Source organism: Pan paniscus, chromosome 9 (genome assembly GCF_029289425.2).
Source record: "Pan paniscus chromosome 9, NHGRI_mPanPan1-v2.0_pri, whole genome shotgun sequence".
NCBI classification, from domain to species: domain Eukaryota; kingdom Metazoa; phylum Chordata; class Mammalia; order Primates; family Hominidae; genus Pan; species Pan paniscus.
Genome location: NC_073258.2, coordinates 61,190,277 through 61,262,365, shown reverse-complemented (window position 1 = coordinate 61,262,365; position 72,089 = coordinate 61,190,277). Strand labels below are relative to the sequence as shown.

The window sequence follows — 72,089 nt, the reverse complement described above, 5'->3', positions numbered from 1 at the left end:
GAACCTTATAGCCAATCATGAATCAAGTTATCTCTGTAAACCAACACAAATTTCTGAAAAGAGAACTTTTGTAATCATCTCCCCTAATTCTACCTTTTTTCTTCAAAAACTTGAGCCTTTTCTTTGATCTCAGGAGCACTTCCCAGTGTTTGCTGGGCTTCAGTCCTCAACCTTAGTCAAAATAAACTCTCTACCTATATTAATTTTGTCTTGGTTTCTTTGTTTAGGTCAACAGTATCGTTTATTATTTCCTTTATAATACACTGATAAACATGTTTCCCTGAGATCTGTGAGGTGCTCCAGCAAATTAGTTAAGTCCAAGACTGGGGGCATGGGATCCCTGATTTATAGTGGGTCAGTCAGAAGTACAGGCAAAATAACCCAGGGCTTCTGATTGGCATTGGAAATGGGAAAAAGTCTTGTAAGACTGAGCCCTCAAACCATGGAATCTGATATTATCTCCAGGTTAGATGATGTCTCAACAGAATTGAAGGACAGCCAGCTGGTGTTCACTCCAGAAATGATTGCTTGCCTTTTTGGTGGGGAGAAATCCCCACACGTTTGGTCGCAGAAGTCTATGTTGTGTCTCTGGTGTGAGAGCAGAGGAAAAACAGTTCGAGTTGTTCTTTCTACTTGGTACTATTTTGGAAGAAGTATGTAAAACAGCAATCTATCTTAAAAATAGTTTCCTGTGATTTCCTGCCAGGTCTGACCCTCAGACCCTGACTGAGCGATGGATGAATGGAGTATGCCAGACACAGGTTTCTTGCCTGGCCGCATGGCTAGGGGACCGGGCTGCTCAAAGACCCTGAGGAGGGTGCCATAAAGAGTCAGCAGCCGCAGCCTTGACAAGCTGGCTTTGGGGGCATTTATTCAGTACAGATTTAATCACAAAGGCCTTGAGTAATTAACACGGTTGGGCCCCCCTCCCCACCCCTGGGGAGAGCAGTCCTGCACGCAGATAATTAAAGGCCAGGTTCCAAGGCCTAAGTAAACTAACTTATCTATATCAATTCCATTGTGCTTCCTTGTTATCTACTCCGAGAGAATTCAGCTGCCTTCAGCTACATCCTTTCCCCAAGCTTTTGCAAAACCTCCTGGCCTTCCAAGAAGATTTGCTTCTTTCTATAATTTTTCCCGCCACCCTGACCGATCTCCTATAATTTCCAACTTAATTTTTCTTGAAATCTAAATTGTTGCCCCAATTAATTTGAATTAAGTTCACTGCCCAGATAATTTTCAAAATGTCACTGCCCAGTATACATACATGACAAAGCAGGTTATGGTGGTAACACAGGTTATGGGAGAAAAGAGGAGGCCTGACTAGCAAAGTTGGTCTTGTTATGTAGATGAAACTTCACAGGTAGTAGCCCTCAGAGAAAACAGGTAGTAAATCTTTTTTTCAGACCTTTAAAGATGTCAGCCTATCTATCAGTTAATCTTTTCTGGATTTGCACAAGGGCTGGCCTCAAATAAAACCTGGCTGCATTAATGTAGATTTTCTCTGCAGTTGCAGATCCCCTCCCTCAAAAGACAGCTTTTCAGGGCTACTTCTGTTTGCTGGCTCTCTGAACAGACATCTCAAAATACATCAAAGAAGTATATTTTGGGGTAAAATAGTTTTATTTTCTTCAAAGGCAGGTGAGAAAGCATTTGTAGCTGTAGCCACAAATAGTAAATAGACACTTGGTGCTAGGAAATCTGGATACACTTCCCTAGTAAATAAAATTCTGACTCTCTAGGAGGAATCTTTCATATTTTAATCTTTATTCAATTTTAAGACACTTCTTTCCCCTACCCACATTCTCAACTACTCAATATGTAGTATTTTATGGAAAAAAAGGCAATGGCAACAGTTTTTCTGTAAAATGAGAACTAACTCATTTTTTTCCATTATCCTATCTGTCAACCAAACTATATTTATAACCACACATGTGGCCTTTTATTTTATTACAGGGTAATATTTTATTTCATTCTACTTATAAACATTTCTGTTCCCATGTGTTGTACTGAACGCCTGTTGACTCCAATAGGAATGGCACCATGTCCAAGAGGCTGAGGAAGAGACCTGGAGCCTGCGAACAAGACGTAGGGATCATTGGGGACTTACATACGGGGTAGTCCAGGAGCAGTGAGTTGGACAGGAAAACTGCTCCCATGTGTGAAAACCATGCAGGATATATTATATTTTCACTTAGCCACCTCCATCTGCCAACCTCCACCTGCCAATCTCCATTTAACCCAAAACAAAGGGCCTCAATCCCCTGTATTGCCTGATTCCAAGCAATGGGCCTGGAGTTTGGATGTTCTTCATGGATAAGGAGTGAATCCCCAGGTTGGCCATTCCTAGATTCCTTAGCTCAGAACACCAAACACACATTCTTAGACTATAGGGCCATTCTCAGCATATGCTTGAATTACTGCTGTCAGGTACGTGTTCCATATACTATGTAAAGCTTTCTCCCTCTATTTGAGACTCCGTTTTTTCTTGCATTATTAACGACTTCACTTTTGAATTTATCACTTTTCTGTCTTACATCTTTTAGTTCTTTCCCTCTCAACTTGATTATTTGCATCAGAATAGAGACATGTCTAAAATTTTAATTTTTTATTTTTACAAAGTCTGATCTATTAACTCTCTGAAATGCCCATGTGAAAGGAAAATAAAATCTGGGGACCCCCCACTAAATACACCATGCCAAAGAGAGAAGCTAAGCTTGGAAACTCAGTCATGCAAAAACTGCCTTCCATTTTGTTCCTAAATAGCTGCAAGATAGAAAGCCACATACTGCCCCAGGTAGCCTCTTTCACAAATTGTTCACAAAGAAATTCCTTGTGGGCTGGAAAATCTGTACCCTAAAGGGAGTTGTCTTGAATTTCACCCTGACAATGTAAATTAACAGCTTATCTTTGCAATCATTGGACAAAGATAAAGAAACCATCCCTCCACCCATCCTGAGACAAATACATATTTGACTTCTTCCTCTACTCTATGTCTATTTTTTATGTTATGTAAAATGAAGATTTACTAAGCTCAAGATGAATGCATAATTGACTGTTCCTCTGTCCTCTCCTTTCACATGTAACATGTGGATTCAGTGAGCACTAATCAAAGCCTCACAAGGATATGAACACTTATCTCACTACTTACCCTCCTTCTTTTTTTCTTTCCTCTTCCCCCTCTGCCATCCTTTCCCCCTTAAATATTGAAGTCCTCAAAGCCTTTTTGGAAACAACACAGGTCACACATCCTGCTGTAGCTTGTGTCTTTTTTCCTAGGTGGATCCTCAAACATAGTGAAATAAACCTCTGAATTGATTGACACCTGCCTCAGACACACTTTTTGGTTTATATCCATTCTCCCCTTCTTTTCATTTCCTGCTTCAAGGAGGTTCATGTGTTATGCTGCCCCCGCTTTAATAATCAAAATTTTCAGAGTCCATAATCTGGATCCCATTTGCATCTATAACCTGATTGGCCTCCATTATGGAATTAATCACAAAGCTCAGAGCAAGTCAAGAGAATGACTAAGAGCAAGAACGTTGGTCCCATCTGGACCCTACTTGAAGCTCTCTTTGCCCAATTTGTTTCTTCATTTATAAAGTAGAGATAATAAGATTCTGGTTTTTTTTTTTTTTCTAGTTGTGAGAATTAAATCAGCAGTCCCAATCTTTTTGGCACCAGGGACCAGTTTTGTGGAATACTATTTTTCTATGGACCAGGGCAGAGGCAATGGTTTCAGGATGACTCTAGTTCATTAAATTTATTGTGTGCTTTTTTCTATTATTATTATTATTATGTTGTAATATATAATGAAATAATTGTACAACTCACCGTAATGAAGAATCAGTGGGAGCCATGTTTGTTTTCCTGCAACTAGGTGGTCCCATCTGAGGGTGATAGGAGAGAGTGACACCCAAAGCATGTTGCTTATGTCCAATCTACTCTGTAATATCATTTTGGTTGCTGTCACTGCAGAAAACCCTGCTTCATAAAGATAGGATGTTTGAAATGGAAGCAGGCTTTTCAGTGCTTTTGTGGCAATCTCAGGAGATTCTGCCTTGACTTTAATTCAGAATGTACAGAGATTTGAAGTTGTCTCAGACATAATTTTAAGGCCATCAACTCACTTTTAAGTAGATCAACTTTTAAGTACATCACTTTTAAGTATATTAATTTACTTGGCACTATAAAGCCTGCCAACAGATGCAGCTTAATTGTCACTTGCCACTCACTGATAGGGTTTTCATAGGAGGCTGCAAGCAATTGATTTATTATGGTCTGTGTGCAGTCAAACCTCTCTGCTAATGTTAATCTGTACTGGCAGCCACTCTTCAGCACTAGCATCACTGCCTCAGCTCCACCTCAGATAGTTAGACATTAGATTCTCATAATGAGCACGGAACTTAGATCCCTCACATGCGCAGTTCACAATAGGGTTTGCACTCCTATGAGGATCTAATACAGCTGCTGATCTGGCAGGAGGTGGAGCTCAGGCAGTGATGTGAGCAATGGGAGTGGCTGTAAATAGAGATCAAGCTTCCCTGGTTGCCTGCTGCTTACCTCCTGCTGTGTGGCCCAGTTCCTAGCAGGCCACCAGTCCATGGCCTGGGGGTTGGGATCCCCTGGATTAAATGACCCAATTATATAAACATAGATTTTTGTCTTTTTCCTTCTTTGGTTGATCATGCTATATAAGTGGCTGAATTGTAAATGGGCTTATGCTTTTTTCCACCACCTTCAGTGAACTATTTTTAAAAATGAAATAAAATCCACTTACGAGAGGAAGAAGAAGAAATCTGCTATTTTTATTTAATTGACTTATACTTGCTTCCCCACCTTCCCCAAAATGCTTAGGTACCAGGCAACCCCCTGGAATTTGTAGCCTGGCAATCTCAGTCATCTCTTTCTTTCACCTCGCTCATCTAACCATTTTCTCATTATCACTGAATTGTGTAAGACGATCACAAACCGAACAATGGGTAACTGCTGGCTTACACATGTAAAAGCTCACAAGTAGGACAGATCTTAAGAATAGTTTGCTGCAGAAATTCAAGGTATGACAAGTGCTCCACATCCAATTCCCTACACTTCTGAATTCTGCTCTTCTCTGAGTGGTGGCTTCATCCTCAGGCTGAATGCCTTTTTAAAAACACCAAAGATTTCAGAGGTCTAGCCCTCAGATGTGTGTTCCACATAATAGAGGAAAAGAAAACCTCTTGTCCAAGCATTTCAAACTCTGGTCCATGTTTGCCTGAATCAATCAATATGGTCAGTGGGACAGACTTAATTGATTATCTCAGCAATTCTCAAATGGTTCGATCTTAAAAGTTTTCACTCTTAAAAATTATTGAAGGTCCCCAAAAGCTTTTGGTTTTGTAAGTTGTATCTAACAGTTATCTACTGTATTAGAACTTAATAATGAGACATTATAAAATGTTTATTATTTAAAGATAGTAATAAACCAATTACATGTTAAATAACATTTAATAACATATAATAAGTTTTCTAAACAAACAAAACAGAAAGAAAAAATCCTACATGTGTGGCATCACATTACACTTTTACAAATCTTTTAATGCTAAACTTAATAGAAAACATCTAGATTCTTATTGTGATTCATTGTTTAATCTGTTGTAATACAATAGTTAAGGTAGCTTCTAAAATATTTGACAATTCACTTGTGAGACAAGAAGAGTAAAAAGGGTAAGTAATGTTTTAGCATTATTGTGAAAATAGTTTTGATATCGTGTACCATGAAAAGGTCTTGGGGACCCTCAGGGTTCTCTGAACTAAATTTTGCTATATTCACTTATCCTTAGAGACATGCTATCCATTGAACCTGGAGATGACAGAATCATCCTGAAAAGTTCATTTTGTACTTTCTCATAGGAAAAGGAGGCTATTTTGAAAGAGGAACTCAAATCTGGTAAATAATTAAGTGTAAAAAAGAAAAAGAAATCAGAGTAGGTTCCCATTCAGCTGTATGATTCAGTGGTGTATAAGATGTCTTTTTTTTTTTTAATGCTATTTTTGTCATCCTAACTACCCTATAACTGTGGTTTATCAAGTGTGGCAAATATACCACACAACTGCAAGATGCTAATAAAAGAGGAAACTGTCGAGGGCAGAGGAGTATTGGGGAACTCTCTGTTCTCTGCTTAGTTTTTCTATAAATCTAAAACTGCTCTAAAAATAAATTATAAAGATACTTTGAAGGCTGAGGCGAGAGGATGGATTGAGCCCAGGAGTTTAAGCTACAAGAAGCCATGCTTGCACCACTGCAATGAAGTCTGGGCAACAGAGTAAGACCTTGTCTCTAAAAATAAATAAATAAATAAATAATGAATAAATAAATATTAATTTAAATATAGAATATATTAATTGGAAAGAAATACTAATTAGCAAAAGACATGATCCAATACTTCAATGCCAATACAAAATTGTCTCTATATACTAATAATAATCTTAATATTAAATATTATACAATTTACAGAGGCATCAAAAATATAAAATAGGTATAAATCTAATGACAGATGTATATGACGGTTAATATTGAGTGTCAACTTGATTGGATTGAAGGATGCAAAGTATTTTTCCTGGGTGTGTCTGTGAGGGGGTTGCCAAAAGAGATTAACAATTTAGTCAGTGGACTGGGAGAGGCAGACTCACCCTCAATCTGGGTGGGCACCATCTAATCAGCTGCCAGTTCAGCTAGAATAAAGCAGGTGGAGGAACGTGGAAAGACTAGACTGGCTAAGTCTTCTGGCCTCCATCTTACTCTTTTGCTGGATACTTCCTGCCCTCGAACATCAGACTCCAAGTTCTTCAGTTTTTGGATTCTTAGACTTAACACTAGTGATTTGCCAGGGGCTCGCAGGCCTTCTGCCAAAGACTGAAATCGCATTATCAGCTTCCCTACTTCTGAGATTTTGGGATCCGGACTGGCTTCCTGGCTCCTCAGCTTGCAGGCTGCCCTTGTGATCATGTAAGTCAATTTTCCTAATAAATTTCCCTTCATGTATATACATTTATCCTATTAGTTCTGTCCCTCTAGAGAACCCTGACTAATACAATGTAAAAATCTCAACACAGCTTCTGAGATCGTCTCTCTATCCTTCAAATGAAGGGACCAGACTAGTTTTATGGTGTGTGCAATTCTTGTTCCTTCAGCTTAGGATTCTCCCTTAGACTTTCATTTATGGCTCTATGGCTTTCAAAATGCAGATTTCAGCTCACACATCCCTTCCTCAGGTTCTCTGTCTACTGTATAATAATAATTTTGAGCTTTAACTACATTATCATCATTATCATCAACATTATCATCACTTTGCCATCATTATATCTGAGTTTCATACATATATTGTGACAGCAGTTTTTCCCACAACGATGTGAGACAGATACTGTTACTATCTCCATTTGCAGGTGAGGGAACACAAGCAAAGTAAGATTCAGCAAAAGGCCCAGAGTCACACAGTTACCAGGCTCTTACCCCATCTACTGGTTACTCTCTATCCTATTACTTAAATAGATTTTCTTCACAGTATTATTCACTTCCTAAAATTATATTTATGATATATGTATAACTGTATCTATGCATTGTGTATACATGTATGAATGCATTTAGTTTTAAACGTGCTTATTTTCTAATTTGCCTACTTTAAGGGCAGGGAACTTCTTGTTCAAGTTTGTGTCTTCCAGAGTGAAAATGAGCCCTAGGAAGGAGCCCTTCATAAATAATTTGTGAATTGATGAATGAAATCAATAGTAATCTCCTCATTGCTTCTGGGCTATATCTTTGTGGATTTTATTTTAAAAGAGAGATGTGATTATTACCTTTGTCAGGTAATTAGAATAGCAATAAGTGTGTGTGTGTGTGTGTGTGTGTGTCTGTGTGTGTGTATGTGTGTGTCTCTATCTTCCCCTCCCTACTACCCATCCAAGCCTCTAATAACCAAAACGCTACTCTCTTCTTCTAGGAACTCAATGTTTTTTTGGGTACATTCTCATCCCTAGGCACTCTTCTAAATAGTTTACATTTATTAACTCAGTGACTTCTCACAGGGACTTTATGAGATAGGTTCTAGTATACACATTTTACAGAAGAAATTACAGGCAGATGGAACACAGGAGAGAAACTTGTTTATCTGGCTCATTCCTTGTAATTCTACTTTAACCTGGAGTAACTCATTCTATTTGCAACTTAGCGTATTAAATGTTTATCCAACTTTCAGCAGTGTAGTAGTCCCAAGTAGACAGGGTCTCTCTAATTTGAATATTTAATCTTGGCTTTTAAATCACTAAGCTTGCTTTGAAAAGCTTTTTTATTGTTCTAAGTGCTTCCCCAAATGCCATAAATAACTAAGCTATTCTAGAATCCTGTCATCTTTCATTTGGGTTTTATAAATCTTCTGAATAACAGGCATATGTGTTAAGTTCTAAGACTCAATAAACACTGTTTAGAATTATTCCTTTTTTATCGTGTAACAATATTGTCTGCTGGAGAAAATCTCACAATCCACTATTTTTCCTTTAATTTTTAGTTGACACATAATCGTGCATATTTATGGGGAACAGAGTGAGATTTTCATACCTGTGTATATTGTATAGTAATCAAATAAAGGCAATAAGCATATCCATCAGCTCAAACATTTATCATTTCTTTGTATTGGGAACATTCAAAATTCTTTTTTCAAACATATAAAATAAATTATTCTTAACTATATTCACCCTACAGTGCTAAAGAACACTAGAACATATTCTTCCTATCTAGCTGCAATTTTGTATTCATTAACCAATCTCTCCCTATCCTCCCCTCCCTGCTACTCATCCAAGCCTCTAATAACCACAATTCTACTCTCTCATTCTAGGAACTCAATGTTTCTTTAGATCCCACATGTGAGTAAGAACATGCTCAACATCCTCTTGGATGCCACAGATTTTACCTCTCAGGGTCTGTGTTTTCAAAATTTGGTTTTTCATACTGATTTTTTAAATCATTCAGGAGTCATTTTTTTGTGAGTGACATATTTCCAACTTGAACCAGTTTTACAACAAATAGGACTTGTTAGCTCCCATTTTTGGTAAGACTCCTGAAATAAGCCTAGGTGATAACAGGATGAAAAACATTTAGAACAGCCAACAAGAATCTCTTGCCATTTCTTGTCTTTCTGACCCACTTCACTGTCACCTACTTTTCTCTCACCATAGGAGAGCTTTGTTGATAAGGCAAGAACAGCAAGTTTCAGGGTTTTATCAAAGACATTCTAACACAGCATCTACAGAATAGTACAGTAGTTCATTTTCACATTAATCTCCTGTCACAAACAATGATAGAAAAAGAATGCAACTGGCAACTTACAGAAACATTATTCTTCAATATGGTGGTTATCCACCAGAGAAGAGAAAAACATGAATTTCCAAGGAAAAATAATATGAAGATCTGTTCCTCTCTGACTGAGTGAAATTTCCCAGTTTTCTACTGGTTTCTCAGATAAGATTGAGAATACTGAAATTGCATTCTCAGGCCCACAGTCAGGCTTATTTTCAAATTCGGAATTCAAAAGTGAGTTCGAGAAGTGCACCAATGTTTCTAAAACTGAAACAGAAGATTACAAAATGGAAAATTAAGAGTTCACTCTTCCACCCGGGGTCAAGTCTCTCCTTTATGGCTCAATCACCCAGTGCCCTTGGCATGCCCTTGTCACGTGCCATTTTCAGGCTAGATCTTCAGGTGAATATGAAGATATGCTGCCCAGGTGCTCCTTCAAGGAAAGACTTACTTCCCAGTGGTGAGGAATGCAGTGAGCAAACTCTGTATTGGTCTGCCTCAAATTTAGATACATGCTTCAACTCATGTCAAAACCTCCCAGGCAGGCCACATCAGATGACCGAGGAAGGCAGAAGTATAAACAAGCTTGGCCATTTCTACATGGTAAGAACAGTATGGGCCAGGTGCAGTGGCTCACGCTTGTAATCCCAGTACTTTGGGAGGCCGAGGTGGGTGGATCACGAGGTCAGGAGATCAAGACCATCCTGGCTAATACCGTGAAACCCCATCTCAACTAAAAATACAAAAAAAAAAAAAAAATTAGCCAGGCATGGTAGCAGGCGCCTGTAGTCTCAGCTGCCTGGGAGGCTGAGGCAGGAGAATGGCATGAACCCAAAAGGTGGAGCTTGCAGTGAGCTGAGATCACGCCACTGCACTCCAGCCTGGGTGACAGAGTGAGACTCTGTCTCAAAAAATTAAAAAAAAGAACAGTCTGAAGGGTAATCGTCCTCACCCCAGAGTCCCCTGCAGATTAGTCAGGTCTTCTCAGGTCTGCATCTCATTTCACACTTCAACAGTTTTGCTTCTTCCACATGGATTTTCATGACTGTTACAGCACCCAGAGGTCCAAATATCAAGGCAACTCTTCCTGAACACTTAGAACTTGCTCTGGATTTACTCTGCTTTGTGTCTTTGGGCTCCTTTGGATTGCCAGCTTCTCAAAAGAGATGTTGTCTTATATGTGCGACTTTTAATAACTTATAAAACTTATACAGCTGGCACAGATGAGCATGCAATAATTGTCTGAAGAATTAATAGGGTAATTATTTAATTTTAGAAGTAAATGGGAGAGATGTGGTCACAGATAAGCTCCTCAGAATGAAGAAGCTATATGGCAGCAAAACAAAACAATATTGTCCTCTTTAAAAATATAATTAAATACCTCATTATTCCTAAAAGGAAGCATTTAATACCAATCATAGTCTAGAGTACCTAGAGAAAGAAAAGAAAAAGTATTTGGAGAAGGAAAGGCTTTTCCAAAATATCAGCACCAGAACATCAAGATCACTTGTGAGTCAATTTTTCTACTCTATGTCATTATTAGAGGGGGTTCCTAGTGATAGGCAGATCATTTGTGTATGAGAATTTCAGTTGCCTGAATTGGCATTGACCACACTCAGTGTTTCTTAAACTAGACAGGTGTTCCGTGGCGATAGTCTGTGCAATCCTATCCCCAAACTTCAAGAAATCTGAGAGGCCAAAGAAAGAGACTGACATATCCAGTTTATCAGAAAGAATCATTTAATAGAGACTTAGGAACAGAAGCCATGACTATGTCACATACAGCAAAGTGACAAGGTGATGGATTGCTGTGCCATTGCCCCCAGACCCAGGGTTTATATACTATAGGGAATGAATGTGTACAAAGACACAATAGGAATGGGACTCGGCACTCCCAACCCCACTAATGCATTTTTTTCAGACCTGCTGGTCCTGCATGCTGCCCCTGGGGTGCTGAGACACAGCCCAGGGAAAGGGCAGAATGCAGTGCTCATGGCAGAGCAGGTGGCCCCCAAGGCTCCACACTGCTGCTGCTGGCTGGCCTAGCACTGTCGGGCAATAGTGGGCAGAGGCTTCAACCTGCAACTTCCCTATTTCAATTTGGCCAAGAGTGCCTGCATCATCTCCTCCATAACCTTCAATAAAGAAGCCCCAGCATGCCCCACCCCACCAAGGCCTGTACTACGAACTGGTAAAGGCCCTATAGCTGCTGGAGATCACAACTAGACCATCCAGACTGTAAACCAAAAATAAAATCCTAAGTTCCCCAACTGACTTACAGATCTCACTTCTTGGCCAAGCATATTCCAAAATAAACCTGAAAGTCTAGTTCAGGCTGTGATGGGAAGGGAGGTAGGACAGGCCTCATTATAATCTCATCCCTTTGAAATTCAAGCACAACTGACCAGCATTAACATTAATACAGAGACCTTGAGACTGACAAAACAGACTCTCTGTAGCAATAACACACCAAATTCCAACCCTCTCTAGTATAGAATCACATGACAGCATAAACCAAAAATAAAATTCTAAGCTTCCCTCTCACCCCACAAATAACTGAATAGACCACTCCTTTTGGCCAAGGACATTCAAAAGTTAGCCTAAAACACAAATTCAGGCCATGATTGGAAAGACTGGTTGGATATGCCTCATTATACCCTCCTCCCTTTGGAATTCAGGCACAACTGACCAACATTCACATTAAAACAGTGACCTTAAGACTGGCAAAGCAGACTCTTTGTAGCAATAAAATGCCAACATGACAGATAGCAGGCCCTGAAAGAAATCAAAGTATTTTACCCCAAAATATATTTCCTTGATGTTTCTTGAAATGGCCCTGCAAATCTGTCTCTTGTGGGGAAAATCTACATTCTGTAGACAATCCCTTTCTTTTTCCAACTCTTTTTCCTGATCTAAGAGAGAATCAAGGAATATTCTGGCACCTTGCAAAGTCTAAAGAAACACAATCTATTCTCTCTGAAGCTGCTACCTGGAGGCCTCATCTACATAATAAAAACCTTGGTCTCTACAACACCTTATCTTAACTCGGCCACTGCCTTCTACTGATTCCAGGTCTTTAGATAAATTTTTTAACCAATTGGCAATCAGAAAATCACTGAATCCACCTACGACCTGGAAGACTCCCAACCAACACCCCTCCTTCTCCCTTTTCCATTCCCCATCCCTGCTCCAAGTTGTCTTGCCTTTCTGGACCAAGCCAATATATATCTTACATATATTGATTGATGTCTTATGTCTCCCTAAAATGTATAAAACCAAGCTGTAGCCCAACCACCTTGGACCTATGTTTTCAGGAACCCCTGGGGTTGTGTCATGAGTATATCCTTAATTTTGGCAAAATAAACTCCTAAATTGATTGAGATCTGTCTCAGATACCTCTGGTTTACAAAAGCCAGCAAGCCCTGAAAGAAATTGAAGTATCTTATCCCAAAATATATTTCTTTAACATATTTTACATATTTTGACATGGCCCTATAAAGCTGTCTCTTGTGGAGAAAAATCTACATTCTGTAGAGAATCCCCTTCCCTTTCCCAGCCTTTTTCCTCGTTCAGGAGAGAATTAACTAAGAGTGTGGCACCTTTTAAATCTGATAAATTTTACAGTCTATTCTCTCTGAAGCATGCTACCTGGAGGCTTCATCTGCATAAGCATCTTGATCTCCACAACCCCTTATCTTAACCCAGACACTCCCTTCTATTGATTCCAAGTCTTTAGGTAATAAACTCTTTCAACCAAATTGCCAATCAGAAAATCTTTGAATTCTCTCCTTCAAGTGTTCCCACCTTTTTGGTCTGAACCAATGTACATGTTACATGTATTGCCTGATGTCATATGCCTCCCCAAAAGATATAAAACCAAGCTGTATCCCAATCACCTTGGGCACATGTTCTCAAGACCCCCTGGGAGGCTGTGTCATGGATCATTGGTTCTCATACTTGGCTCAGAACAAATTTAAAATATTTTGCAGTTTAACTCTTTTCATTGACAAGACCTTGCACTCTCACTTCTTCTAGAGCCAGCCCTGTTGATGGAAAAACCTTACAAGCCAAGATAAGCCATGCTCCGACCCTGTCCCATACATTTCATGCAAGGTCCTCTGATTGGAGGACCTTTGAAAAGCTAAAACAAATGGCCTTCCAAAATAGATTTCACTCAAAGAAGTTAACCCTATCACCCTCATGTGCACAACACCAGAAGGATGACTGGTCTTTACCTTTGCCTCATTATAATACTAAAATCCCTACCCAGGGAGAGCCTTATTTGCCATTTTCTAATCATGTCATGTATGTGTTAGCATTACTCCTTACTAGACTCATGCACCCTGCACTGCATCCCACACATGTGGTGATACTCACCTATCTCATGAATTATGCATGTCACTCTCCTTAACCCGCTTATGCCTAAGGTTGCAATTTTTTGAATTTTTGCAATCAGACCTTGGAGATGACCTTGAGCAATAGGATACGAAAAACTCCCACATGCTTAGCATTCCAATAATGGAGCATGAGGCATAAATGTATTAAGGCACCACAATGCACAGCCTTTAGGGAGACAGCATGAAACCTTTAACTCCAGTGCTGGCTCCCTTTTGTTCCAACACAAGCACTTAATAAAGGCCTTGACTGGGAAACTTGTTGGGCCTCATGCCACTTTCTATTACATGAGAGTCTAAGAACCTGTGATTGGTAACAATAGGACAATTGAAGTCGATTCCCCAGGGAAAGGCAAGAACACTGTGTAAGTCTCCTTCAAGGCAGGATTTATAGTAACAGTAGATAAAGTAGAAATCTTAGAGGCATTCCCGGAATAGGGGTCAATCAGAAGTCAACATGCAACCAAGCAGCCTAGCAGCCCAACAACGTAGCCTCAAGCTGCATTTTAAACGTTTTTTCTTTTCTTTCCTCTTTCCCATCCCAGTCTGAAGATATAACTTTGAGACAAACTGCATATGTGTTACCTCTCATCTTTAAATCCAGGCTCAAAATGTGCTGTGAACCTCCACTCCCTTTCATTTCCCATACTATGCTCCCATGCCTTATGCATATTTATTTTCCTACATGCTTGTTAAGCACACACCATGCTCTCTTATCCGGTCCTGCCTTTCCTTGGAAGCTTCATGGGTCAGATCCTTATAGGCACCAGGCACTTCTGGAATTCTTTCTCCAGTGAAAGATTACTTCAAAGATGGAATCCACTCCAGGTGACTATAAGACGTACTGCAACTAATTTATAACCTGGCAGGATCCACGATGGTGCCAACCCCTTCACCAAATGAGACAATAATTCAAGATGAGACATCAGAGCAAGTCATGCCACCTGGCACCTCTTAGCCCCTTCTCTCTTCTGTATTGCATATCCTTCCTTTAAAAAACCCTGCTTACCCTCCACAAATCGAAGAGAGGAATTGCTCTGTACTCTTCCCCTTACCTAGCACGGATAATAAAGGAATATCACTCTTTCTTATCATAATGCATTATTATTTTGACGTCATTCCTTAAGAAAGAAGTTCAGCGAGCAGCCAGACCCTTTTTGCTGGTTACAAACATGGTGAATTAGCAGCCAAGGAGTTGCTTTATCCCCCTCAACAGGCTCACTCTTTTGGCAATTCTGATTTAATACGTTTGTTTTAGACATTGTGGTCAGACAAGTTTGGAAAACACTGCCATAACAGAGTCCTATATTTCTCCACACACATATCTTCAGGTACACCTTTCCCAACCACTGCCCTTCCTTCTCCGATGAATGTGGAACCCAAGCCTGCTCTGTCCTCCTCAAAGTCTCTACAGATACAATGGCATGCATTTATTTTTTATTTTTATTTTATTTATTTATTTATTTTGAGATGGAGTTTCACTCTCGTTGCCCAGGGTGGAGTGCAATGGCGTGATCGGCTCACTGGGTTCAAGTGATTCGCCTGCCTCAGCCTCCCAAGTAGCTGGGATTACAGGCATGCTCCATCACGCCCAGCTAATTTTGTATTTTTAGTAGAGATGGGGTTTCACCATGTTGGTCAGGCTGGTCTTGAACTCCCAACCTTAGGTGATCTGCCCTCCTCAGCCTCCCAAAATGCTGGGAGTACAGGAGTGAGCCACCATGCCTGGCCATGCATTTATTTTCAATCTTGTGAATTAGTATAGTCAATCTTTTTTCGTTATTCTCCCTTTAGATTTATCTGAAGAGGAGAGAGATACCTGTGGGCCTGAGGCTCATGTATCACCTGGGATTTTAAATTCTCCTTGAGAAATTGCTGCAGTTTGCTTTGAGGAGACAACATAATTCCAAATGTCTTGGTTATCCTTAGCTGGGAATTTTGGTGTTTCTCAGACTGCTAATTTTCATCCTAATTATATTAGTTTGCTACGACTGCGATAACAAAGTACCACAGACTGGGTGGCTTAAACAATAGAAATTTATTTTTTCATAGTTCTGGAGGCTATATCAAGCCTAAAATCAAGGCTTTAGCAGGGTTGGTTTCTTCTGAGGACTGTAAGGGAAGGATCTGTTCCAGGCTTCTCTTATTGGCTTATAAATGGCTGTTTTCTTTTTGTCTTCACATAGTCTTCCTTCTGTACATGTCTGTGTCCTGAACTCCTCTTCTTATAAGAATATTACTCATATTGAGTTAGGGTCCACCCTGAATATCTCATTTCAATTTAACTACTCTTTAAAGAACCTGTCTCCAAATATGTCACATTCTGAGGTCCTGGCGCTTAGGACTTCAACATATAAACTTTGAGGGGAACACAATTCAGGCCATAACCCCTCTGGAAGCAAGAGTCTTTATTCTGTAATAAAACCTAAGATAATCAAGTGTGATACTCCATATTCAGAGTATCATCCTCCCTTCAGAGAGGAATTCTAAAAGAAGTAGACATCTTCCTAAAGCTACAAACTCTAATAGAAGATGAGCCCAAGATATCAGGTGATACCAGAGACCTGGAAATAGGTGATTTCCAGGGGCTGGAGTGTGAGGTGTAAAGAAGTTATTTCTTGTGTTTAGGTTTAAAAAAAATGGTTATGTAGAGATAGCTATATAGAACTGCACCACCAATTAATGCTCCATGTTTTCTATCTCAAGAACAAATATGTAATCATTTGGAAGATAGTATTCATTAATTTCACACCTCCCATGGCTAAGACAGACAGTTTAAGCCAAGTAGGAAGAGCACAGATACTAAAGTCAAGCCAGGCTGGGTTTAAATCCCAGCTCTATATTCTCGTGGCTAAGTGGCCTTGGGCAAATTGTTCTTATTTTTGTTATGTAAAGACGCTTACAGCTTTAAAAAAGGGTATTGCTTACCTCAAGAGTTTGTTTCGTGGATTAAAATGAAGTAACACAAGTTAGGCTTTCAGCAGAAGGCTGGAGACATAATGGAAATTCAAGTAAGTTTGGCTTTATTCACTTTCTTTCTTTTTTTGGCGGGGGTGGAGGGATGGAGTCTCACTCTGTCACTCAGGCTGGCGTGCAATGGCACCATCTCAGCTCACTGCAACCTCTGCCTCCCAGGTTCAAGTGATTCTCCTGCCTCAGCCTCCCAAGTAGCTGGGACTACAGGCACATGACACCACACCTGGCTAATTTTTGTATTTTTAGTAGAGGCAGGGTTTCACTATGTTGGCCAGGATGGTCTTGAACTCCTGACCTCGTGATCTGCCTAAAGGAGGAGACCAACCCTCATATTGTCTTATGCCCAATTTCTGCCTCCAGAGAGAAAAAAAGTAAAAACTAAAAGGCAGAAATGAAATTCACAAGCAGACAGCCCGGCGCCACACCCTAGGCCTGGTAGTTAAAATTGACCCTTGACCTAATCAGTTATCTATAGATTACAGACATTGTATAAAAAAAGCACTGTGCAAATCCCTATCCTGTTTTGTTCTGATCTAATTACCAGTGCATGCAGCCCCCAGTCACATACCCCGTGCTTGTTCAATCAATCACGACCCTCTCACTGCACACCCCCTTAGAGTTGTGAGCCCTTAAAAGGCGCAGGAATTGCTCACTCAGGGAGCTCGGCTCTTGAGACCGGAGTCTTGCCAAAGCCACTGGCCGAATAAACCCCTTCCTTCTTTAACTGGGTGTCTGAGGACTTTTATCTGAGGCTTGTCCTGCTACATTTCTTGGTTCCCTGACCAGGAAGCGAGGTGATTGGCAGATGGTCCAGGCAGCTCAAGCTTGCCCTGTGGAACATCCCTGTGGGGGACTCCAACCAGCCCGAGCTACGTGGATCCTGAGAGTACCCTTGGGTAGGCATTTGCCCCGGTGGGACGCCTAGTCAGAGCAGTGTGTGGCAGGGCCCCGTGGAGGATCAATGCAGTGGCTGAACACCGGGAAGGAACAGGCACTTGGAGTCTGGACATCTAAAACTTTGTAAGACTAATCTTTGAAACTTGCCCACTCCACTTGAGTAGAAGCGTGATCTGATCACTCATGGCATGCCTTTATTGGCACTTTGGTTTTGGTTTGAATTGCTTGACAGGACCAGTCTTAGGATCTTGCCCACTCCATTTGAGTAGAAGCGGGGCCTGATCACCCACGTCGTGCCTTTATCAGCACTTTGGTTTTGGTTTTAGTTTTGACTTGGTTTGAATTGCTTGACAGGACTGGTCTTAGGAACTTGCCCACTCCATTTGAGTAGAAGCATGGCCTGATCACCCATGTCGTGCCTTTATCGGCACTTTGGTTTTGGTTTTAGTTTTGACTTGGTTTGAATTGCTTGACAGGACTGGTCTTAGGAACTTGCCCACTCCATTTGAGTAGAAGCATGGCCTGATCACCCATGTCGTGCCTTTATCAGCACTTTGGTTTTAGTTTTGACTTGGTTTGAATTGCTTGACAGGACTGGTCTTAGGAACTTGCCCACTCCATTTGAGTAGAAGCATGGCCTGATCACCCATGTCGTGCCTTTATCAGCACTTTGGTTTTAGTTTTGACTTAGTTTGAATTGCTTAACAGGACTGGTCTTAGGAACTTGCCCACTTCATTTGAGTAGAAGCGTGGCCTGATCACCCATGTCGTGCCTTTATCAGCACTTTGGTTTTAGTTTTGACTTGGTTTGAATTGCTTGACAGGACTGGTCTTAGGAACTTGCCCACTCCATTTGAGTAGAAGCATGGCCTGATCACCCGCGGTGTGCTTGTACTGGCACTTCAGTTTTTGTTTTTGACTTGACTTGGATTGCTTGATACTTTGGTTTTAGTTTTGACCTGGCTTGGATTTCTGGATACTCTAATTTTAGTTTTGATTTTGGTTTAGTGCAAACTGCAAAAGTGTGTGTGTGCCCTTTTTACCCGTTCTTTGTTTTGTGGTGTGCGTGTGGTGTGAGTGCAGTGTTTTGTCTGGAAGAAGCATAGTTCAGGCACAAATAAGCCCACCCTACTAGGAACTATGTTGAAAACTTTCAAAAAGGATTTTAAAGGAGACTATAGAGTACTATGACACTAGGAAAACTTGAAACTTTGTGTAAGATAGACTGGCCAGCAGTAGAGGTAGGTTGGCCATTAGAAAGAAGCCTGGACAGATCCCTTATTTCAAAGGTATGGCACAAGGAAACCAGACCAGTTCCCGTACAGAGACACTTAGTTACAGCTAGTTTTAGACCCCCTGCCCCTCAACACACAGTGGTTGAGAAAACAGCAGCATAAGCGGCTGGCAGAGGCAAGGAAAGACCAGCAGAGAGAGAGAAAGGAAAGAGACAGAGAGGAAAAGAGGCAAAGAGAGAGAGGAAGAGACAGAAAAAGAAGGAGTCAAGGAGAGAGAGAAAAAGAGAGGCAGAGAAAAAGAAGAGACAGAGGCAAAAGGAAAGTCAAAGAGAAAGAGACAAAGTCAAAGAGAAAAAAAAAGAAAGAGATATACAAGTAGTTAAGAAAAAAAAAGTGTACCCTATTCCTTTAAAAGACAAGGTAAATTTAAAACCTATAATTGATCATTGAAGGTATTCTCTGTAACCCTATAACACTCCAATACCACCTTGTTGTCACTGTAAACAAGGACATATCCCAAAAGCACTGAGGCCTTCCTATCAAAAATCCTTAACTCAGTAACCCGCAGATGGCCCAAATGCATTCAGTCTGTAGTGGCAACTGCTTTGCTAACAACAACAACAAAAAAAAGGTAAAAAAAAAAAAAGAAAAACTTTTAGAGAAAACCTCATTGTGAGCACACCTCACCAGTTCAGAAGTATCCTAAGGAAAAAAAAAGGAGAAAAAAGGAAGGGTGAAATTTATATAAAAAGAGTATTATATGGTAAATTCTTGTCCTGAAATAAATTAACTGGTTGTTTAAAGAAAAAAATATTTGTAATAAGTGAGAAAGTTGAGGCATGTCAAAGAATTGTCTGTGGAAAGTCATGGAAGAGAAAAATGTTATAAAAAACATTTATGCAAAAAATATTGTATAATTTAAAAGTAACTAGGCCTCCTAAATGTAAAACTATTGAAAAAAAAACAGTTTATGTGCAAGGTGTATAAGAAAAGTAAATGTACATTTTTACCTACATTAAAAAGTTAAAAAAATTATTGTTTTGAAGGTTTAAGCAAGTTTTAAAACGTTAAATGTAAAGAAAATTCTGTGTGTAACCATATTAGCTAAAATTAAAGAAGTATCATCCAGTTTTTCTGTCAACTGGACATTAAAGTAAAAGCCTAACAGGTTTTTCTTAAAGCACCAACCTGCTCTTTAGCAAAAATTATAAAAGATTAAAAAGAGTCTATAAAATCTTACCTTTTGGTCAAACATTAAAAATTAGATAAAGATGTCTACAAAGTTTTATTAAAATTAGGTTTAACATTAATAACACCCTAATATAAAGATAAAATTTAGCTTATCTGGTATAAAAATCATATGAGAAGCATTGTTAAAGTAAAATGGTATTTGGCTTTCTTTGGTTTAAAAATTAATAAAAATAGGTGCTAAAAGAAATTTCTCAGTAAAAAGGCACTAAGGACTATAAAGTCCACTGCGAAGGTCCCCACATTTAAAACAAAAGATCAATTTCTTAAAAATTATATACTTGGTTTATCTTCCACTTTCCTTTCTCTCAAAATCTAAAAGTCTTTTAGCACAGGTACCGCCCCTAGAATTTCCGGTAAACCAGCACCAGCCTGGAGTTCACATTCTCATCAAAAGGTGGAAAGAAGAAAAACTCGAGCCAGCCTGGGAAGGACCTTACCTTGTGCTGCTAACCACCAAGACTGCTGTTCACGCAGCAAAAAAAAAAAAAAGGATGGACTCATCACACCCAAGTCAAGAAAGCCCCACCCCCTCGAGAGTCGTAGTTCATAGTCCCAGGGGAAAATCCTACCAAACTAAAGCTAAGAAAAATTTAACTCTTTTCATCTATTCTATTACTCTTTCTTCTTTCCGCATTCTATTGCTGACCATCTAGTTATTAACATAACCAAGTCAATTTCATCTCAAACTATTGCATTTAATGCTTGCCTTGTTATACCCTGTGAGGACTTGCCAAGTCAAAGACAGTTTTCTACTTCAGAAAAGTACAAGTCAAAGACAGTTTTCTACTTCAGAAAAGTACTTCTGTCCCTCCTGACTCTCCTCAGACTAGGCATTAGTAAACTAGGACCATTTAATCAAGGGAGATTTTGATAAAGACCCCATTGCCAACCAAGAGTCTTGCCCCCTGATGTAGAGCTTTTATGCCATAGTTGGTCCAACATTCACTAAAGGGCAAGCATGGACTGCCTCAACCGGGTTTTGTAATTTGCTAAAACCATACATTCATTTTACTAGAGCATCATAGAAGTTAAAGACTTAAAACAAACTTTAGCAATTAAGACAAGATACCAAGATGCAAATGCCTGGTTAAAATGGATCAAATATTCCATCTGCACATTAAACAAAAGCAATTGTTATGCTTGTGCACATGGCAGGCCACAGGCCCAGATTGTCCCTTTTCCACTAAGGTGGTCCTCCAGTTGACCAGGTGTAGGCTGCATGGTAGCTCATTTCCAGGATTCTACAACCTGGAGTAATAAGTCATGTCAAGCTCTCTCTGCTATATCCCAAAGTCCGGCACCCTGCGGATCAGTCCCCGAGGGCCATCCAACCTCCGTCTCCCAACACTAAGTTCACTTCATCACTCTCATGACACAGAGGAAACTTAGTGTTTCTTGGAGACCTGAAAGGATGCAGTGAGCTTAAGAATTTTCAAGAGCTTATCAATCAGTCAGCCCTTGTTCATCCCCGAGTGGATGTGTGGTGATATTGTGGTAGACCTTTACTAGGCACTCTGCCAAATAACTGGAGTGGCACTTGTACTTTAGTCCAATTGGCTATCCCTTTCACCCTGGCATTTCATCAACCAGAAGAAAAAAAAAAAATCAGACATTGTAAAGTGAGAGAAGCCCCTTATAGGTCTTTCAACTCTCATGTCTATTTAAATGCAATTGGAGTCCCACAATGAACACCAGATGAATTTAAAGCTTGAAATCAAATAGCTGCAGGATTTGAGTCAATATTTTAGTAGGTGACAGGTAATAAAAATGTAGATTAGATAAACTACATCTATTACAACCAACATCAATGAGCTTTTCATAAGTTAAAAAGAAAAACTCATGTCGGCCCCAGCCCTGAGGCTACCTGACCTGACAAAACTCTTTACACTCTATGTGTCAGAAAAATAAAAAATGGCAATTGGAATTTTAACCCAGACTGTAAGGCCCTGGACAAGGCCAGTGGCCTATCTCTCAAAACAACTAGACAAAGTTTCCAAAGGCTGGCCCCCCCGGTCTAAGAGCCCTAGCAGCCATGGCCCTGTTAGCACAAGAAGCAAATAAACTAACCCTTAGGCAAAACCTGAATATAAAGGCTCCCTATGCTGTAGTAACTTTAATGACTACCAAAGGACATCATTAGTTAACAAATGCTAGATTAACCAAGTACCAAAGCTTGCTATGTGAAAATCCCCCATAACCATTAAAGTTTCCAACACCCTAAACCCTGCCACCTTGCCCCCGGTATCAGATTGCCCAGTTGAACATAACTGTGTAGAGGTGTTGGACTCAGTTTATTCTAGCAGGCCCAACCTCCAAGACCATCCTTAAACATCAGTAGACTGTGGATGGGAGCAGCTTCACCACCCCTGCAAAATGACTCTGAAGAAGACGACAAGCCCTGCTCCAGTCACACCCGGAAGCTGACTGGTCCACGCACGGCCAAAGCATGAGAAAACTCATCACAGTACTCTTTTTCCTTAAAATTTAGACTTTTACAGTAAGGACTTCAACTGACCTTCCTCAGACTGAAGACTGTTCCCAGTGTGTACATCAAGTCACTGAGGTAAGACAAAAGGTTGCTACAGTCCTATTATTTTATGGTTATTATAAGTGTACTGGAACTCTAAAAAGAACTTGTTTGTATAATGTTATTGTATACAAGGTATGTAGCCCAGGAAATGACCAACCTGATGTGTGTTATGACCCATCTAAGCCTCCCATGACCACAGTTTTTAAAATAAGATTAAAGACTGAGGACTGGTGAAGGCTCATAAATGATACGAGTAAAGTGTTAGCCAAAACAGAAGAAAAAGGGGTGCCCAAACAAGTCACCTTGAAATTTGATGCCTGTGCTGTCATTAATAGTAATAAGTTAGGAATAAGGTGTGGTTCTCTTAATTTAAAAAGAGGCTATATGGCAGAAAATAAGTACATCTGTCATAAATTAGGACTGTGTAGAAATAAATGTAAATACTAGTCTTGTGTCATTTAGGCCACTTAAATTAAAAAAAAATAAAAAGGATCCAGTCCACCTCCAGAAAAGAAAAAATAGCCCTTCCTGTACTAAAGGACAATGTAACCCCTTAGAGCTAGTAGTAACCAATCCCCTTGATCCTCGCTGGAAAAAAGAGGAGCGTGTGACCTTAGGAATCGACGAGGCTGGACTGGATCCTCAAGTGAACATCTTAGTTCGAGGAGAAGTTTACAAATGCTCTCCTCAGCCAGTGTTTCAGACTTTCTATGATGAACTAAATGTGCCAGTACCAGAAATTCCAGAAAAAACAAGAAATTTGTTTTTGCAATTAGCTGAGCACGTAGCCCAGTCTCTCAATGTCACTTCATGTTAGGTATGTGGAAGAACGTAATAAGAGGTCAATGGCCATAGGGAGCCTGAGAATTACTACCTACAGACCCAGTTCCTGATGAATTCCCGGCTCAAAAGAATCACCCTGATAATTTCTAGGTCATAAAAGCCTCAATTCTTGGACAATATTGCATAGCTAGAGAAAGAAAAGAATTCACTCACCCCGTAGGACGACTTAGTTGTCTAAGACAGAAACTGTATAATGGTACCACAGAAACAGTCACTTGGTGGAGTTCAAATCACACAGAGAGAAATCCATTTAGTAAATTCCCAAAGTTGCAAACCGTGTGGACCCATCCAGAGTCCCACCGGGACTGGACATCCCTCACTGGATTATACTGGATATGTGGGCATAGAGCTTATGCCAAATTACCTGACGAGTCGGCAGGTAGTTGTGTTATTGGCACTATTAAACCATCTTTCTTCTTACTGCCCATAAAGACAGGTGAACTCCTGAGCTTCCCTGTCTATGCTTCCCGTGAAAAGAAAAGCATAGCTATAGAAAATTGAAAAATGATAAATGGCCCCCGAGAAAATCATACAATATTATAGGCCTGCTACTTAGGCACCAGACAGTTCGTAAGGATACCAGATCCCCATTTACATGATCAACCGAATCATAGTTACAAGCTGTCTTAAAAATGATCACTAATAAAACCGGCAGAGCCTTGACTATTCTGGCCCGGCAAGAAACTCAGATAAGAAATGGTATCTATCAAAATAGATTAGCTCTCGACTACTTGCTAACAGCTGAAGGAGAGGTCTGTAAGAAATTTAACCTTACTAATTGCTGCCTACACATAGATAATCAAGGGCAAGTAGTTGAAGACATAGTTAAAGATATGACAAAACTGGCACATGTGCCCGTGCAAGTGTGGCATAGATTTGATCCTGAGGCCATGTTTAGAAAATAGTTCCCAGCGCTAGGAAGATTTAAAACTCTTATAATAAGAGTTATAATAATAATAAGAACCTGCTTGTTGCTCCCTTGTTTGCTACCTGTACTTCTTCAAATGATAAAAAGCTTCATCACTACCTTAGTTGACCAAAATGTTTCAGCACAAGTGTACTGTATGAATCACTATTGATCTGTCTTGCAAGAAGACATGGGTAGCGAAAATGAAAGTGAGAACTCCCACTATTGAGTGAACGTCTCAAAGGGAGGGAATAAATGAGGAGACCACCCCTCATATTGTCTTATGCTCAATTTCTGCCTCCAAAGAAAAAAAAAAAGTAAAAACTAAAAGGCAGAAATGAAATCCACAAGCAGACAGCCCGGTGCCACACCCTAGGCCTGGTAGTTAAAGATCGACCCCTGACCTAATCAGTTATGTTATCTGTAGATTACAGACATTGTATAAAAAAGCACTGTGAAAATCCGTATCCTGTTTTGTTTCGATCTAATTACTGGTGCATGCAGCCCCTAGTCACGTACCCGCTGCTTGCTCAATCGATCATGACCCTCTCAGGCGCACCCCATTAGAGTTGTGAGCCCTTAAAAAGGACAGGAATTGCTCACTTGGGGAGCTCGGCTCTTGAAACAGGAGTCTTGCTGATGCCCCTGGCCGAATAAACCCCTTCCTTCTTTAACTCAGTGTCAGAGGAGTTTCGTCTGTGGCTTGTCCTGCTACACACCCACCTCTGCCTCCCAAAGTGCTGGGATTACAGGCGTGAGCCACCACAACCAGCCCGGCTTTATTCACTTTCTTACTCTCGTATAGGATTTGGAATTCCAGTTCAAATTTTCCAGTTTAATTGTTGATTTCTCATGGTACCTGCTCATGCCAGAAAAACTCTGTACGTTCTAGTAACATCTTCTATTTGCCTAAGTGGATCTTTCTCTCCTCTCTCCCTTTTTGCACATGAACTTCTGAAGGACAGCATTTATAGCAATTCATATTTTCTGTTCTGTGTCTTAGCAAAATGTCTGGAATCTAACAGGGCATCAGCCCTTATTCAGGTCTGTTGCCATATCCATAGAATCATGTTAGATAAAATATCAATTTATTTACAAATGGCAAAACATGGCAGCACCATTGTCTATCCTAGGACACTTGTCTCTAAAAAAAAAAAAAAAAAATCATTGAACAATAGCATACCATGTAAGAAACCACTCTTAACATTCTCATATAGACCAACTGCCAGCCCTCCTTCTGCCCAGCCTAAATCTATCCCCAGGACAAGGCCTTACAGCAGCACAAAACAGATTCCAATCCAAAAATTTTATATAGGGCCACCAAATAACAAGAGGAAATGAGCTGTTTTCTCTGGGCACCTTTTACGCACTGTTTAGTGTTAGAGCCAAAAATTGATCTTGGCTTTCTCTCTTCCTTCTGTTTTTTACAGATTGAGCCTCTTGTACTGTTTTTCAACCAGTTCCTTCCTGATAGGCAGACATGGTGGGTTAAGATATTTCTCACTGATGAAGAAAGTTGATATGCTTTTACAGGTTTCCCAAAACTCATCTGATAGCATTTTCCCTAGAGCCTCTTTCCATCTACCTCTCTGCCTTTTTGGGACTAAGATAATATCATTTTGTAATATATGTTTTTTACAGTTCAATTTATCTGGAAGTAGTCTATGTGAAGGTTACTAATAATTACATTCCCTGATCTTACCCAGGGTCTTAAGCTCACTTTTTCCAACCGGAGTTAAGGGATAGGTGAATATTGCCAAACGTTCCTGAGAAGCTGACAGTGTCTCTTTTCCTAATTTCAAGTTCAGGATTACACATCAATGTCTATAAATGAAAAAATAGGTTCCATTCATCATTCGAGAAACCGGGCTAAATGATTTTTGAACATGCACAATATTATGTTTAATATATCCATTTAAGAAACAGAAGAAAACTAAGATAGAATAAAATGATTGGCCAAGATCATACAGCCAATACCTAATATAGCTACTGCAATTTGCTTCTGCGTATATTGTATTCCAAAATCCACCATCTTAATAATCCATGACCCCCAATATTGTTCAACAAAACCCTATGCTGGAACTCCCGGATAGAAGCTATTTGGAGATGTAAGTTCAGCTCACTTAACTGTTTGTAGAGTGAACAGAGGTTTTCCAGTGGAGGGAAATACTCATGTAACACAGAGAGATACTAATGAGGGAGCCTCACACTCTGGGATATATAGATTTACCCCAACACTCTAAATCAAGTTACAATTAAAAATATGGTACCCTGTCTCATTAGTTGTTTATATAAGTAGATTCATGTCTATAGCGGGAATTGTTACCTATTATATACTTATAATGGGAATTATTTGGGAAATTTTCTTTCTTTTTTTTTTACTTTTTTTGAGACAGAGTCTCGCTGTGTCACCCAGGATGGAGTGCAGTGGCGCAATCTCGGCTCACTGTAAGCTCCCGGGTTCACGTGATTCTCCAGCCTCAGCCTCCCAAGTAGCTGGGACTACAGGTGCCCGCCACCACGCCCGGCTAATTTTTAGTATTTTTAGTAGAGACGGGGTTTCACCGTGGTCTCTATCTCCTGACCTCGTGATCTGCCAGCCTCGGTCTCCCAAAGGGGAAATTTTATTTCTAAGACAATTTTTAGAAAAAAAACCCTTTGATTAGCATTTTTCAGAGGGATTTGGAAAAATATTATTGTTGCAGGTGTCCTGCTACACCACACACTTCTTTTTTTTTTTTTTTTTTTTTTTGAGACGCAGTCTTGCTCTTTTGCCCAGGCAGGACTGCAGTGGCGCTATCTCGGCTCACGGCAAGCTCCGCCTCCCTGGTTCATGCCATTCTCCTGCCTCAGCCTCCCGAGTAGCTGGGACTACAGGCGCCCGCCACCACGCCTGGCTAATTTTTTTGTGTTTTTTAGTAGAGACGGGGTTTCACCGTGTTAGCCAGGATGGTCTCGATCTCCTGACCTCGTGATCCACCCGCCTCGGCCTCCCAAAGTGCTGGGATTACAGGCGTGAGCCACCACGACCGGCATCACTTCTTTACCCAAAGTGGAGAGCTACTCCTTTGAAAATATGTCCACCAAATAGTTCTGATTGCTGTTGCTATCTCAACCACAAACTCAGTAATTGTGATTACCAAAAATCCTAAATATTGAAAAATCACAGAATATGGGAACAGAAAGACCAGTTAGGAATCTTTTGTTCCAAATCGCTCATTTTCAGATGTAAAACCTGAGGTTCACAAGGAGAAAAAACTTTCTCAAGTTTACATAGCAAGTAAATAAGAGTGAGGACTGACTGGTCAAATATGACTCATGCTCCAGTTTCCTTTCAACTCTATTCCATCAATTATTGACAAAAGATGGCTGGTGATTGTCCCTACATTCTGTTTTCTGGCTATGGGTTGTTTATAGAGTGTGCTGGTGATTGTTCCTACATTCTGTTTTCTGGCTATGGGTTGTTTATAGAGTGTTCTGTTTGATAAAGAGCTGATGAAAAGGAGGACTTCAGAAACTGCTCTTGGTCTTTGGCATCATTTTATTGATGCCTTAATTCCCCATTATCTTTGATAAGTACCTAAATCTTGTATGCCAACACAAACACAGATAAGAAATCAAGTTACATTATTCCAATTTATTGCACAAATACAGGTAATTGAGAATACATAAGGAGGTCACAAGCACACTAATAATTAATGATACAATACTGCATCGTGGGATAGAGTAGTTATGGAGCAAGAAATTAAGGCTGGATAAAAAGGTGTTCATTCAGTGGTCTTCATGGAGAAGATGACATTGAAGTTGAAATTTAGAAAGACAATTTGGGGCAGTGATAGTGTGAAGAGAACCCCAGCATTGTGCTCTGTGTCTGCCTGAGGTGGGCATACTATAAAAGGCAGGTAGGGTGGGGCAACTCTCAGAATGATCTTGAGAAAAAATTCATAAATTGTGTGTTGTGTATAAGAAATATGTAGTCAATGATGAAAATATAAATTGAGTGAAATAAAAGAGATATCATATATTATACAACTGTAAAGATATAGATTGGATCCACTCCTAGAGGTCCTGGTAAACCAGGGTTAAGAGTCTGTATGTGAACATCCATGCCATGGAAGTGATGTGATTAATACCTACAGATGATCAAGAGTAGAGATGCAGCTTAGCATGATACACAGTGAAAGGGTAGGGTTTTTATTCTGCTGTCAAATTTGGAGAAACAAAATTGTATTTTAGAAAAATGAGAATGGAAAACCTCAGGCCCTACAATTAAATAAAGCATACCAAGTCACTTAGTTATTTGTTGTGTGAGTGTCGTGATCACTTTCACAATCTAGGGAAATTAACATCTACCCGTCACCTTTTAATCTTGGCATCCTCAATACATAAAATGTAATTATTTCATTAATTGTGACTAATACTCTCAGGCTGATTTTTTTCAGTCCATCTGTAGGACTCTTATACTTAGGCTAAAAACATAAACTATCTTTTCCTTTTATAAACAGAATTTTTTCTTAGCTTGCTTTTCTTCACTACCTTCTATTCATAATCAACTATCTTATTTCTCACATATGCTCCCATTCTCTTTCTCTAAAGGTCTTTGCAAATGTTTTATTCATTTACTCACCACAATACTCATGTGTGGAATTTCTCAGCACCTTTTGCATTCATTCACTATTGCTGTTTTCTCTGCCGCATATTCATGCCTTAGGTGGAGTTGCTTATCACTGTGGACTTTTCTCTTGCCCAAGCCTAGAGATACTGTCTCTGATGGATACTTATTTTCTCTTTATCTAATCTTTCTCTATTTTGGGCTACCTGCTCTCTACAGTTTCACAATGCATGTTTATGACTAATTATTGTATCTTCTAGGCTAGATGTTATCCTTAGTTTTTCCCTCCAATTATAGGCATGTGAAGTTTAGCTTAGCTTCACTTCTATCTCAAAATAATTCTCTTAGAGTGTTAACTTGCTTCATTTAATAACGATTTCTCTTATAATGACACCAAACCTGTATCAAATTTTATCTTTACCAGAACTCTGTATTGGATGTCATCAGGCCCTCTATGGCTGCATTTCCCTTTGTCTCCCCAAAATCAAAGCCTAAAAATGAGCTTAATTTAGGTCTATTTGTACTCTTCCTCCACTTTTCAGATTTCTGACTTTTTATCTTTTTTTTTTTTTTTTTTTTTTTTTTGAGATGGAGTCTCCCATTGTCACCAAGGCTGGAGTGCACTGGTGCGATCTCGGCTCACTGCAACCTCCGCCTCCCAGGTTCAAGCGATTCTCCTGCCTCAGCCTCCCAAGTAGCTGGGACTACAGGTGACTGCCACCACACCCAGCTAATTTTTTTTTGTATTTTTAGTAGAGACGGGGTTTCACTATGTTGGCCAGGCTGGTCTCAAACTACTGACTTCGTGATCTGCCCACCTCGGCCTCCCAAAGTGCTGGGATTACAGACGTGAGCCTCCGCGCCCGACCCTTTTTATCATTTTTTCAACAATAACCAGTGCTCTCCTCTCCTTTCATCTTAGACTCAGACACTTAATGTATTAGTCAACCAGTTGCTTGTCTAACTTTATTCTTTAATTTGTTAACAAAATCTACCAGTTACTCTTTTTCTACATGTTTTAGATATAACCATTATTTCCATTTCCACTCACTTTATTTCAGCTCAGGTCTTAATTTAGTCTTCTTTTTTCACAAATGTTTCACTAAACATTTGTGAAATGTTAATCTCTCCACTTATAATTTCCCTGTTTTTACCTATCTACCTCCCCAGACAACGAGTAACTTAATAAAATTCGCCACTTCCTACTTGTCAATCTGCAAATAATATCATGTCAGTGAATGTGCTGGTGATTCAGGCAATTATACAGATCTTTATAAAACTTCATGTCTTGGCAAAAATGTATTATTGACTGGTGGTAAAATATTTGCATAGGAAGTTATATATAGTGTAAGTAATACATATGTATGTGTGACTGTGTGGGTATGGGTGGATGGTACAAATCATGCCCAACTGTAACTATTAAGAATGCTAAAAAAAAAAAAAAACCCTGAGAACCAAATATTATCAAACTGTCAAAGTTTAACTCAACTTTCAGCCAGCCTTCTTTTTTTCTGTATTTGCACAGTTATAATCAAACAGTTAAATCTTGCTTACTACATGTTGACTTTCCAGCAGAGATGTGTGTGGTCATAATATAAAACAAGAAAAATAGGAGTCTATCATATCTACAAATAGAAGGAGAATATTAAGGTGAACAGAAGCAGCAAAAACAAAATATTCTTATCAGGCAAATAAATCTAATGTAAAACCAGCAGGCTGTGGAGAGAATAGAAATTTTTCCAGTAGCCCCTTAACAAGACCTTGGCCTTCTGGATCCTTGGCTGTGAATCAGAGTGTTCTGGACACGTGATTCTTATAAATCAATGGGAGGAGACATTTCCCCTGGGTCTTCCAACTCACTGTAAGTAGCTGAATATATGTTTAATTCTTCATAAACACGATCCTCTGGAACCTGATAAGGGAAAAATCATTTCATATCAATCACCACGAATTTCCCATCCCTAGAAGTCTCACTCAAGAGACTTACCTCATCTACTTTTGTCTTTCTGGGTCTCACGCTCTCTGTCATTAAACTCTGATTATTTCTTTCATTTCCAGAAAACCAAACCAGACTGGCTGGCCAAGTGGGCCCAAAAGAAATCATGTCAGTCAATGACAAGTTGGTGAGGTTATTCCTTAGTATATCTGCTGTCTTATTTATCTATCTTTGGAAGAGAGTGATTTTTTTAATTTCTTTTTTTTTTTTTTTTGAGACAGAGTCTCACTATGTCACCCAGGCTGGAGTGCAGTGGCCACGATCTTGGCTCACTGCAACTTCCGCCTCCCGGGTTAAAGCAATTCTCCTGCCTCAGCCTCCTAAGTAGCTGAAATTACAGGTGTGTGCCCCCATGCCCCACTAAGTTTTATATTTTTAGTACAGACGGAGTTTCACCATGTTGGCCAGGCTGGTCTCCAAATCCTGACCTCAAATTATTCTTCGGCTTTGGCCTCCCAAAGTGCTGGGAAGTATGGCTCTGTCACCCTGGCTGTGGTGCAGTGGCATGATCTCGGCTCACTGCAACCTCCACCTCTTGGGCTCAAGCGATTCTCCTGCTTCAGCCTCCCAAGTATCTGGAACCTCAGGTACCTGCCACCACGCTGGGCTGATGTTTCCTTTTCTGTTTTTGTTGTTGTTGTTTTGTTTTGTTGTATTTTTTAGTAGAGATTTGGTTTAAGATTTGGTTTTAATTGAAGATTTGGTTTTGCCATTTGGCCAGGCTGGTTTCGAACTCCTGACTTCAAGTGATCCGCCCTCCTCGGCCTCACAAAGTGCTGGGATTACAGGCATGAGCCACCGTGCCCAGCCTGGAGGAGAGTGATTTTAAAAGGTGGCTAGACTTGAATGCCTCAGGAAAGTGGACAGATGGAGAGAGTATGTTTCTTCCATCAGACATGGGCAAGTACATGAGCACAAGGTGCTGGTGGTTCTTATCAAAGGTGTAATGGACAGGTGAGGCAAGTGGAAACATTTGGTAGTCGTGAATCAGAAAGGAAAGAAAACTGAGGTTTTAGAGCAAGTTGGAAAGGAAAAGTCAAGAAACAAAGGAATAAAACAGAAACAGGAATAGGCGGCTACTTCTGGGGCAGAAAACAAGGCCAGATACCTGGGTGGTTTCCTCACAAGCCTTCTGCACATTCATCTCTCATGCTCCACACACTTTAAGGCATTTTCTAACATTATACAGATCCTATTATCCCAACCCTCATTCAGAGGGATATATTATGAAATGTATGCTACTTATGGGTATAAAATGTGATTTAAAATGTGAGATTTGGAAACCAAAGTAATAAAACTTGGAGAAACTATTTTCTGGAAGAAATGTTTCAGAAAACCCAGGCCATATTTTTAAGGAATAAAGCTCCAATTCGTTAGCCTGTCATTCAAGATTTTATATCAGTCTTCTATCTACCTTGTTTCCTTTGAGTTCTTCCCCAGCTCCATAGATTGTGAGTGACACAGCACTACCAAGTCCCAGAATGGTGAGAAACAGCATCATCACTACAATTTCCTATTGAACAGCAACAAACGACAAACAAAAAGAGTCACATGGTATGTGCCCCAAAAGTTTATTTTCTTATAGCATCTCCTGTTTTCATCTCCCTACCATCTGACCAGTCCTTTTAAGGTGACACATACACACACACACACACACACACACAAACACAGGCACAGAAAAACCCAGAGATCGTCACTTGCAGGAGATAACTTTAACCCCGAGGAATCTGCCTGGGTTGAGGGGAGTGGGCAGCCAGCATCTCCCTGGGCTGTGTGAACTTACAGAACCACTATACTGTGTAATAGAAGTTACAGAAAAGGATGGTGTTCATGGAACAGGAGAAGAGGGCTTCTTACTTACATTAGGACCCAGAATCTTAGTCTTCCCACACACAAAAAAATACATACAGTGGAAAAGGAAGCCATAAAGCACTTGGTCTCAAAAAGTTTCTGGCAACTGTGGATGTGGATATAGGCTAAGCTCTTCTTCAGGTTGATGATCAGGATGGTAATTCCCATTCCCCCAGCTATGCTGCTGGCAGTGTTTGCTCCCAGGCTTCCTCTCACCTGATAATAATGAAGAACACTCAGACCTGGGCCTGCACTTGCTGGCACACTCAATAACCCTATCTTCATTTCAGGGCTGGATGCATCCAGTAAATTCCACATTGCTTCCAAATTTTGGTTAAAAAGGGAAACCCTGAAAATGTCCGCATTGTTTAATGAGCATATATTACTTTCTCGCTGGACTGCCTTCAGGAACCACATGAACACATACGAACACATGAGAATATTTTCAAATATTCTCCTTAGTTGAAAACTAATTATTTATTTGATCATGTGAATATGCCTACAAGGACAATGCCAGTGTGAGGACACTTTTTTTAGAACAAGCGTCAAGGTAAACATAAACTTCATTGTATATTAAATGGTACAATTTATGTTTCTAATGATTATATCCAACTTCTGTTGCAAAAAGCCTTAGGACACAAAATAGATTGAAACAAAATCATATATCCACATTGACAAGTAATATAGGAGACAAAGATGTGTTTCCCTTAAGACTCTTAAAACTCTGTTCTTCTTATCTTTTCAAGGATGGACAAAGACAGAAACAGGCAACTCACCAGATATGTTGCATTTCTCCTTTCAGATATAATTGACAAAATTCCAGAAATAGAAAACTGTTCAAAAAGGAGGAAAAAAAAGCCACAATGAGTTTTTTTGTTTTCAATGTGTCCTTTTTAACCCCATCTTCCAAACATAGGTAAAATTTGGGGTACTCGATAAAGTTACTTATTAATGTCACCTGTGAGCCCAATATTTCCTTATTCTTATTTTCTATAGAGTGCTTCTTAGAATTAAATGTGTATACGAATAAGGCTGGGTGTGGTGGCTCATGTCTGTAATCCCAGCACTTTGGGAAGCTGAGGCGGGGGAATCACTGGAGGTCAGGAGTTCAAGACCAGCCTGACCAAAATGGTGAAACCCTGTCTCTACTAAAAATACAAAATTAGCCAGCCACTGTGGCGTGCACCTGTAGTCCCAGCTACTAGGGAGGCTGAGACAGGAGAATCACTTGAACCCGGGAGGCAGAGGTTGCAGTGAGCCAAGATCATGCCATTGCACTCCAGCCTGGGCGACAAGAGTGAGACTCCATCTAAAAAAAAAAAAAAAAAAAAGTGTATATGAATCATATGAGGTTCTTGCTAAAATGCAGATTCTTATTCATTAGGTCCTGGATGGAGCATGAAATTCTTCATTTACATGAGGCTTCCAGGAGATGCTAACCCTGACAATGCAGGGGTTACTCTTGGAGTAGCAACGTCCAGCAACATCAGGGCATGAATCGATTAGACCACCACTCTCATTCTATTGCAATTGTCTATTTGTATGTGCGTCTTCCATCAGCCCCTTTAGGCAAGAAACACATGTCTGTGGCATGCATATTTCCAGAGTCTGACATATATCATGTGAATATAGAGTAATTATGAAAATGTACATGATGATATTTTTACCAAACATTTACATATTTGATATAAATATAAGTCAATAGCACAAATTCAAAGCAATCTCCTAAAGACTCAGATTGTGAGTTTGATGGGTTGAGAGACACCTCATAAGCTGTGTTTGAAATAAAAAGACAGTAGAGACAAGTTTCAATTATAACAGAGGTACAGGTTCAAGGAGAGTCCTGAACAAGTCATCTGAGCACTAAGGATTTAGCAGACTACAAAGTCAATGTGACATAGTCTAGAATTAAAATATATTCTTGTGAATGAAGTATCGATATAAAGAAAAAACTTGAAGAATCTCAAAATAACTGTGCAGCGAAGGAAGACAAACAGTAAAGAGAACATACTTATATAAAGCTCTAAAAAATGTAAGTTAATTTATATTCACAGAAAGCAGATCGATGTTTTCTTGGGAACGAGAGGACAAGGAGTGGAGGGAGGAAGAAAGAGTTACAAAGATACACAGGGAAGCTTTTGGAAATGATGGATACATACATTGTATTAATGTGGTGATGTTTTCATGTGTGTCTATGTGTGTCAAGGTTAGCAAATTGTACATCTGAAATACTTGCAATTTATTATATGTCAATTAGACCTTTAAAAAGTTATATTATCTCACTCATCCACCTATTTTTCCAGATAGAACGATGAGTAAAAGAGATACCAGGAGAAAATACCTAAAAGAGTTTCTAGGGCATAGAAGGTCACCATATGCCCATTGATCTTAATTTTTCTCACCCCAGCAATCTCTTCATTTTTCATGAAGACAACTTTATTTTCTATTATTATTATTATTATTTTGAGGCAGAGTTTCGCTCTTATTGTCCAGGCTGGAGTGCAATGGCACAATCTCAGCTCACTGCAACCTCTGCCTCCCAGGTTCAAACAAGCCTCCTGCCTCAGCCTCTTAAGTAGGTGGGATTACAGGCATGCACTATCACACTCAGCTAATTTTTTATATTTAGTAGAGATGAGGTTTCACCATGTTGGTCAGGCTGGTCTCAAACTCCTGACCTCAGGTGATCCACCTGCCTCAGCCTCCCAAAGTGCTGGGATTACGGGTGTGAGCCACCATGCCCAGCCTCTGTTGTTATTTTTAGTTGACAGATAAAGTTGTATGTACTTATCATATACCTTTATTGATGAATAGTGCTAGAAGTATGTTCTTGGAGTTGGATTCTGAAAGTTTAGGGTCAATTACTATTAGTCAAGTGGCCCTTAGGCAAGTCATTTAACTTGAATTAGATTCAGGTTTCTCATGGGATAAAACTGTGGGCTAAATGTTTAACCCACCGTTAATTGTAAAAAGAATCTTTTGTTGTTGTTAATGAGCATATCTATGTTAAGAATTATAAATATCATCTTAATACTGGGAATAAACAACTGGTTAGATCTGAGAAAGAGAAAAACCTATGTTCAGTGTTATTTCAGAAACAATTATAGATATATACTCACAAATATGGCTCCCCAGAATGGATAACCTGCTTTAAATGATGAAAAAATGTCTCCCTCAATGTGTGAAATATCAAGTACAGAGCAGACAACTGTTCCAAAACAAAGGCATATCATAGCAGTCAGAATTTGTGTTACCTATAGAAAAACACATGAATTTCATGAAAATCAAAAAAATTTTCCCGAGATTGTATCATTTTTTAATAATAGAAGCCAAACATGAGAAACTGCTTTAGTGTCCTAGACTGTCCTGATAAATGATCCACACGTAAGATTTTCCAGGATACCCTGGTCACTATAAGAATTGGTACAAGCACTACCTAATGCATGGAAGGCCAATACTTTTCTCCATGCGCCTTTATGTATGTAGTCATGTTGAACATCAGTAATTGTTCTTTACATCTAAGTAAAGATAAAGATTATGAATCCTTCACTCCTGTTGGCCATTCTTGTCCTAGCAATTTAAAGTCTTTATGAGGAAATGCTTCTCTCTTCCCAAAAGGACCCAGTTAGTGTCAACTCTTTATCTACCATGTTTTTTAAAGGACCTGACACCTCTCATGAATCCAAGTGGGAAAACAGTTGATGCAACTCAATATTCTTTTCTAGACCCAACCCTTACTCTAGTCAAAGTTGGAGGAGGCTCACTCACCCCCAGGAACTCCTGCTCTTTTTTCAAAACTCTCAGCCATGTATGCTGTGGTGGGGATGAGGCCGACTTCAATAGTCTGCCTGAAGATACTTCCTGGGGAGATATTTCCAAGACTTCAAATGCAGGCACACTGTGAAATTTAAAAGCAATTCGGTCATGAGAACATTCTGTAACTCCCTGTGCAACATTCTCGACAGACAGAAAGGGGAGTTTTGTTTATTTTTTCAAAGCCATCCTGTAATTCAAATCTTCATTGTAATCACCAAGAAACTAAAGCTCAGAGCATCCAAGTAACTGACCAAGAACACCTGAACACTATCCAAGTGATTAGATGGGACAAAATGGAGCAAAATCCATGCCAAATTTTCCTATTCTTAATCCAGTGTTACTTTCAAGTTCTTTCTCATTCATCTATGTTGACAAGTAAAACTGAAAATAAACACATTTACCTATGCATCTCACAATCCTTTTAACATAGAAATGTATCTGAGTATATTTTGTCAGTTAACAAACCCCAACTTCATGTGCACAGAATACAGTGAAGGAATGGCTTTGAATAGCTAGATGGGACTCTATTACTATTTTCATCTTCAGAGAAGCATCCCACAGCTTATGGATTATAAAGACCAATCAAGAAGCAGGTTACTTTATAAAGTATTTATAAAAGCATGTGTGAAGGATATGTGTCCCTCAGCACATGTCAGACCCAGAAGCAAGAGATCTACATACACAGTATGAACTCTCCTGTCTCATACCCAGAAAATGAGCTTCTAATGTCAGAAAATCTATTTCCAGTTTGCAAGCTGAGTAAAAATGTTCCTCTCCAGGGAGAGAGAACCACTTGGAAAGTACAGCAAGTAGCTTCCTCATACCCAATATATTAATTAAACTAGATGGATCCATGCCTAAATCAATAAAGTTTCATCTCCTAAGCACTGTGACTATGACTTCCCCTGCCACTAAGTGACTGAGAGTAGAAAAAAATAATACCTTGTACCTACCTGGAAGGCTCTTGTGGGAGAGCAAGATTTGCTCTCCTATTACTTTCCGTGTCCATTTTTTCATTAACCGAGCTGTCCAGGAGTAAAGAATATTATTATATTGAGACTTGGTGGATTTCCTCTTACTGCATGCTCTGAATAGGCAGTTGAAATGGGTTACCTCATGACATTGATGATTATCTTTATACATAAGTCATTTGCCAGACAGACAAGTTTCTTGGCTGATTAAGATCAACAGGCTTTTACTTGTGATGAATAGAAAAATTGAGAAGCCTACTAAATAAAGATTAATATGAAATAAGAAAATTTGAGACTCCTGGAGCATAATTTTGCCTGAGACTAGCAGGATTTACAGAACCTGAAAATGAGACATTTTAGTAGGAGTTGAGAAGGTGAGAAAGAACTGCAGAAAAGAAAGATATGTGCCCTTCTTCTGGAATTGTCCCCACTTGTGTCCCAATTCAGCCATTTCTATGGCAGAAGTTATCCAATTGCACCTTTGAAAAGCTTGTCTTCCTTGTTTAAGGCATGCTTGGTTTCACACATAGACCCAAAACTGAAGTGCTGTTGTATGTGAGTGAGTGTGTGTTAGTCTCTAAATCTCCAGATCCATCTCTGACTTTAATATCTATCATCTTTCTCTCTCTTTCCGTCTTTTGGAAACTGTTTACATGATTCGCTGCAGCAGATGGTCTTGGAAATACAACAGGCTGCATTCTAACTGCTGTGAACCATACCTGATAGTGTGTAAAAGCTAAGAAGACTCCATTGTCTGCTAAATTATTAGACTGATGGTGCTTAGATCTTCACAATGGCAAGAATGGGATAGTGAAAACACTGAGAGACATGAACTTTATAACAAATCCCATGAGCAGATCTAAACAGCATTGGACTGAGTAGTATGCCTAAGTTAGAATTAGGGCTAAACCATGTGATCATTGAAATACCATAACTAGCTAGACCATAGCAAAATCAGTACAGATAAGATTCAGAGAAGGTTTTAATCTCTTTTATTTCAGTTTAATTATAAACATAACCTTGAATGGCTTTCAATAATATTTAAGATACTAAAAATCACACCTCTAATCATGTGTGGTTTTTTTTGGGGGGTGGGGGGTGAAAAAGAAAATCTTTTTGCAGGAAACTAAGATATTTGCATAAACAGAGTATACTAAAAGACATATTGGTATAGCTTTTGTATCCAAGTTTATTAACTCAGGTGTCATCTTCCCATGGTGTCTTCAGGAATTGGTGGACCTAAACAAGGTGCTATTGGAATTAAGGAATAGACCTTTCTCACTTATACGTTCATCCAAAAAGAACTTAATGTTCCATGCCAGGCACTGCCCTTATCACTGTGCATGCACAGATGAATGCCAAAATCCCAGGTCCTTCTAGTCCACAATCAAGCAGAATAGAACAAAGATAAATGATATATTATTACCCAATATGTTGGAGGCCAGAGGATGTTGGAACACATAGAAAGGTAAAACAATTCTGCCTGATAGGGGATATATAGAGTTCAGGGAAGGAATTCCCAGACAAGGTAACATTTGAGAGCAGACTTAAAATTAAAATGATAGCCTCAACAATTTTCTATTTTCCTTTTTTTTTTTTTTTTTTTTTTTTGAGACAGAGTCTCACTCTGTCACCCAGGCTGGAGTGCAATGGCTCACTGCAACCTCCGCCTCCCAGATTCAAGCAATTCTCCTGCCTCAGCCTCCCAAGTAGCTGGGACTACAGGAGTGTGCAGCAACACTGGGCTAATTTTTTTGAATTTTTAGTAGAGAAGGGGTTTCACCATGTTGGCCAGGCTGGTCTTGAACTCCTGTCCTCAGGTGACTCACCCACCTCGGCCTCCCAAAGTGCTGAGATTACAGGAGTGAGCCACTGCGCCCGGCCACGAATTTTCATTTTATCTTTCTTTTTCTTTTCTTTTCTTTTTTTTTTTTGACAGAGTTTCGCTCTTGTTGCCCAAGCTGGAGTGCAATGGCGCGATCTTGGCTCACCACAAACTCCGCCTCCTGGATTCAAGCGATTCACCTGCCTGAGTCTCCGGAGTAGCTGGGATTACAGGCATGCGCCACCACGCCCGGCTGATTTTGTATTTTTAGTAGAGACAGGGTTTCTCCATGTTGGTCAGGCTAGATTGAACTCCCGATCTCAGGTGATCCACCCGCCTCGGCCTCCCAAAGTGCTGGGATTACAGGCGTGAGCCCGGCACCCAGCCTTATTGCCTACTTCTTAGTGAAATTACCCCACACCTGCTGGGAAAAGTCCTGAAGTCATGGTTCTGTGTGGCGTTTCCTAGTAGCTTATAGTAGTTAATTATTTGTGCAGCAAATAATCACGAATTGAACTTGAGATTTAGACTGGAAACAAACTGAAGATGGTCTTTGGTGTTTGCACACGATGCTATTTTGTGAGAATTGTCAACAGAACCTTGCAAAATGCAAATCAGAACCTGTCATACCTTACGGCCTCCAAATTGTTTCCTATTCCAATTTTCACAACCACCTCCTTGCCCCTTCGTAAGTTACCTATTATCTTCTATGCCCACACTTTGGTTCCCTTCAGCCATATTTTATCATCTTTCACAATAATGAACATTGAAACATATGACAAAATGACTGGCTTTTTTGGTGAGGCAAAATTATCAAGATGAGTTTTAACTATGCTGCTACCTGAAAGGAAGAGATAACAGAGCTAACACCCCTTCCCTACCATGTATCTTTCCTCCTCTAGCACGGTCTTTGCACATGCCTTTCACCCACCCCACATCTCTGGCTTCCTCTTTGACAAGCAAGGTTTCCTCTTTAAGTTACATACTAGATTTCTTTCTTGAAACTGACAAAAAATTTGCTTTTGTATCCATTAACAATTGTTTTCTCAAACTGAATGCTCAATTTACTTAAAATAAATATGCATGAATTTGCATGCTACAAGTTGAAATTTATGCTGTCTCAGATTAAAGCCTTAAAAGTAAAACCTAAAACCATAAAAACCCTGGAAGAAAACCTAGGCAATACCATTCAGGGCATAGGCATGGGCAAAGACTTCATGACTAAAAACCAAAAGCAAATGCAACAAAAGGCAAAATTGACAAATGGGATCTAATTAAACTAAAGAGCTTCTGCTCAGCAAAAGAAACTATCATCAGAGTGAACAGGCAACCTACAGAATGGGAGAAAATTTTTGCAATCTATCCATCTGACAAAGTTCTAATATCCAGAATCTACAAGGAACTTAAACAAATTTACAAGAAAAAAAAATAAACAACCCCATCGAAAAGTAGGCAAAGGATATGAACACACACTTCACAAAAGAAGACATTTATGTGACCAACAAACATATGTAAAAAAGCTCATCATCACTGGTCATTAGAGAAATGCAAATCAAAACCACGATGAGATACCATCTTGCGCCAGTTAGAATGGTGATCATTAAAAAGTCTGGAAACTGAACAGATGCTGGCAAGGATGCAAAGAAATAGGAACACTTGGGAGTGTAAATTAGTTCAACCATTGTGGAAGACAGTGTGGCAATTCCTCAAGCTTCTCCTTGGTGAAGGAATGAAAACACTGGGCCATAAGTCCAGCATTCTAATTTTTCTGGGGGCTGCCAGGGCATTTACTTCTGTTTTACCTATCTCAGGCAAGGGCAGACAGGACCTGGCATACCCTAGACACAGGGGCATCATTAAGAACAAAGGCTGCAGTTTGAATAGCAAGCTAGTACATGCCACATTCCCCGCTTCCAGCTCAGGGCAAAGCAAATAGGCAAAATAAACAGAACAACACTGAACCACAACGGCTCCCTTTCCAAAAAAAAAAAAACCCAGCTCCCTGAGAAGGGAAAGAAAAAGAGAGAACCATATGTTCAACAGTCTGATTTTTCTGAGGGCTGCCCAAGGCACTGGCTCTACCTCAACTGTCTCAGAGCATTTATGGGTCCTGCCATATTCCAAATGCCTAGGAACCACTGAGAACAGAAATAACAGTCTGAGATAGCATCTGGACTTGAGATGCTCCCAGAATGTCTGGACTGGCAGATTGGTGAAGTGCTTCTCCTATATGAGTCCATTCTATGAGACTATTGTGCAAACATCAACACAAGAGTCAAGGACAATAAAGAAACAGAAAAATATGCTCCAAAAAATAGAATAAGTTTCCAGAAACTGACCACAAGGATACAAAGATATGTGATATACCTGACAGAGAAATCAAAATAACCATCGTAAAAATGCAAAATAAGGTCAGGAGAACATGCATGAATATGAGAATTTCAAGAGAGATAGAAAGATTTAAAAGTATCAAATAGAAATCATAGAGCTGAAGAACACAATAGTTGAAATGAAATTCACTAGGTAGGTTCTACAGCAGACTAGAGCAAGCAGAAGAAAAGGTCAGTGAACTTGAAGAAAGTTTATTGAAATTATCTACAGAAATGAAAAGAATAAAAAGAGTAAAAAAAAAAAAAAGCTTAAAAGGGCTGGGCTTGGTGGTTCATGCCTGTAATCCCAGCACTTTGGGAGGCTGAGACGGGCAGATCACAAGGTCAGGAGATAGAGACCATCCTGGCTAACATGGTGAAACCCCATCTCTCCTAAAAATACAAAAAAAAAAATTAGCCAGGCGTGGTGGCAGGCGCCTGTAGTCCCAGCTCCTCAGGAGGCTGAGGCAAGAGAATGGCATGAACTCAGGAGGCAGAGCTTGCAGTGAGCCGAGATTGTGCCACTGCACTCCAGCCTGGGCAACAGAGCGAGACTCTGTCTCAAAAAAAAAAAAAAAAAAGAAAAAGCATAAAGGACTTATGGGACACCATTAAGTGGGTCAGTATAGAAATTATAGGATTCTCGGAAAAAGAAGGGAGAGAAAAAGAAAGCTTATTCAAAAAATAATAAAGGAAAATTTCCAAATCTAAGGGCATCTGGAAATCCCCTAATGGGCACCTACGATGCCCAGTGGACCCCAAATAAGATGATACCAAGATAGCCACACTGAGATACATTATGATAAATTATCAAAGGTCAAGGGCAAAGTGAGAATTTTGAAAGCAGCAAAAGAAAAGTGACTTGTTAATACAGTGGTGTCCCCATAAAAATATTAGGAGAATTTTTCAGCAGAAACTTTGCAGGCCAGAAGTAAGTGGGATGATATATCCAAAGTGCTGAGAGAGAGAAAAAAATACCAAACAAGAATACTACTCTTGGCAAAACCATTCTTCAGAAATGAAGGAGAGATGAATACTTTCCTAGACAAACAAAAGCTGAGGAAATGTATCACCACTGAAACTGCATTACAAGATATGCTGAAAGGAGTTTTTCAAGTTGCAACAAAGAACAATTAAAAGCAATATGAAAGTATATGAGAGTATAAAATCACTTTTTCTTTAAAGTAAGGAGCAAGGCAAGGATGCCCATTTTTGCCACTTCTGTTCAACATAGTACTAAAATTCCTAGCAAGAAAAATTAGGCAAGGAAAATAAATAAAAGGTATTCAAATTGGAAAAAAGTAAAAGTAAAATTATCTCTCTTTGTAGATGGCATAATCATATATGTAAAAATCCTAAGGACTACATATACTCACACACGTGCACACACATACACTTTGAATAAATTCTGTTAAGTAGCAGAATACAAAAATCAGTGGTGTTGCTATACACTAACAACAAACTTCCTGAAAAGAAAATTAAGAAAATAATCTCATCTAAAATAGCATCAAAAAGAATAAAATACTTATGAATAAACTTAATTAATGAGGTAAAAGACCTGTACACTGAAAACTATGAAACACAGAGGAAAGAAATTAAACACAAATAAATAAGAAGACATCCATGTTCATGGATTGGAAGGCTTAATATTGTTAAAATTTCTGCACTACCCAAAACAATTTACAGATTCAAAGCAAATTCTATCAAAATGCTAATATAATTGTTTACAGAAGCTGATAAAAATTCTAAAATTCATATGAAACCACAAAGGGCCCCAACAGCCAAAACAATCTTGAGAAAACACAAAGCTAGAGACATCTGCTGATTTCAAAATGTATTAAGAAACAACAGTAATTAAAACAGTATAATGCTGGCATAAAGACAGGCATAAGACCTACAGAACAAAAGAGCCCAGATACAAATCCACACATATATGGTCAACTGATCATCAACAAGGTTGCCAACAATACAGAATGAGAAAAGGAGTCTTTTCTACAAATGGTGCCAGGAAAACTAGATATCCTACATAATAGACTGAAATTGATTTTTATCTTACACAATATACAAAATTCAACTTAAAATGAATTGAAGAATTAACTGTAAAGAAGATCCAAAATTGTAAATCCCATAAAATAAAACATAGAGGAAGAGTTTCGTAACATTGAAGTTGGCAATAATGTATTGGATAAGACACCAAAAGCAAAGAAACAAAAGCAAAAATAGGTAAGTAGAAATAAATCCAAATGAAAACTTTTTGCACAGCAAAGGAAACAATCAAAAAAATGAGGAGACAACCTATAGGATGGGAGAAGTACTTGCAAATAATCTATCTGATAAGGGATTAACATCCAAAATATATAAGAAACTTTTACAACTCAGTAGTTAAACAATCAAACAAACAAAAACAATAACCCAATTTAAAAAGTAGGCAAAGTACTTGAACAGACATTTCTCCAAAAAAGACATACATATGGCCAATGGGTAGATGAAAAGATTCTCAACATCACTAATCATTGTGGAAATGCAAATCAAAGCCAAAATGAGATATCACCTCATCATACCTGTTAGGATGACCATTATTAACACATAAATAAATAATAAGTATTTGCGAGGATGTGGAGAAATTGGAATTCTTGTACGCCGTTGGTGGGAATGTAAAATGGCACAGCAGCTATGAAAAACTGTATGGAGGTTTCAGCAAAAATTAAATATAGAACTACCATATGATCCATCAACCCTACTTTTCTATATTTAAGAGAATTAATACCAGGATCCCATGTTCATTGAAGCATTATTCAGAATAGCTAAGATGTGGAAACAACCTAAATATCCATAAATGGATGTGTGTTAAATACATACAATGGAATATTATTCAGTCTTTTTTTTTAAAATAAAGGAAATCCTACCATCAGCAACAAAATGGATGAACCTGGAAGACACTTGCTAAGTGAAATAAGCCTGTCACTAAAGGACAAATACAGCATGATTTCATTTGTATGAGGTATGTAAATAGTCAAATTCATAGAATCCAAGAGTAGAATAATGGTTGCCAGTCCCTAGGAGAGAGACATAGAGAGTTGCTAATTAGCAGTCATAAAGTTTCAGTCAAGCAAAATGAATAAGCTCTAAAGATATAATGTATAACATTGCACCTATAGTCCATAATGTAGTGTACATTTAAAAATTTGTTAAGAGGACCATTAAGTGTTAACTCATGTTAAGTGTTCTTACTGTAATAAAAAAATTATGAAGTTGTACACTATTTGTACATTTTTCTGTACCTTTCACATACCTCAATATAATGTATTTTGAATAAAATATCAATTTGGCTTTTCCTCTTTCAGGCATGTCCTATTATTTATGATCTATTATAAATTTTCATTACTATTTTCCATGGCAAATATCTATTTAGCCACAATTTTTGTTTTTGTTATAATGTGGGTGGCTGGCTGGAGGTTTCCATGTTTGCTTATTCCCCTGCCCCAGCTTTTAAATATGTAATTGACAAAGGTTGTATATATTTAAGATGTACAACGTAATGACTTGATAAACATATACATTGTATAATGACTACTATAATCAAATTAATTTACATATCCATCACCACCCATGTCATACCTTAGGTATTAGTCTGTTCTCACACTCCTATAAAGAACTGTCTGAGACTGGGCAATTTATAAAGGAAGGAGGTTTAATTGACTCACAGTTCCACATGGCTGGGAAGGCCTCGGGAAACTTACAATGATGGCAGAAGGGGAAGCAAATATGTCCTTCTTCACATGAGGGCAGGAAGGAGAAGTGCTGAGGAAAGAGGGAAAAGCCCCTTAAAAAACCGTCAGATCTTGTGAGAACTCACTCAGTGTCATGAGAACAGCCCTCCCCATGATTCAATTACCTCCCACAGGGTCCCTCCCACGACACATGAGAATTATGGAAACTACAATTCAAGATGAGATTTGGGTGGGGACACAGCCAAACCACATCACCTTAGAAACCCAGAACTTGTTAGTCTTTTTTTTTCCTCCATTGGACTTTTATTTGAATGTAATATTTGGGACAGTTATTCAAAAGGACAAATATTTTCCAACTTAATCTAAGGTCATAATAAAACAAGCAACAAAACAGTGTTTGGGATTTCAATTTCTCACCCTTATAATCAGGACTCAATGCCTCCTGTCATCAATATTTATTGAGCATTTACAATGTGTGAGGCACAATAGAACATAGAGACAACATTGTCCCTGCTCTTGAGGAGATTACATTCTAAAAAAACAAAACAAAACAAAAAAAAGCCTCTTTTAAAATGGTTTGTTTGGTGTTTTCTGCAGAGTATTGAGAAAATATTCTGTAGAGCGAACTTTGGATATAACTTTACCCCATCATTATTTAGAGAATAGAGGAAGAGAAAGAGGAAGGATTTTAAAGGCAGACAGTGACAGAATATTCAGGATAGGTAAGGTTTAAAGGGAGATAAACACAAACTAAGGAGAGATTTGTTGCAGTAAATAGGATGAGGGAAATAGTTTATGGGATGCAGGCAAAGGAAGCAGAGTGTTTTAAACACTGAGTGGAGCCAGACATTTCATGCGGCCTTTTTCCAAGTAAACCGCCACCAAGTAGGAATGGTTGGTGACAAGAGAGAAGGCTAAAAAAGGAAGGTAATCTTGTGCTCCTGAAAAATAGAAAGAATAAAGGATCAAAATCAAAGGCAGCCTATAATAATATCTATAAATTATTCTTAAAAATCAAAAGTGATTTGGAAGCCCAAAACTTACAGTTAATGCTACCCAATGTCATGATGGACCAAGAACATTGTAGCTTCCTAAGTTAGAAAATGCTGTATATTAAAATTTAAAAAGGAACATATTACTTTTTTCCAATCAATCCCCTTCCACTAGAAAAAACAGAAACTCATTTTTTTCAGGGTGAGGAGGAGCAGAGGGGAACATGGGGCATGGCTGCAAACAGTAGTTATGTTAGTAGTATTTTTGCTATGATAAATTTTGTGTTTAAACTTGGTAAAATTTCATTAACTGCCAAGGGAGAATGAGGAATAAATTTCAAAAAATGGACAATTTCCTTTAGAGAAATTTCAGAATCAGAAGACTAATTTACATGAAAAGCTATAGAGAAAGCAGCTGGAAAGTCTATTTATACAGCGTTTACTCCACTTACATGAACATAATACATGTGTTATTAACAATTATGTTGGATTGTCTGTAAAAATTTCATAAGATATGAAACAAAACTGTGCATCATGTCAAGTTACTTCTCTGTTAACTACTTTTACAGTACATGCATGTGAGGCAAGTATCAAAAAAAGGCATAAAAGAAAAAACACTTTAAAAATTAAATACGTGTGTTTTTTTTTAATTTTACTGATTTGCTTGATGTACATGAAGTAATGACTATCAAGCAATTCGCTTTTACTGCATCTTTACTTTTACATTTGTTCTTAGGTTGCCTAAAACATTTAAATACAAAGATAATGAGCGTAGCAAAAATAATGAAAGCAAACAGCAGTGAACTTTACAAATATGGAATATAAACCACTTCTGCCCGTATCCAGAGTAAATTGGTCTCAGCTCTGTCTAAAGGAGCACTTCTGCAGCTGTAGTCAAATGTGTGCACGTTGAGATTGAGTATTCTGCAGATATATGTGGTTTAACATGTGATATCCATAGCATATCTGTTTCTACCACAGCCTTGTAAGTGCTCCAGACCTTAAAGTACCCACAGTTACTATATCTGTGACTGGAACGAATTATCCCTTTTATTCCCCATGGGGACAAATCAATATGTAGGCAGTTTTCTTCACTCAGACATGGAAGCAGTTTTAACTCTGGCCATTGTGAAGTCACAATGTACCAAAAGTCCTATGCCAAACATTTATAACTTGTATAAAAATTCCACATCCCCATATTTGCCATTGCAAGATGAAAAAAGATAACTCCCTAAATGTTGACTGGCTCTAATCTTCTAATATTAAACATAAAAACCACATGGGAAATATTAAAATTTAAATAGAAATTCCATATCTTGGCCATTCTGAATATTGCTGCAATACACATAAACCCGTCATAAAGCTAAACAAAAAACTATTTGTGGGACAGCGTGGATGACAAATGGTCTACTGTGTAAATTTTAGGATGAGGCAGACAAAAGTCGGAGGGCTGGTTAACTTTTTCTTCCTCTTGCTTCAGTTTCATCTCCTTGAGTATCCAATGTCCACAGTGTCAAGTTGTCTCTCAGTAACTGCATTAGCAGGCGATCTTTGTATGACTCTTCACTTAATGTATCAAGTTCAGCAAGGGCTTCATCAAAAGCTGCCTTTACAAGTGAATGAGCTTTCTCTGGGGAGTTCAGAAGCTCATAATAGAAGACAGAGAAGTTTAGGGCCATAACCAATCTGATAGGATCTGTTGGTTGCATTTCCTTTTTGGTGATTTCACAAGCTTCTTGGTACGCTTGTTGTGACTGATCTAGGATCCCTTTTGTGTCATAACCAGCAGCAGCCTCAGGCCAAGTAAAAATAGTAGTCTCTTTTTTGTTGTTGTTGTTGTTGTTGAAATGGAGCATTGCTCCCTCCGCCAGGCTGGAGTGCAATGGCGCAGTCTCGGCTCACTGCAACCTCCGCCTCCCGGGTTCAAACGATGCTTCTGCCTCAACCTCCTGAGTAGCTCAGACTACAGGCGCGTGCCACCACAACCGGTTAATTTTTGTATTTTTAGTAGAGATGGGGTTTCACCATATTGGCCAAGCTGGTCTCGAACTTGTGATCTCGTGATCCGCCCGCCTCGGCCTCCCAGAGGGCTGGGATTACAGGCGTGAGCCACCACACCCAGCCCTCCTTCATTTTTAAATAGAAGATTTTGCTCTCTGCTTCTGCGGCATTGGAGATCAAGAACTTTTCCAAAAGACATAGTACATAGCACATCATTGTAGATATCTCTTAGCTCCTTCTCAATTTTCTCTCTGTATTCTCAAGGCATCTGCTGTTTTTTCTCAGCACCTTCTGTCTTTTGCTCAATACTTGAGATGACCCTGCAAGATGACCTACAGACTCCTACAACATTTTTATAAGGAACTGAAAGACGATTCCTCTCCTCATTGGATAATTCGCCTCCTTTCTCAGTTAGGGACTTCAAGCAGACTGCAGTGTCATCATATTGCTCAGCCTACTCGCCAGTTTGTCCTTCTGAACCAGTTCATTTTTATCCATGACTCGATGCTCTGTGTCCGGAGTAGGTGGAAGTAGACGGACAGGGGTTCAGCAGTCTCTAGGCAGCAGCAGCCGCAGCAGGAAGCTGAGATTCTGTCCCTGGATCTCGCTGCTCGAAAGCTCCTGTTTATTTTGTAACTGAAGTTTTGTACCCTTTAGCCAAACTTCCCTCCCGTCCCCTGCTCCCCAGTCTCTGATAATCATCGTTCTACTCTCTGCTTTTATTAGTTCAAATTTTTTGGGTTTCACAAATAAATGAGCTCATACAGTATTTGTTTTTCTGTGCCTAGCTTATTTCACTTAGAATAATGACTTCCAGTTCCATTCGTGTTATCACAAATGGAAGGATTTCCTTCCTTTTTATCACTAAAAAATATATTCCATTATATATGTATTCCACATTTTCTTTATCCATTTATCTGTTCATGGATAGTTAGGATGTTTCCATATCTTGGCCATTGTAAATATTGCTGCAATGAACTTGGGAGTACAGATATCTCTTCAGCACACTGATTTCAATTCCTTTGGATATATACCAGAAGTGGGATTGCTGGACCTATTTTTAACTTTTTGAGAAACCCCCACACAGTTTTCCCTATGGCTGTACCAATTTATGTTCCTACCAACAGTGCACAAGTGTTCGCTTTTCTCTATACCCTGGCCAACACTTGCTATCTTTGGTCTTTTTGATAATAGCTCTTCTAACAGCTGTGAGGTGATAGCTCATTATGGTTTTGATTTGTATTTCTCTAGTAATTAGTAATGTTGAGCATGTTTTATGTAGCTGTTGGCCACGTGTATGTCTTCTTTAGAAAAATGTCTATTCAGGTCATTTGCCCATTTTTAAAAATAAGGTTATGTGGTATTTTTCTTCTGAATTGTAGGAGTTCCTTACATATATTGCATATTTACCTCTTATCAGATAAATGGCTTGCAAATGTTTTCTCCCATTCTATATATTGACTTTTCATTTTGTTAGTTTCCTTTGCTATGCAGAAACTTTTTAGTTTGATGTGACTCCAGTTATTTATTTTTGCTTTTGTCACCTGTGCTTTTGGTGTCTTATCAAAAAAATTATTGCCAAGACCAATGTCAAGGAGATTTCCCTATGTTTTCTTTTAGAATTTTCATCATCTCAGATCTTACATTGAAGTCTCTAATTCATTTTGAGTTAATTTGTGTATATGGTATAAGGGTCCAATATCACTTTGTTCCATGTAAATATCTAGCTTTCCTAACACCATTATTTTTGTCTCAAATTTCCCAATTCTAAAACTATCTTGATTTTGTATACTTGTTTGATTTTCACTGGCACAGCAGTTATCCAAGCTCATATTATTGTCCAACTTTACACTGTTAATACCATTCTTACTGGGTTTCTTTTTTACATATTCACTTATGTACCACTGGGTTTCTTTTTTACATATTCACTTATGTACCAGCCCTCTCAAAGCTGTTATTCATAATGCAGCCATAGTGACCTTTCAAATTGGCATTATTAGTAATATCACCATCCTTTGAAATCCATTCCATAACACCCATTGCTTTATGACTGGATCTCTGCCTTCACTCCTTCTCACCCTACTGCCTCCATATGAATAGATATATAGATATAGTATTTTCCAGAATATCATATGAAAAGACTATATCTATATATCTATTAATATGGAAAATAGTTTGGTTGTTACCAGAGTTTGGGGTGGGGAGAGAAGTTGATTTTCAAGAGATTACAGAAGGGAACTCCTAGGATGATGAAACTGCTTTGTATGGTACTGTGGATACATAACTCTATGTTTCATTAAAACTGATAAAATGATGTTTTGCAAATAATGAACTTTACTGTAGGCTAGTTTAAAATAAAAATTCACCAAGATACCTATGGAACGCAGGATGAAATTTAAACTGTGAAAAATAAATTAAACAACATTAGAAATGCATGCCAACCTCACTGAAAGAGGTAGAGGTTAAAAGGAGCTGGCCTAAGTACCTATAAAAAACAACTACTTTGACTGCATACCTTAAAGCTAAGGATAAAAAGAACTGTACACAAACAGTGTACTCTAGGTGGTAAATTTATTTCTCACAAAAATACTGGTTAGCAATTCTGAAATGAATTTACATGTATACTAATGTTAAACAGGTAAGGAAATAAATTGTGGAAATTGTTGCCAGATTTATTATATTCAGAAAACAGGTTATAAATAAGCAAGGTTGAGAGGTTGCTAGAATGGACCCTGTGTGGCCATATTTGAGTGGAATTTATCAGTAGGAATTCATGATGGAGAGAGAGAGATGGATAGATACATACATACATATGATAATAAATATAGACGTGTGCATGCATGGGTCAGTGTACATGCATATATTTCTTAGCTTTGTCTCCTGAGGGGGCCTAAAAGCAGTGACATACAGTAGCAATGAGCACATCTTGCCTCCAGGTCAGGTTTTCTAAATATAGTTCTCTAAGTAAAGAAACCAGGGCTCCCCGAAGAAATGAAAATTCTAGGTCTGTAGCAGGTGAAATAACATGAAGAATCTTGTAGTTCCAGAAAATATGGAAGTGCTAAAAAGGGGAGAGTGGGGTGCAGCATGTCAAAACTACACAGGAGCCAACTCAGCTCCCAATGGCCAAAGCTGGAAAACTTTGAGAAACAAAACAAATATTGCTCATAACCAAAAGAATAATATAAATATTCATGAGTACATAACAATATAAATACTTTAATAAACAAATGAAAGAAGATACAAATCTTCCTTACTGAAACATTTAAATGATAAATAAAGGAGAAATGAGGGAAACAAAATCACCTTTTGAACAACACAATAGTATTTGCTGCAGGCAAAATCTACACATGAATGCTAAAACTTGTGGTTTTTCCCCATCTCTGTGGTGTAAATCCTCCCATCAGAGCTAACTTCAGGCTACCCAAACTATGTTGACCTGTGCTCCCTGAAAATTTAAAATTGACTTCCACAAACCAATATAAGCCAGTCTCAGGACATTCGTGTGTAAATTTCTTTTTTTTTTTTTTTTTAGATGGAGTCTCACTCTATTGCCCAGGCTGGAGTGCAGTGGCGCAATCTCAGTTCACTGCAACCTCTGCCTCCCAGGTTCAAGCGATTCTCCTGCCTCAGCCTCCTGAGTAGCTGGGATTACAGGCACATGCCACCACACATGACCAATTTGTGTATTTTTAGCAGAGATTGGATTTCACCATGTTGGCCAAGCTGGTCTCAAACTCCTGATCTCAAGTGATCCACCCATCTTGGCCTCCCAAAGTGCTGGGATCACAGGTGTGAGCCACCGTGCCTGGAACCTGCATACATTTTCAATTGCTTCTTAAAACTCATAGTGCTGCCCTCTCCCTCTCCCTCTCCCGCTCCCGCTGCCGCTCCCCACGGTCTCCCTCTCCCTCTCTTTCCATGGTCTCCCTCTGATGCCGAGCCAAAGCTGGACTGTACTGCTGCCATCTCGGCTCACTGCAACCTCCCTGCCTGATTCTCCTGCCTCAGCCTGCCGAGTGCCTGCGATTGCAGGCGCGCGCCGCCACGCCTGACTGGTTTTCACATTTTTTTTGGTGGAGACGGGGTTTCGCTGTGTTGGCCGGGCTGGTCTCCAGCTCCTAACCGCGAGTGATCCGCCAGCCTCGGCCTCCCGAGGTGCTGGGATTGCAGATGGAGTCTCGTTCACTCAGTGCTCAATGTTGCCCAGGCTGGAGTGCAGTGGCGTGATCTCGGCTCGCTACAACCTCCACCTCCCAGCCGCCTGCCTTGGCCTCCCAAAGTGCCAAGATTGCAGCCTCTGCCCGGCTGCCACCCTGTCTGGGATGTGAAGAGCCCCTCTGCCCCGCGGCCCAGTCTGGGAAGTGAGGAGCGCCTCTTCCCGGCCGACATCCCGTCTAGGAAGTGAGGAGTGTCTCTGCCCGGCCGCCCATCGTCTGAGATGTGGGGAGCGCCTCTGCCCCGCCGCCCCATCTGGGATGTGAGGAGCGCCTCTGCCCGGCTGCAACCCCGTCTGGGAGGTGAGGAGCATCTCTGCCCGGCCGCCCCATCTGAGAAGTGAGGAGCCCCTCTGCCTGGCAGCCGCCCCGTCTGGGAAGTGAGGAGCGTCTCTGCCCGGCAGCCACCCTGTCCGGGAGGGAGGTGGGGGCAGCCCCCGCCCGGCCAGCCACCCCATCCGGGAGGGAGGTGGGGGTCAGCCCCCGCCAGGCCAGCTGCCCCGTCCGGGAGGGAGGTGGGGGGTCAGCCCCCGCCTGGCCAGCCGCCCCGTCTGGGAGGGAGGTGGGGGGCGCCTCTGCCCGGCCACCTCTTCTGGGAAGTGAGGAGCCCCTCTGCTCGGCCACCACCCCGTCTGGGAGGTGTACCCAACAGCGCATTGAGAACGGGCCATGATGACAATGGCAGTTTTGTGGAATAGAAAAGGGGGAAAGGTGGGGAAAAGATAGAGAAATCAGATTATTGCTGTGTCTGTGTAGAAAGAAGTAGACATGGGAGACTTCATTTTGTTCTGTACTAAGAAAAATTCTTCTGCCTTGGGATGCTGTTGATCTATGACCTTACCCCCAACCCTGTGCTCTCTGAAACATGTGCTGTGTCCACTCAGGGTTAAATGGATTAAGGGCGGTGCAAGATGTGCTTTGTTAAACAGATGCTTGAAGGCAGCATGCTCGTTAAGAGTCATCACCACTCCCCAATCTCAAGTACCCAGGGACACAAACACTGCGGAAGGCCGCAGGGTCCTCTGCCTAGGAAAACCAGAGACCTTTGTTCACTTGTTTATCTGCTGACCTTCCCTCCACTATTGTCCTGTGACCCTGCCAAATCCCCCTCTGCGAGAAACACCCAAGAATGATCAATTAAAAAATAAATAAATAATAAATAAAAAATAAAAAAATAAAAAAAAACTCACAGTGCTGTCATTTTATAATCTCTTGTGATGTACACCTCTCTCCAAACTTTTATTTTTCCATCTGCCCATTATACACTGAAGTTAGACCCACTAAAGTCTCTAGTTTATTCTTTGAATATTCAAAATTTTTTCTAACTTAAAGGCTTTTAATGTATCCTCTTTTCTTCCATTTGCCTTCCATCATGTTAACGCTCAGTTATCTTTAAGAACTCAGTTGAGAAGAAAAGTGTTCTAAAAAATTATCACTGACATGTCTTCTAATCTGGGTTAGAAGCTCGTCCTATGTGCTTCTCAAGATTCCTATACTCTTCCTATGAGAGCCCTTGTGTGTTTCTAGGGGTCTGTATCTCCCACTACAAGCAACTTAAGAGCGGAGATTTTGCATCATTCTCTATTATATGCCAAGCTCTTAGCACAATACGTGACACACTGTAGGCCCTCCCTAAATGATTGTTGAATTAGAACAGGAATTAAAAGAAATTAAAGAATGTGTAAGCAAAAGCTCGGTTGTATGTAAGAGAAACCCAATTCCCCCTGAAGAAGAGAAAGAGCTGGAGTCCTTTAAAATTAACTGCTTGTTTTTCTGTGGCTAGTGAGCCTTATCTCTCCCTTTCCCAGGCATTGTGAAGACCCTATTTCTCTAGCTGTGCAGGTGCAAGGTCACTAGGCAGATAAACTCAAGTTGTAAAACATGTTTTTCCTTGAAAAAATAAGAAATACTGTAATACATGTCTTAATTGAATAACTGTCTTTGTTTCTCACTTCTGTAATATGCTTCCCCCTGCACAGATCTTCGCCCGCCTCACAAAATGCTTAAAAGGTAACCGGACTCTTTGTTTGGGGCTCAGTCCTTTGGATGTTAATCCGACTGGGTCGGTGCACCTAAATAATTAAATAATTCCTCCTCAACCCCTCAGTCTCTCTGGTTCCTTAATTATCCCGCTGCAGAATGGATTAAAAAATAAAGAAATAATTATTATATAAGTAGGCAACAAGTGTTAGAAAAGAACCTTTGCACATACGATATACACGTAACTAAGAATAAATTATTGGTATAAATTTATGGACACAATAAGTGCTTATATTTCTTATTCATAAATTTTATTTTTCTTGGATATTTATGAATAGGAAATATAAGTGCTTTAGCAGATTTATAAACGAGGAACTGAGGGAAGTTTTCACGCCACATTGCCACCTTGAAAAGATGGCTATTGGAGTTGTTGGAGGTTATACGAGGAGCCACAATGGAAGTGTAAGTAAGTTTTCCACTGTATCTCTCCAGCACATCTGACCACAATCCCACCTTAGCTTTCACCAGCAACAGCAAGACCAACAACAACAGCAACATCATTATCAAGTACCTGTGGTGCTGTTTCACATTTTCTTTTTATTTTCATTTAACCCTCAGAGCAACTGACAAAGTAGTTGTTATTATTACATCTATTTTACAGATGAGGAAAAATAGATCAGAGAGATTAGATAATTTGCCCATGTTCATACAGGTAATAAGTGACAGTTTCAGAATTTGAACCCAGATGTGTCAGATTCTAAAGGCCTTATTCTTTAGTTCTCTACTTTACAGTTTCCCATTGTCCTTTGAAGAACACATTTGGGCTTGCTCTCAGACTCACCAACATAAATCATCATTTACATATCAGGGCATGTGTGAGTTCCAGCAGTTCACTGAAATAAAATCCCTGAGCCTTAACCCTCCCATCTCAAATACAGTGAAAATTTATTTTAATGATAATGATGGTAATTTTTTATTTGACACTTTTTATAATGCTGATGTTAAAGTCAAGAAGCATTTCTCTGTAATGGAAAAAATGTCTCATTTTTCTTCCTACTGGGCGGTCAGAAGTTGGATTTTAGAAAAAATATATTGAATAGGGATTATACCGCCTTCCTTCCTTAAACCTCATAAAGCAATGGAGTAGGTGGATAAGAAGAAATAGAACCAATTTCTGGAAACAACTTTGGAGTAATGATCACAGAAGTTACAGATATCCAAGAATGCCTAAAGAAATATATCTGTCCTTCCATACCCACGACACACAAATAGGATTTATAGTTAGGAGAGAAAGGATAGAGTCAGTCAAACGTCCAAGGTTCTTGTGATTGGTGCCATGATAGAAGGATTGAGCTTTACGAACAGGCTCATGTTCTCCTGAGTTTGTGGGTGAAGCTCTGAGTCACTGGAGATTTAAGGTCAAATATTCATGCTCTCAGAATTATTTTCATAAGGAGGTATTCTTGATTACACAGAATTGGGAGGTGAGGAAATTTCCTAGAAAATAAAACAACATTAATGTCCAAGAACAGGATCATTATCTCCTTCTCCTCCCATCCCTTCCTGTTATCATCATAATCATCAACAATAAAATCCATTCATTGATGTTTACTGTGCCAAATGCCATAAAGATTATATACACAGTACTCACAACAAACATTAGAAGAGAATGAAAATATTATTTTCATTTTACAGTTAATATATCTAAAATGTAGAAAGAATTATTAATTTTTCCTAGGTCATACAAGTAGAAAGTTACAAGTTATAAGAAAATAATAAAACTTAATTACAGCTGTATAAGAAAGTATGCTCTTATATATCAAGTACAGTATTTCCTCTTGCATGTTCACATCCAAATTCTTTTCTACCCTTCATTCCATCTCTAACATTCATACAATCTCTAATTCCAGGAACTCCACAAATCATTACCATATAAAGGTTTATTTCTAAGCATCAGAAACAACTTCAAACCCTACAGGGAGGCTTTGAGACCATGTGAATGATTAATCATTTGAAAAATCTCACCTCTCTTGAATTACAGCAGTTTGCACTGCACCACATGGCTATGGCAGAGATGGTTACGCATAATTCCAGCGAGGTGAGAATCAGCAGTAGAGACACCATGCCCTAGGGGATATGATGCCTTATATCAAACCCAGTGGCAACATCCAGAGGTAAAAAAAAAAATGTCAGCAGGAAACCAGACTACAACATCTCCCTCCCGTAAAGTGGAACAAAGTGAACCATAAATTAAAGACAGAGACACATATAACACTGTAGAAGAGATAGTATCTCAATCTAAAAGCATGAAAACATTTTCTCTAATGAGAAAGATGTGTCACATTTCTATGTCAACGCATGTGAAGTAGCTACAGGGGGAAGAAGCTGTAGAAACAAAATTCTGACATTATCACTAACATCTTCCAATCCGAATAGTAGTAAACTAAGGAGAGGAGTAGGCAGTTTAGAAAAATGAACAAAAATGGCCCTTCCACAATTTCATTAATAGCACTTCATAGGAGTTTAGGCATTTACATTATCCCTAGAAACTAAAACACTGAGCTAATATAAACAAAAAATAAAATTGTTGGGCTAATGATTCTACTATTGTTACTGAGGCACCTAGAAGCAACCAATACAATATATCCCTGGAGGAAAAATACCTCCAAATTCACAGAAAAATCAGGCTCTGACAAATATAAATTTAGATCATTAAAAATGTAATAAAGAAAATGAGAACACAAACTTCCATAAGTAGTGTCTCACCCATAGGTGGGAACTGAACAATGAGAACACTTGGACGCAAGGCGGGGAACATCACACACCAGGGCCTGTCGTGGGGTGGGGGGCTGGGGGAGGGATAGCATTAACAGAAATACCTAATGTAAATGACATGTTAATGGATGCAGCAAACAAACACGACACATGTATACATATATAACAAACCTGAACGTTGTGCACATGTACCCTAGAACTTCAAGTATAATAATAATAATAAAAACAGGAAGCTTAGGAGTGAGTCTGTAATTAGCAGTTCATCGATCGCTGGGATGAAATGGATAATTCCAAAGGAAAATATTAATTTCTAAGTAGACTTCAGAAGAGGTAGAGTACCTGAACACAAATTTTTAAAAAATTGGTAAGGTTGGCCGGGCGCGGTGGCTCATGCCTGTAATCCCAGCACTTTGGGAGGCAGAGGCGGGCAGATCACGAGGTCAGGAGATCGAGACCATCCTGGCTAACACAGTGAAACCCCGTCTCTACTAAAAATACAAATAATTAGCCGGGTGTGGTGGCGGGCGCCTGTAGTCCCAGCTACTCGGGAGGCTGAGGCAGGAGAATGGTGTGAACCCAGGAGGCGGAGCTTGCAGTGAGCCGAGATGGCGCCACTGCACTCCAGCCTGGGCGACAGAGCAAGATTCCGTCTCAAAAAAAAAAAAAAAAAAAAAGGTAAGGTTATTAAAGAGCTTTCCTTTGAAAACACCATGCTCATTTCATTCTAAAGTGCAGTCCTTCAAAACTTCAAGTCATTATTTGAACATTCCAGATTGCAGAGAAAGTTGTAAATCTCTCAAGTTTGTTTTATTAAGCAAGGAGATATGAAATGAAACTTTATGTTTTCATTTTTTTATTTTTTGAGACAGTTTCACTCTTTTTGCCCAGGCTGGAGTGCAATGGCGCAATCTCGGCTCACCGCAACCTCTGCCTCCCGGGTTCAAGTGATTCTCCTGCCTCAGCCTCCCAAGTAGCTGGGATTACAGGCGCCTGCCACCATGCCCGGCTAATTTTTTTTTTTTTGTATTTTTAGTAGAGACGGGGTTTCACCATGTTGGCCAGGGTGGTCTCGATCTCTCGACCTCGTGATCCGCCCGCCTCGGCCTCCCAAAGTGCTGGGATTACAGGCGTGAGCCACCGTGCCCGGTGAAATGAAACTTTAAAAAAAATCTCTCTGGGGAGTGTAATAGTAGTAGTTGTGGTAATAATAATTGTGTATCATGATATGCTAAGCCTTGTTTTAATTGCTTATCATATGTTAACTTTTTAAATACTCACATCAATCCTATGAGACGGGTACTATTGTTATCCTCATTTCAAAAATGAGAAAATTCAAGGGATTATCTAATTTGCCCTTCATTATAAAGCAAATAGGCGACAGACCCAAGATTCAAATTATGGGATGGGCGTGGTGGCTCACGCCCCTTATCCCAGCACTTTGGGAGGCCGAGGCGGGCGGGTCACGAAGTCAGGAGATCAAGACCATCCTGGTTAACACAGTAAAACCCCGTCTCTACTAAAAAAATACAAAAAATTAGCTGGCATGGTGGTGGCCGCCTGTAGTCCCAGCTACTCGGGAGGCTGAGGCAGGAGAATGCTGTGAACCCAGGAGGGCGGATCTTGCAGTGAGCCGAGATCACTCCACTGTACTCCAGCCTGGGCGACAGAGCAAGACTCCGTCTCAAAAAAAAAAAAAAAGATTCAAATTATGGCACATTGGTACCTGATATATTATTTTTCTGTACATCCTGGATTGTTTGAAATATTTTATACTTATACATATTTTTCAGAAACATACATTTGATATGGAGCCCGTGTAATTGCATAGGTCCGGTGACTCTGAAGACTGACAACTCCTTAATGACTGGATATTAACTGCTAAATTTAGTGAGAGAAAAGCAGTCCCCACTAGTGCAATTGTAGCACTGGCAATGTTCATTCCAAAACTGTTCTCTATCTAAAAAAGAATAAGAATTTTCAATTAATATATGCAGCACATACTTCATTCCTTTGGCAACAATTCATTGAAACAAACATTGATTGAATATTGTTTACACACCCATTGATATCCTAGATGCGAGGCTAACATCGATGACCAAAGAAAGATTTCTGTCCCCCACCCTCCATGGAGCTTATATTCTAGCAATAAAAACAAAGAAAAAAGTAAACATACTATAGGTAAATTACATAATATTTTTGAAAGTGATTAAGTACTAGGGGCTAACAGAATGGGATAAGGAGAATCTGGGAATCCAAAGAGAGGAGTGGGGGTTCATGATATTAAATAGAAATGACACTGGGGAGAGGCATGAAAGAGCTGTGGGTGCCAGCCAGGAGGATATCTGGGGGAATATCCTTGCAATTAGGGAAACACTCAAAATCCTGAGGCCAGAATCTTCTGGGGCAGCAAAGGGGTCAAGGGCGTTGGAGGCACATAGTCAATACTAGGAAATGAAGAAGAAGGAAAGTTAACAGAGAGCCAAATCATGTAGGGCTCTGCAGATCATGAAAAGGAACTTGTTTCTAACTCTAAGAAAAATACAAAGCCAATGAAGGATTTGGAGCAAATAAATGATATACTTGGCTTTATGGTTTCAAGGGATCACTGTTTCTAGCAAGGCAAAGAGAAGTTCAATGATAAAAGCTAGAAGCCCAATTAGGAGAGACAAGGTGGATTGGATGAAATGTCATCAATAGAAAGATAAGAAAAGGTCAAAACTGGATATAATAATAGCTTGAAAGTAGAGCCAACATTATTTGCTGATAAATAGGATTCAGGATTGTGAAAGAAAGAAGACTCTGGGTTATTCTAAGGTGTTTGGTCTGGGAATCTGGAAGGATGACATTCCCATCAGCTGACATGAGGAGAAGGTTTGAGGAAGAAGACTGGGAGTTGAGCTTTGGATCTTTACATGCCAGTCTGATGATCAGGAGAGACACCTGGGCTGGAAATACTTATTTCAGGGTTGTGGGCATACAGATATTACTTGAAGTCATAAGAATGTGTGAGATCACAGAATAAGTACGTATAGATTGAGAAGAGCAGGTGGCAAAGAATTCAGCTCTGGGGCACCAGAACATTAAAAGGTCAGAGACAAGGAGAGGAACCAGGAAAGGAGACTGAGATGGAGAAAGCAAAAGATGGGAGGAAAACCAGCCAAGCAATGTATGCTGGAAGCCAAGTGAGGAAATTCCTGGAAGGAGGAGTGGGAGACTAACTATGCTAAATGCTACTCATAGCTTAAGTTAGATGAGGATCAAGAGTTGACCGTTGTTTTAGCAGGGTGGAAGTTTTCAGTGATCTTAAAGACAGCAGTTACAGAAGGATAGTAGGGAATAAAATAAAGTCTTATTGAAGTGGGTTTGATTCAAACCGGTAGATGGAAATCAGAGAAAGAACATGATGATTCCTTTGAAGGAGTTTAGCTACAGAAGGAAAATACAAATTGTGCCTGTCCCTAGCAGGGAGAAATAATGTCAAGGTTTTCTTGTTTTGTTTTGTTTTTAAGTTGAGAACAGTAACTGGATGTTTACATGCTGATTAGAGATGGGGCAAGGTAACTCACACCTGTAACCCCAGCCTTTTGGGAGGCTGAGGCAGGAGGACTGCTTGAGCCCAAGATTTTGAGACCAGCCTGGGCAACATGGCAAGATCCTGTCTCTACAAAAAAAAAAAAAAAAAAAAAAAAGACAAAAATTAGCCTGGGATGGTGGCACACACCTGTAGTCCCAGCTATGTGAGAGGCTGAGGTGGGAGGATTGCATGAGCCCTGGAAGGTGGAGGCTGTAGTGAGCTGTGACCACACCACTGCACTCCCATCTGGGTGACAAAATGAGACTCGAAAAATATATATATAGCAGAGAGACACAAATTAAAGTGATGCACTTATGTGGGGAAAAAAGAATGGAATCTTATAGTCAAGTAGGGAGATCAGCTTTAAAGAAAATCACAAAATTTTCCTATGGTAAGAGGCTAGAAGAAAAAAATACATTGGTACAGATCTAGTCCATTAGTAGTGGAGGTCTGAAAATTCTCTTCTAATGGCTTCAGTTTTCTCAGAAGAGACAGAAAAATCATCAGCAGAGAGTAGGGATGACAGAAGTGGGATTGGTGTTTGAGGATACAATAAAATGGTAAAATAGCTATCCATGGAGGAAGGAAAGTGAATGAATGGAGTAGGAAAGTGGAGTATCAGTGGCTACGTGACTCACTAAGAACACATCATAGAGACTTAGCAGTTGTTTAGAATAGAAGTTTGGACTTTCAGTTGTCAAACTAGTTAGTGGTGGGAGTTCTTACTTCCAAATGATTAGAATTGGTCAAACTGGACAACACATAAAAATCAAGAAGACTTTTTCTAAGCTTCAAGTTCACCAGTATTAAGAGCAAGCATCCCAGGAATGCATCCTCACAATGTATGTGATCTTCTGCTGACCTACCATCTGAATACGTTAAGAAAACTAATTTTTTGTGCATTAAATGATACTCAGTGTCTCAGTTGTATTCGTGGACACTTACTGTCCTACTGTTTATGAATAATATATTTCTACTCCTCTGATCATAGAAAAAGAGGAAGTGCTACTTACCCATGCTCTTGTGGGTTTTATCCCTGCTACAACAGACAAGATTCCTGAACTACAGAACTGTTTGAAAATAGGAAGTAAAACAGATAAAGGAATATTAAGTCTCAACCATTTTCTTCTTGGTCCTCCCTCAATTAGCAGATATCCAGCAATAGTCATACAAACCTCCTTTTTAAATTCACATCCTAGGACACAGAATTGTACTTGATGCTGCTCACTTTATTTATTTATTTTGTCTTTCCATGCAATTAGTTTTATTCATTTTATTTTTTTAAATTTTTTTATTTCCATACGTTATTGGGGAACAGGTGGTGTTTGGTTACATGGATAAGTTCTTTAGTGGTAATTTGTGAGATTATGGTGCACCCATCACCCAAACCGTATACACTGCACACAATTTGTAGCCTTTTATCCCTCACCTCCTTCCCACCTTTCCCCCTGAGTCCCCAAAGTCCATTGTGTCATTCTTATGCCTTTGCATCCTCATAGCTTAGCTCCCGCTTATAAGTGAGAACATATGATGTTTGATTTTCCACTCCTGAGTTACTTCACTTAGGCTAATGGCTTATGCAAGGATTTAATGACGAAGAAGCCAAAAACAAATGCAATAAAATCAAAGATAAATAGCTGGGACCTAATTAAACTAAGGAGCTTTTGCACGGCAAAAGGAACAGTCAGCAGAGTAAACAGACAACCCATAGAGTGGGAGAAAATCTTCACAATCTATACATCTAACAAAGGACTAATATCCAGAATCTGCAATGAACCCAAACAAATCACCAAGAAATAAACAAACAATCCCATCAAAAAATGGGCTAAGGACATGAATAGACAATTCTCAAAAGAAGATATACAAATGGCCAACAAACATATCATTCACTTTTTAAAAATGAACCATCAGGGAAGTAATAAATAATCAAAGCTGAATGAATACATTTTAAAATCACCCCTATTTCTTCTGATTGAATGTTGACCCAGATAATGGAAATGATTCTTCTGACTTTCAGACAGTAATCAGCAGACAAATTTCTTAACTCTCAAGCCAGGACTCTCTGCTGTACCACAAGGCAATTCATCAATACCCATTTTTCATTCAATTTTTTAAGTATCTATAAATGTAACACATAGTTATATATAAGATAATTTTTAGGACTTCATTTGTACTTGGCAAATGTGGTTTCTCTTAATCAGAAAGAGATTTTTGGCCTGGCATCAGGGCTCATGCCTGGCAATTCCAGCATTTTGGGAGGCCAAGCTGGGAGGACCACTTGTGGTCAGGAGTTTGAGACCATCCTGGAAAACATGGTGAATCCCTGTCTCTACTAAAAATACAAAAACAAAAATTAGCTGGGCATGGTGGTGCATGCCTGTAATCCCAGCCACTCAGGAGACTGAGGCAAGAGAATCACTTGAACTGGGGAGGCAGAGGGTTTCAGTGGGCAGAGATCATGCCACTGCACTCCAGCCTGGATGGCAGATCGAGACCTTGTCTCAAAAAATAAATTAATTAAGTAATTGATTAAATTAAAAAATAAAAAAGAGTTTATTGTCTCTAATTGTTTATATCAAGAATTGTGAATCAAAACCACAGCATGCAACCTTCCAATAACCTACAAACAATATTTTTGTCATCAAACACATCTCCAGCAGTGGTATCTAAGAAATAACATACAGCCAGGGGAGTATGAATACTCACAAACACAGCACCCCAAATCGGGTAGCCTGTGTAGAAGGTGAAGAAAAAGTGCTTTTGGACGTGGTACAGGTATTGCAAGGAACCCAGAAAGACACCCAAAGCCAGAATCATTGCTGCATTCAGGATCTGGATGGCCTGAAAGAAGAAAGGGGGAAAAGGCATAACAGTCATATACTAAAGTGGACACTGAAAACAGGCCATTTTAATTTTCCTCAGAAAGGAGATGTCGGTGCTTGAAATGGTTAAAGTGTCAAGCCTAAATTAACAGAACAAGAGCTTATCTGAAAGAGTTTTTTATTCCACACTATCCACACCAATTCCAGTGGCAGCATTTCGTCTTCACCTCTCCCCCACATTTCTGTTCATTCTCACGAACTCCTCTCAGAAAGTGGCAGGAGAGTAAAACAGACATGATTGGTAAGGTAGATGGAGTCAAAGTCTCTTCCCAGCATGCTTTTGCATCATAATATGATGAAGGCAGACAGAGGATAAGCCATATCCTACTCAGCCTTTCTCTCAACCCAATTTTTAACCCTTCTCTCAACCCAATTTTTAAATTTAAAATATAGAATATAAGCTTCATAGAGCTCAGCCTCCTCAAATGACTGGTCAAAAGGCACAAAACAAAAAATGAAGGGTCTTGGAATCTGTTCTCCAAGGTTTGATGTTTTCTACCATGAGAAAATGCCTTTGCATTTCTGCTCCCCAGATCTATAAGAAGTCCCTGTCTTTTCTCCAATCATTATTAAGTCAGTGATAAATAACTCAGAATTTCCTCCTTCTCAGCATAAGCAAGGTTTTCTACATGATACAGTTGGCTCTTGAACAACACTGGGGTTTGGAATGCCCACCCCTTCACGGTGGTAAATCCACGTAAAACTTATGACTTCCCAAAAACTTAACTACTAATAGCCTACTGTTGACCAGAAGTCTTACTATTAATATAAACAGTCGATTATCACATATTTTGTATGTGACATATTATATACAATAAGCTAGAGAAACTAAAAACATTAAGGAAATCATAAGAAAGAGAAAATGTATTTACTATTCATTAAGTGGAAGTAGATTATCATAAAGGTCTTCATCCTCATCCTCTTCACGTTGAATAGACTGAGGAAGAAGAGGGAGAGCAGGGGTTGTTCTTGCTGTCTCGGGATGGCAAACAGAGGTGGAAGAAATCCACATGTAAGGGAATCCTCACAGTTCAAACACACATTATTCACAGGTCAACTGTATTTATTTTCTACCCTCTTAAATCAGTGTTTAAACTAAGGCTGACTTACCCCAAGAACTTGTAATTTTGCTTTCTGATAATCTGGTGATCCATCTATGGGCTGGTGGACAGAAGTATTCAGCTCATCTGGTCCCGCCTCACTGCCTGGGGTACCATGGGCAGAGGCTGACCCCAGCTCTGCATTATCAACTTCGTGGGAGGCCATTGGGGTTGTTTATGGCTGTGATAGAAAAGAAATCCAAAGGCTTCATGCTTTCCCTTTTTCCACTAGCTACTAAAATTTTGAGTGTTACAGAAGGGTTCAATTCTGTCCATACATTACAATGACTCTCCACAAATGGGACACCAGGGCAGAGTAACAGAGTTTGTACAATATTCAATTCTGTCTTGCCTTGGAGTAGTAGACATCATCGGGTCATTGTAGTAGGCCTTGGTGCTTCACTTAACTTTGGAATGGTAAAGAGCAATTTCTTTATCATTTTGCATGCACTGATATATAGTCCCTGCCTTTCTTCAAGTCAGTCAAGGGCAACCAGACATATGGTTTCTCTGAGCAGTGGTCTCTTTATAAGAATAATGGCTTTAGTCACATTCCAGTAATAATAGTAGGTGTCATTTATTTAGTACTTATTACTATATGCCAAGCACTGTCTGGATGCTGTGAATGTATTAATATACTTAATCCTGTTATAATATTATTATTATTCCCGTTTCACAGATGAAAAAAATTGAGGTATAGAGAGACTGAGAAACTTACCCAAACTCATATGGCTTATAAATCATTTCAGATTTTACTAAAAACATTCTACTCTAAGGTCCAATATTTTTCAAATCACCACATTATATAGCACTATATAGAAGACGTCTTTCTGAGTACCAACATAGCATGGTAGAGTTTAAGCACTATGGAAGATCCAAATTCAAATCCAGATTTCATCATTTACTAGTTGCATGACCTTGTAATGGGAACCTCAGTTTTCAGAGTTTAAGCACTATGGAAGATTCCAATTCAAATCCAGATTTCATCACTTACTAGTTGCATGACCTTGTAGTGGGAACCTCAGTTTTCACTTCTGTAAAAATGGGAATATTTTAATTTTATATTAACATTGCGAGAGTTGACTTTGATAATGTATGGAATTCTCAACCTGTGAACAGGTGGTATCAGCTTTTAACTTATACTCTGCCTTCTGACAAAAAGGACTTCAAGTTTGTATATATATAAGGGTCACAAAACAACCACCTCAATCATTATAGCTAAAAAATATGTATCACTAAAGTACACACAGAATGCTTACATTGGACTTCTGAATGTTGGGCAAGATAACTTCCTAATTCATAGTACCCTCCTACACAAAATAGTTGTAAAATGCTTATATGCTTTTATAACTGATGAGGGAGATGGCATGAGATGAACCATAAACAAACACATAAAATGATGCTGTATTCTGCCATAACTATCGATTGGGTTAAGAATAAGATCTTAATATAAATCATTCTACCATAAAACACATGCACGTGAATGTTCATTGCAGCACTATTCACAATAGCAAAGACATAGAATCAACCTAAATGTCCATCATTTGTAGACTGGATGAAGAAAATGTGGTACATACACACTGTGGAATACTATGCAGCCATAAAAAGGAATGAGATCATGTCTTTTGCAGGAACATGGATGAAGTAGAAGCCATTATCCTTAGAAAGCTAATACAGGAACAGAAAACCAAATACCACATATTCTCACTTATAAGTGGGAGCTAAATGCTAAGAACAAATGGACACATAGAGGGGAACAAAACAACTGGAGATTATCAGAGAGAGGAGGGAGGAGATCGGGAAAAATAACTATTGGGTACTAGGCTTAGTACCTGGGTGACAATCTGCACAACACACCCCTGTGGCACAAATTTACCTATATAACGAACCTGTACATGTACCCGTAAACCTAAAATAAAAGCTTTTTATTGAAAAAGAAAGTATAGTATCTTAATTTCTACTCTTTGTTACAAATTATATACTAGATCCATTTTTCTAATAACTTAATTTTTTGTCAAGCTAAATACACGCCACTTTCAGGATGTTTACCTTTCTGATACTCTACTCTGGGGGTGTGTATGACCCTCATTTAAGTGTGATGACAAATTTACTAAGCATTGACTTAAAGTGAGAGTCAAGCCATGTTTTATTATTACACTGGGAATTGCTATAAAAGTTCATAAAATTCTCTACCAATACTGATAAAACATTTATTATAAATGTCATAAAATTTTGCTACCAATACTCTTCATCAAAGTTTCCTACCAACATTGATTTTCATGCCAAGATTAAATTACATTCTGTATGTATTTAAGTATGGATAAATGTGAAATGACAAGGAACCCTTAACCTCCCGTGTTCAACACTGCACAGAACCCAAGAGTGAGGGAAGATCAATAAAGCTTAAAGCAAACTCTATGTGAATGAGTTCCTAACGTAATTATCTGCAAAAAGTATAAATAAGAATAGCCAAAAAGCCAAGACTTCAAATTTATCCACTGGGAAATTTGTGTGTATTTTGGATTAAATATCTAATGAACTAAGATGCATGCAATATGGAGAATGTTGCTGCTTTATGACCAGATAATTTCTCGCCTACGTCTCCCGCCTCACCCCTCACCCATCCCTATCTCAAAACTCCATCCAGCCTTATTTTCTTGATTTGTCTTCCTTCAGAAGTTCTAAGCCCTCAAATGTCTTCAATCCTCTGTGCTATCCCCCATTCCTGAAAGACAAGTCCCCTCAAGCTTCACCTGGATAATTTCTGCTCTCCTTCCAGACTGAATTTTTTTTTTTTGAGTTGGAGCTTTGCTCTGTCTCCCAGGAGTGCAGAGGCCCGATCTCAGCTCACTGCAACCTCCGCCTCCTGGGTTCAAGCTATTATCCTGCCTCAGCCTCCCAAGTAGCTGGGATTACAGGCGTGCACCACCACACCCAGCTAATTTTTGTACTTTTAGTAGAGATGGGGTTTTACCATGTTGGCCAGGCTGGTCTCGAACTCTTGACCTAGGTGATCCACCCACCTCAGCCTCCCAAAGTGCTGGGATTACAGGCGTGAGTCAATGCGCCCGGCCCTTCCAGACTGATTTTCAGCCCACATGTCATACTTCCAGGACGCTGTTTTTAGTCCTGGCCAACTCTGGAAGAAGCATGCACCCCTTTGGGTTGCTCTCAAAATTTCCTCAACTTTCCTTCTCATACCACTTAATCAGCCTGAGCTTTAATTGCCTGGATACTTGTCTGTTACCTCGTTGTCTACTCATCACTGCAACTCCAGTGCCTAGCTCAGAATCATCAGATGGCAAGCACTCAGTTAACACACATGTTCAATCAGTAACCAGACTTTTGGTCCAGCCCAAGGTAGGCATCCTGATAAATGATGATGGAAAATACCTCTGCAAGCACTGGAGCCTCTCATCTCAAGAAACTCCAAGAGCATTTCTGAAGAGAGCAAATATCTAACCATATTATTTAACTTGATTTGTTTCAAATAATCAAAATAATCAGGTAGAATTTTCAGCCTCCAGGTGAAACAAACTATGTTTTCTAAAATTTGGTTAAATCAGTTATTTATTTTTTAAAAAATCAGAGAAATGGTCCGGGTGCAGTGGCTCATGCCTGTAATCCCAGCACTTTGGGAGGCAGAGGCGGGAGGATCTCGAGGTCAGGAGATTGAGATCATCCTCGCTAACATGGTGAAACCCTGTTTCTACTAAAAACACATAAAATTAGCTGGTTGTGACAGCACGCGCTTGTAATCCCAGCTACTCAGGAGGCTGAGGCAGGAGAATTGTTTGAACCCATGAGGCGGAGTCTGCAGTGAGCCGAAATCGTGCCATTGCACTCCAGCCTGGGTGACAGAGTGAGACTCTGTCTCTCTCTCTCTCTCTCTCACACACACACACACAAAATCAGAGAAATGTAGATTTTCTAGGAAACTGCCAGTTAAGTTCATCTCTCCAGCTCTTAGTATGTGGCAGGCATTTGTTCTAAGGGCTTTATCCATGTTTACTAATTTAGTTCTCACAACATCAGATGAATGGGTACTACTGCTATGATCCTTTCCATCTAACAGATGAAGAAGCTGAGGAACAAAGAAGTTAAGTAGCTTTCCCAAGCCCACACAGCCAGCAATTTGAGAAGCTAAAAATCAGAACCTCAAGCTATCATTACACTCCACTGTCCCCTGAGCTATGCTAAAATGCACTTTGCAGACCCCATACTTCAGGCATATCGAGACCACCCCTCATTATCAGAGCTGGCAGACAAACTCAGGTGCAGCCAGTGGGATTTAATGTACCTCAGAGGTGCGTGTGCATGTGTGTGTATCCATACCCACATTTTCCCAAAGAAATTGCTGTATTATTATGTCTAACACTTTTTATCATGGCTCCAAAGGAATCATCACATCCTAAAGACAAGCCATGTTCACAGTTAAATGTTCCAAACCTCTACATAGCAACCAAACAGAGACCTTTGCAGACATCCCCAGTAGTCCACTGGGAGGCATTTTAACAAAAGATATAAAAGAAAGGGGAATGTCTATGGAGAGGGAATCTATACCTTGGAGGCTTCAGGCTTTGGCAGACGGCTTTCCTCCCAAGTCCACCTTGTCGCAAGTAGGAGACACTCAGAAAAGATCACTACAGCATCTTTTCCTGATAACGGAAGCCTCCACAGACTTAACGTTATCTTTGCCTTATGCAACACTTTAGAGGACTTGGTGAAAGTGTTTTGCGGGCTGACTGACCAGTGTGCTAATCACATCTGCATTTGGGGCCTCGCTGATCCATTGTGTTTCCCCAGGGCTTAGTAATGATTAGGAAACTGGTGTGAGGGATAACTGTCTTCTGGCTTTCAGATGTTGCTTAACACATTGCTGGAACAGGAAACACAAGCAACAAATATGGGTAGACAAGTGGGAAGAGGTTGTGGGTTGGAGGTAGAACAGTGTTAGGTGCATAGCAAGAAGAGACAAAGTCACACTGTAAGAGAAGCATCTGGAGGAGGGAGGTGGTCACTCAGGCACTTATTTTACATGATGTGCCAGCAACGGTGCTATGTGCCTTATATGCGTGATGACATTCAATTCTTACATGCTTAGAGAGGTTAATTACTTTGCCCAATATCACAGATATAATAATAATGCTAATTATTGTTTAAATGTATTAAATGGTTACTACATACAGGTCATTGTTCTGAATGCTTTACATATGTTAATTCATCTCATCCTCACAATAACCCAGGACCCAGGTACTACTATTAACCCGATGTTATGGTAGAGAAAACTATGGTATAGAAATGTTACCCAGCTTTCCTAAAATTTAACTGGAAAAGCCCTGTGCAAAATCTCTGTTTTGTACAATGGTGAAGCCAGAAGTGTGCCTGTTATCCTAATATGATTGTTAAAACCCCTCCTTTCAGTTTCTTTTTTGTTTTTTGGTTTTTTTAGGTTTTTTGTATTTGTTTGTTTGTTTCGTTTGTTTATTGAGATGGCGTCTCGCTCTGTCATCCAGGCTGGAATGCAATGGTGCGATCTTGGCTTACTGCAACCTCCGCCTCCTGGGTTCAAGCAATTCTCCTGTTCCAGCCTCCTGAATAGCTGCAACTACAGGCATGCGCCACCACTCCCAGCTAATTTTTGTATTTTTAGTAGAGACAGGGTTTCACCGTATTGGTCATGCTGGTCTCGAACTCCTGACCTCCGGTGATTCACCTGCCTCAGCCTCCCAAAGTGCTGGGATTACAGGCATGAGCCATCGCGCCCGGCCTCCTTTCGGTTTCAAAAGTGGCCAAATTATATGCTTATCCTTAATAAATGTCCTAAAATAGGTAATAGAAAGATCAGAGCCAAGTGACAAGGAGTAAGGAAGTAGGTAACGTGAAGATTCAAACCACAATCCTTATGAAGGTCACAGGGCCAGGCCTGAGAGAAAGAATGAGGGCACAGCCCCTGATCCATGCCCCAGGGGAGTCTGTGAGACAGAGAAGAATGTTCACAGCAAGGAAAGCGAGGTCCTAGTCCTACAAACAGGAGCGTCAGTGGGGACGTGATCACAGGAAAGAGAAAGAGGGCCAGTTACCAAAACCAAAACATAGTGTGTGGGCAGAGATTGTGAATATGAAATGAGCAGGGGCCCAGTTGCCAGAAAATTTCTGCACAGGTGCTTCTGCTAAGAGAGCTGGCACCTGAGCCCTAGGGCAGCGGCTCTCCAGGGTCTACATTTAGGAGCGAAGGAAGGGACTGATGAAAGAGAAGACAGAGACAGAGACAGAAGTCAGAAGGAAATAGCCAAAAGGAAGGTGGTAAAGATAAGATCCTTCCCTCCCCGTTTTATCCAGAACCATTGCAAATGGAATACTGAAGAAGAAAGAGATGACAAGAAAATGCCTTCAGCGAAGAAGAGAAAGAAATCTGAAGAAGTGAAAGGAAAGAGTGGATGCTTTCAACATGCTCTTTTTGAATTTGGAGCTGTAGAAAAAGCCATGAAAGGAAGTTACTTAAACTCTAAGACTTCGGTTCTCCCATTTGTAAGTTGAAGATCATAGTGCCCACTTTGGGGTATAAAGTGTAAATGACAGAATGCATGTAAAGGTCTTAATAACTAAGATCTTCACATGAGTTCAAAGTAAATAATAAAAATGATTGAGCTCTTTCTTCAATTCCTTAGAGAATGATTGTGAGAAACTGCTTTCAAAGGAAGATTCACAAATAAAAATTTAATATACTTACCATGTACAACATGTTTTGACACATATGTGCATTGTGAAGTCACTAACACAAAGCAGATAATCTAGTGATCACATCAGATCACATAATCATCTTTTTTTTTTTTTTGGTGGTGGTGGTGAGAACATTTAAGATTTCCTCTCTTAACAAACTTCAAGTACATAGTACAGTATTAACTTCAGTTATGCTGTTCATTAGATCTGCAGAACATATGTATCTGACTGTACCTCATTAAAGCTGAGGGGGGAAACAGTAAAATAAATACATAAAAATTATTTTTATTTTTTATTTTATGTATTTATT

General features: G+C 39.5%; 2 protein-coding genes and 1 pseudogene across 5 annotated transcripts; all 3 read right to left on the bottom strand.

Moving 5' to 3' along the window:
- Positions 1-27,981: 27,981 nt before the first annotated feature.
- MS4A2 (membrane spanning 4-domains A2) lies at positions 27,982-37,750 on the bottom strand. 2 transcript variants are annotated; one of them, XM_057299038.2, is made up of 7 exons: positions 37,593-37,750; positions 36,592-36,721; positions 35,943-36,077; positions 33,600-33,656; positions 32,881-33,039; positions 32,387-32,485; positions 27,982-30,888 (listed from the first exon to the last, which is right to left on the bottom strand). In XM_057299038.2, exons 1-7 carry the CDS (start codon positions 37,646-37,648, stop codon positions 30,790-30,792), a joined length of 735 nt encoding a protein of 244 aa, XP_057155021.1. In that variant the 5' UTR covers positions 37,649-37,750; the 3' UTR covers positions 27,982-30,789. The 2 variants fall into 2 exon arrangements, with proteins under 2 accessions (XP_057155021.1, XP_034790097.1); XM_034934206.4 differs by lacking the exon at positions 35,943-36,077.
- A 10,231-nt stretch (positions 37,751-47,981) lies between these two features.
- LOC100991007 (14-3-3 protein zeta/delta-like) lies at positions 47,982-49,050 on the bottom strand (annotated as a pseudogene).
- A 6,160-nt stretch (positions 49,051-55,210) lies between these two features.
- On the bottom strand, positions 55,211-69,695 carry MS4A3 (membrane spanning 4-domains A3). 3 transcript variants are annotated; one of them, XM_003826352.6, is made up of 7 exons: positions 69,620-69,695; positions 65,067-65,237; positions 63,781-63,915; positions 62,088-62,144; positions 59,299-59,457; positions 56,751-56,852; positions 55,211-56,222 (listed from the first exon to the last, which is right to left on the bottom strand). In XM_003826352.6, the coding sequence occupies exons 2-7, from the start codon at positions 65,220-65,222 to the stop codon at positions 56,193-56,195; spliced, it is 639 nt and encodes a 212-aa protein (XP_003826400.4). In that variant the 5' UTR covers positions 65,223-65,237; positions 69,620-69,695; the 3' UTR covers positions 55,211-56,192. The 3 variants fall into 3 exon arrangements, with proteins under 3 accessions (XP_003826400.4, XP_008950031.4, XP_057155139.1); XM_008951783.5 differs by lacking the exon at positions 63,781-63,915; XM_057299156.2 differs by lacking the exons at positions 63,781-63,915; positions 65,067-65,237.
- Positions 69,696-72,089: the final 2,394 nt, after the last annotated feature.

What these genes read in the sequence shown, in the direction of transcription:
- MS4A2 (XM_057299038.2), bottom strand. Translation starts at nt 37,648, where the DNA reads ATGGACACGGAAAGTAATAGGAGAGCAAATCTTGCTCTCCCACAAGAG. An exon ending in AAGAGCAGGAGTTCCTGGGG is followed by an intron (nt 36,078 to 36,591) that starts GTGAGTGAGCCT and finishes GTTTTTCTATAG; the next exon opens with GTAACACAAATTCTGACTGC. An exon ending in GGAGAAATGCAACATATCTG is followed by an intron (nt 33,040 to 33,599) that starts GTGAGTTGCCTG and finishes CATTATTATCAG; the next exon opens with GTGAGAGGAAGCCTGGGAGC.
- MS4A3 (XM_003826352.6), bottom strand. Translation starts at nt 65,222, where the DNA reads ATGGCCTCCCACGAAGTTGATAATGCAGAGCTGGGGTCAGCCTCTGCC. An exon ending in CGATTTGGGGTGCTGTGTTT is followed by an intron (nt 62,145 to 63,780) that starts GTGAGTATTCAT and finishes ATTTTCAAACAG; the next exon opens with TTCTGTAGTTCAGGAATCTT. An exon ending in TAAAACCCACAAGAGCATGG is followed by an intron (nt 59,458 to 62,087) that starts GTAAGTAGCACT and finishes ATTCTTTTTTAG; the next exon opens with ATAGAGAACAGTTTTGGAAT.